The following is a 69,908-nucleotide window of genomic DNA, read 5'->3' as shown; positions in this document are numbered from 1 at the left end:
TCCCTGTCTGGGTCTGTTTCTCTCTGTATGTTTCTGTCTCCATCTCTCTGTGTCTGTCTCTCTGTGTGTTTCCACTTTTCTGTGTGTCTCTCGTCTCTGTCTGTGGCTCTGTTTTTCTCCGTGTCTCTGTCTCCATCGCTCTCTGTTTTTCTGATTCTGTTTCTGTGTGTCTGTTTTTCCCTCGTCTCCACCTCTGTTATGTGTGTCTGTGTCTGTTTCTGTCTCCATCTCTGTCTCTGTTTCTTTCTTTCTCTCTCTCTCTCTCTCTCTCTCTCTCTCTCTCTCACACACACACACACACACACACACACACACATAGTGATTTATGCACATGGAGTGCTGGGGGTCAGGATAGGGTTCCTGTAATGTCCATAGGGACATTAGAGAGTCTGTGGACCTCCTGGGGACACAGGGACCCTGCCCTCCCTCTTCTCTTCAGTTTCCGGCTGCTGTGTGGGGAGGCCCCCGGCCCATGCACACAAGAAAGTCAGTTGCTGAGAATGTACATAGGCAATGATCCTCTTGTAGGAATCTCACACGCTTGCAACAATGAGGATTTGGGCTCCAGCCTTAGAGGCTCTGATGTTTCAGGATTGACATTAAGGTGGGTGCTGGGAGCTCACCCCTGTATTTCCGTCTACTCTGGAGTCTGAAATGTGAGGACTGTGGTTCAAAGCTAGCCTGGGCAGACCAATTTGAGGGAAACTTATTTCCAATTAACCATCAAAGCAACACCATCAAAACAGCAAATGGACACACACAGAACTGTGAGCATGGCTCAAGTAGTAAAGTGCCAGCTGTGAGCAAAAAGGTCAAACGACAGCGTGAAATCCTGAATTCAAGCTTAGGAGATCAGTGTGCATGGGGGGGGGCACTTAGGCCTTGATCTTCCACCAAGATTTTAGAATACATTTTGAGCGTGGAGATGAATACCTGTTTTCTGACACCAACTGGTAGAAAGGTAGAAACCAAAATGGCGCTATTAATCATACAATTGGGCTGACTGGGTGTTGGGCCTGGAACCAGTGGTCATTACTTGGTGTGTTGCCTGGTGGTTGTGGAAGGTAAAAGGACGAGCAGAGACGTCACAGCCCAGACCTCCATGGCTCTAGCTGCAGAGCCACGGGGATTTGACGTGTAATCACCTTCTGGTGGATATTGGAACACGGGTGTGGTGGCGGTGGATTTAAATTTAAACTGGACTGAGAAAGCCTGGGTGTGTCCATCGAGCCACTGCAGCCACAACTGGGGCGAGAGCTCTCAGGCCTGATGAGTCACTTGATGGAGCTGGGGGAGGGAGGCGGGGCCTGGAGGAGGAAGTACATCCTGCCCACTTCCCGGGACTGGTCCACCCTTCTTCCTGTCAGTCCTGAGGTGAATTAGTCCACCACATCCTGGCTTCCTCCACGGAACCCAAACCTCTGCAGCCAGGAGCAGAACAACTCGCTCCTCTCTTGAAACTGTGTCAGGATGAGGCATGGAGAGCTGTCTTCCTGACACAGGAGGCCAGGGCAGGGGTAGTCACGTGACAAAGGGTCCAAGGACTTTGCCCTGGGGCTGTGGCCATTCCTGCGTGTCTCAGCCTCTTGCCCTGTGGCCTGGAAGTGGGTGCATCAATTTATTTAGGAGAATTTCTCATACAGGGTCCCATCCTGTTGTTTGTCTCTAGGACTCATTCTACAGTGCTCCTCATGGCCCAGGGCTCGCAGTGTGTCCCATATGCTGCAGGCATGCACAAGGCAGGAGGCTTCCCCGGGATTTCCAAGGCAGTGCCATGGAGGCAGTCCCAGGGGAGGAGGGTCAGGACCCTTGGGACAGGACCCTTGCGGGGGCCGCCCCCCCATCCCCGGGGAAGCAGGACAGTTCAGAGTGAGTCACTGTACAGTGGAGACCCAGGGACACTGGAGATGAGCCAAAGCCACATAGCCAGAGAGGGACAGAGGCCAGCCCAGGCAGGGAAGTCTGTGACATTATTTATTTTCTTGTCAGTCATGGGACTTGAACTCAGTTGAACTCCACTCCTGGTTTTCTGGTGGTTCACTGGAGATCAGAGTCTCTCGGCCTTTCCTGCCCGTGCTGGCTTTGAACCGTGATCCTCAGATCTCCGCCTCCTGAGGAGCCGGGGTGACAGGTGGGAGCCACTGATGCCAGGCTTGTATTTCTTTTCTCTTCAGACACTGAAGTTAGGTGGTAATTAGTCCGCTTTTCATGATTCTCACCAAGTATCTGAGGGGGGCTATGTTGGTAGAGAAGAGGTCCGGGAGACGCACAGACAAGCCATGGGGTCAGCTCAGTTCTGTAGATGGCATCTTGTCACGCAGGAACCGGCCACGCGTTCTGGTTTTCTGTCCTTCTCCTTAGCATGCCACCAGAAAACACACTCGTCAGGATTCAGGACGCATTCTGATCAGGAATTGATAGGTTGAATTGAAACTCTTTCTGCAGCTACCTCATTTTTAACTAAATAATGTTATTAATAAGCTGGAGGATTAGTGGCTCACGCCTGTCATCCTAGCTACTCAGGAGGTTGGGCTCTGAGGACCACGGTTCAAAGCCCGCTCAGGCAGCAAAGTTGACTTCCGCTCAATTACCAAAAACAACAATAGCTGCAAGTTGAAGCTATGGCTCAAGTGGTAGAGCACTAGTTGAGCAAAAGAAGCTCAGGGATAGCACCCAAGCCCTGAGTTCAAGCCTCAGGACTGGCACCAAAAGAAGGAATAAACTGGGTGCTGGTGGCTCATGCCTTAATCCTAGCTACTCAGAAGGCTGAGAGCTGAGGATCAAAGTTCAAAGCCAGCTGGGGCACTAAAGAACCCTGAGACTCTTATCTCCAATGAATCACTAGAAAATAGGAAGTGGGGCTGTGGCTTAAGGAATGGGGAGGTAGCCTTGAGCTGAGGAGCTCAGGGACAGTGCCCCGGCCCAGAGTTCAAGCCCCATGACCCCCCCTGCCAAAAAAAGCCAGAAGTGGCATTATTGCTCAAGTGGTAGAACCCTAACCTTGAGCACAGAGAGAGGCTCAGGGACAGAGCCCCTAGGTCCTGGATTCAAGTCCCAGAACTGGCAAAAAAAAAAAAAATAAGGCCACCACAAGTCTCTCCTTTCTCCTGTAAACCCAATGGTCAGATAGTCTGAATTTCTACACAGGTTGAGGATGAAGGGGTGGCAAACTGGCTTCAAACCACGTGAGGAACTGGGGCCAATCTCCTGTGGAGGACTCAACATTTAAGGGAGAAATTCAGCGCCTGATGTGTTGTTCTAGTGGGCAGATGCCTTCGGGCAACGAGTTCCAATTACATACACACTCTCATTTCCCCAAACATGGAGGGTTTTCCATTCACTGGATTCTCCCATCATAAACTGCCGTGAGCAGAATGCTTCCTGGTGAGATTTTTTCAAAAGAAACTAACGCAACAGGTCCCTTCACAGAAAGAGGAGCTTATCGAAGTCTGTGGGAATTTAGAGAAAAAAAGTCATTGAAAATGAGTAGTTCCATCTGAGACGATTTTATTTCTAAAAGCAATGGCTGAAATCTTTAAACTGCTTCTTTTTCTACATAAAGAACTCACAATTTAGTCCCCTCCCATTTTGGGGGTGGGGATACCATTCCTGGGGCTTGAACTCCAAGCCTGCGTGCTGTCCCCGAGCTTTTGTGCTCAGGGCTGGCGCTCTGCCAGGCCCACCTCCAGGTTTTTCGGTGGTTTGTGGGAGGTAAGAATCTGCACAGCCTTCCCTGCTCTGCCCGGCCTCAAAGCCTCATCCTCCGTTCTCAGCCTCCCGAGTACCTAGGATGACAGCTCTGAGCCACTGGCTCCAGCCTCATCAGCTTAAGGAAATCTTCCCAGGAAGGAACCACCTGGCCTAATTCGGGGATCCCTGGTTTGTGCCTGATTGGTTCCCGGGAGGAACACAGGAGACGGGGGGGGGGGGGGGGGCAGATGGTGTTATGCTGGGATGGGCTGGCAGGAGGGTGGATAGGAAAAGGGACTTCCACCTTATCGTGGAGCCCCGGCAGTGGAACAGAGAGCGCTGAGCAGTCCAGCGGCCCAGCAGTGAAAGGCCACCCGCTCCATCACCCCTGCCACCTAAGAATCCCACCTGCACCGAGGGACAGAGCAGTTCCGTCCCACTGAAAGTGGGAATGGCGTGCTCACACCACCAATGCTTGCAGGAGAATGAGATTTGGACCACCAGAGTTCTAAGGGAGCCCAGGCAGGAAAATTTGAGAGTCTGATTCCAAGATAACTAGCAACAGCAACAATAACAAGACCCCCAACATGCCTGGAGGCATTGCTTAAGTGGTGGGGTGCCAGCTGTGGACCCAGAAACTGCGTAAGCTCATGATCCTCCAATACAGAATTGAGGCGCAGAAACAGCAGCAGTAGCAGTAACAAATCAACAATCTCGTCCAGGGAAGTCACTTTTCATGTGTCATCACGTACACGTGCAAAGCACAAACACAAGGGGAGCATGACTTAGTTAATAAGGAAATATTCTTTCCATGTACAAATGTTGGCAAGACAATAGGTTACTGAGGGGGCCGGGAGTGTGGCCTAGTGTCAGTCTGTCGCCTAGCATGCATGAAGCCCGGGTTCGATTCCCCAGAACTGCATACACAGAAAAAAAGGGGAGGGGGAACTAAGCTGGAAGTGGTGGTGTGGCTCAGGAGGCATAGTGCCAGCCTTGAGCAAAAAGTGTCCAAGGACAGTGCACAGGCATGAGTTCAAGCCCCAGGACTGACCAGAAAAGCCCCACAAAAACACTAGCTTACGAGGTAGGTGTACAAAGGGGTTACAATTCCATAAATCAGTGCATGCACTCCGTGCCTCTTGGTCAGTGGCACCCCTTCATCTCCCCCGTTGTTCTACTGTTGTCCTTACCTTCACGACGCTAGCTTGCTGGTGTGTGTGTGGACAGGAGCACTGTGGGTCATGGGGCTTGCACTTGGCCTGGGTGCTGACTCTGCTTCAGCTCCAGGCTATCACCCAGCTCCAGGGCCTGGGCACTGTCCCTGAGCTCTGCCGCTCAAGGTCACTGCCCTACCCTTGCTTGAGCCAAGCCTCACTTCCTGTTTTCTAGAGGTTAATTGGAGATAAAGAGTCTCAGGTCTTTTTGTGCCTGGGCTGGCTTTGAACCTTGATCCTCAGATCTCAGCCTCCAGAGTAGCTAGGATGACACGTGTGAGCCACCAGGCCTGGCCCTTAGCTTTCTTTTCTTAAGGCTGGCGCTCTACCATTGAGCCATGGCTCCACTTCTAGCTTTTCGGTGGTTAACTGGAGCTAAAAGTCTCATAGACTTTAATGGCCAGGCTGGCTTTGAACTTTCTCTGAGCTCAGCTTCCTGAGCAGTTAGGATTACAAGAGCCAGCAGCAGCAGCAGAGTCGAGTTCCTCCCAGACTAGCCTTGAATTCCCTGGTCCTCCTGCCTCAGTCTCCCGAGCAGCATATAATTCAAGACTTGGAGTCCCTCCCTCCACCTCCCTTTCTCCCCTCCATTCTTCCCTTTCTCACGTGTATTTATTTACACACTGGAGCGTGACTTGAGGACCTCCCACCTCCCAGACAGGTGCTCTACCATGGAAGCCACACTTCCAGCCCCTTTTTTTAACTTGTTCTTTTTCTTGGGGGGGGGAGGAGGGGATCTAAAATAAGGAATCAAACTTGGTGACACTTTAGCCATGCCCCCGACTTTCTTTTCTTCTTTTACGTTGGTTTTCTAACAGGTTTATGTTGTTATTATTTTTTGGTCCCGGCGGGCATAGAGCACACACCTTCTCTCCTTTCCCTTCCCCTCCTGTCAGTTCTTTTTTTTTTGGTGCACATGCTGGGTTTGAACTCAGGACCTGGCACGTGGTAGCTGGCATCTCGGCTCCACCAACTGTGGCTCCAGCCCAGCTTTGGATGTTTCTCTCGGCCTCCTGGGCAGGCTCCCTGGTTCCTGGTTGGGTGTTTCCTTGTGTTGTCCTCTTGTTTTCCTGTACTTCTCTTGACTGTGTGTGTGTCGTCTTCCGTGTCTTTGTCGTCGTCCTCCTCCCTCTCATCCTCCTCTTCCCCCTCATCCTCCTCCCCTTCCTCATCCTCCTCCCCTTCCTCATCCTCCTCTTCCTCCTCCCTCTCTTCATCCTCTTCCTCCTCCCCCTCCTCATCCTCCTCCCTCTCTTCATCCTCTTCCTCCCCCTCCTCCTCCCCCCTCCTCATCCTCCTCCTCCCCCCTCCTCCTCTTCCTCCTCCCCCTCCTCTTCCTCCTCCCCCTCCCCTCCTCTTCCTCCTCCCCCTCTTCTTCCTCCTCCCCCTCCTCGTCCTCCCCCCTCCTCATCCTCTTCCTCCTCTTCCCCCTCATCCTCCTCCTCTTCCTCCTCCCCCTCCACCTCGCAGCCTGGGCGCTGGTCCCTCATCTTCTCCGACTGGAGGCTGGCGCTCTACCTCCTGAGCCAGGCCTCCTCCACTCGGGGCTCTGTGCAGGCAGCGTCGAGGTGGGGCGTCCCGGGCTTTCCGGCGCGGGTCGGCTTTGAACCGGGATCCCCGAGGCTTCCGGCCGAGCCCAGCCCGACCCCGGCTGGAGCCGCGCGGACGTCAGTGGGGGCGGCGGCGAGGGCACATGCGCGTGGACGCCGGCGCATGCGCCTCGGCGAGCGCACGTGCCCGGGACGTGGGCGGGCTCGTCCGCGCCTGCGCGCCGGCGCCCACGTGGCGCTTCACACCTCCGCCCCCCTCCCCCGCCAGGCCTCCCGTCAGCCCCCGCGCGGCCCCACGCGCTCTGTGCAGACCAACGACGACGCCCGGCCTCGCCACGGGTTCGAGGACGGCCCGGCGCCAAGAACCGTCCTCGACGGTTCTTCGGGCCCCAGGAAGCCGGCCGTGGCGGGTGGTTTGGGTCCGGCTGCGCCCGCGCCGGGACGCCGGGCTGCACGCGCTCCTCCCGGGCGCCGCCGCGGGGCCTCGGCTCGGCGGCCTCCGCGCCCGGGGGCGGGGCCAGGCCCGCGCATTCAAATCCAAGCCCCCGCGATTTGCATAAGGCCGGCGCCAACTCGAGCGCCCATTGGCTGGCGCCGGGGGGCGGGGCTCCGCGTGACGCCCGCGCGGCCCCGCCCCTTCATTTGCATAACGGCCCCCGGCGCGTGCAGGGGAGAAGCGGGTTTGTTTTTGAACCTGCGGAGGCGGCGGCGGCGGCGGCAGCGCCCGGGCGGCGGCGGCGGCGGCGGCGGCGGCGTGCGCGCGACCGGAGAGCGGCGGCGGCGGCGGCGGCGTGGGGGGAACGGCCGTGCGGAGAGCACCGCGGCGGCCCCTCCTCCTCCTCTCCCGCCCCCACCCCCTCAGGTACCCGCGCGTGTCCGGGGCTGCGGGTCGACCACGGGTCTCCCCGCTGACTGGGGTGCAGCGACTGGAATTTGCTTTTCCGGCACAAGTGGGAGACGGCATTATGGCGGCGGCGCGGCGGGGGGGGGGGGGGCCCCGGGGGGGGGGGGAGTCGCGTCTGCGCCTGCGCGAGGCCGGGGGTGGGGAGGGAGGGTGGTGGGGGGAGCGGGGGAGGGGCGTCCGCCGGCCGCGAGTGCGCCTGCGCGGGACGGCGCTGCATGGGAGCACGTGACCCGCGGCGGAGGCGGAGGGGGCGGGGCCGGCGCTGCAGCGGTGCAGCCGGCGGGGGCGGGGCCGCGCGTGCGCAGTGCCCGCCGCCGGGGGGGCGGGCCCCAGACCGGAAGTGCTGGCGGGGCGCCCCCTGGGTTCTAGACTGTGGTTCCCGCCGCCGTCCTCGAGGGTTTTTCCCGGATCCGGCGCCGTTTTTCTGGTTTTTTTCTTTTTATTTATTTTTTGTAGTTTTTAAGCGGTCTGGAGAGGGCGATGTTCTTCCCGTCCCGCTGTCTCCCGATCCGGGGGTGTCAGCTGTGGTTCTGGGGTCCGGGGCGGAGGGGGGGTTCCCCGGGCCGCGCAGGCCGGCGCTCGTGTGCGTGTGTTTACGGATGGATTTGGGGTCTCCACCCGTGTCGTCGTCGTCGTCGACCTCGACGTCGTCGTCCTCGCCGCGCGCTGTGCGCAGCGCCGGGAGGGCCGGGCGGTCTGGTTCTGGGTAATAACCTGGAACCCGCAGGCAGGCAGGGCGGGCGGTGGAGCCCGAGTTTGCGTCTCCTGACCCCTTTTCACCGTGTGATGGCTCCTGTCACCCTCCATCCTGGTGCCCCTCCGAGCACTGCGCAGGACCCGCGCCCCAGAGGAAGAGGCCCCGCCCTCCCCGTCACTCGACTGTACACGCACTGCGCATGTGTGTGTGTGTGTGTGTGTGTGTGTGTGTGTGTGCGTGTGCGCACGCGCGCGGGAGTTGGGCCTGCGTGAGAGTCCTGCGGCATTCCGACTCGAGGGTGCCCGTGACTGTACGGAAATATTACACAGCTCCTGGACCTTACTTAGGTGAGGGCTCGTGCAGTGCCATGGGGGCAGCTCAGTTGAGTTCTGTGGCGCACACCCCTTATCCTGGGTAAGTGGGGGCTGTGTCTAGGTGTAACAGAAATTCCATTGAGGCAGCAATGGGGTGATGTGGGTGGACAGGAGTCTGACTCCACAGCACCCCCCCCACCGGGCCGACCCGCGCCAGCCTGGTCTGTCTGCTGTACAGAGCAAAGGCTGGGAGCGAGGCCGCGGTGATGCTGGGATCATGATGCTACTCATTCTGATTTCTGTCTATAAAGTTTATGCTTTGTTTCCAGTGTACGGATGATTTTGTTTCCTGTTGATAAGGACAGTCATAAAGAGGTACTTGGAGAACGGAGTTGATGGTGTAAATATGGATAGGGCATTTTTTCTGTCATAGTTTCATGAAGGCAAACGTAAGTGTGAATTTACTGAGAGCACTGCATTGGCTTAACACCAGTGATTTGTTCTTAATACTCTGTTAAAACAAACATTCTGATGGGGCCGGGAGTTTGGCCTAGTGCTAGAGTGCTGGCCTAGCATGCACAAAGACCCGGGTTCGATTCCTGGGTACCACATACACAGAAAAAGCCGGAAATGATGCTGAGGCTCCAGTGGTAGAGCTCTAGCCTTGAGAAAGTCCAAGGACAGTGCTCAGGCCCTGAGCTCAAGCCCAGGACTGGGGAAAAAAAAATCTGAAATTTTAGTGTTTGGCGATTATGGTAGTACAACTTTTTTTTTCCTTTTGGTCCAGTCATAGGGAGCTTGAACTCAGGGCAGGGCATGAGCACTGTCACCAAGCTTTCCTGTACAAAGTTAGCATTCTACAGTTTGAGCCACAGCTTGACTGCCAGCTTTTGGACATCAGTTGGGGATAAGAAATTGATGGACTTTTTTCTGCTTGCCTGGCTTTGATCTCCATCCTCAGATCTCAGCCTCCTGAGTAGCTAAGATGACAGGTGTGTCCTGCCAGCACTGTAGTAAGCACGGTAAGAATACAGTTTTCATTTTAAGTGGTGAGTCCTGAGGATTGAGCTAAGCCACTCTGCCACTTGAGCCATGACCTCCCCTAGGTTATGTAACCAATATAAAGAGAGATGACTGGAGGAGTTAGCATTAAGTTACTCAAGTTATTTAAAATCTTTGGAGTTTTGTAACTTTATACATAAATTTTTGTTTAGGTTTGATTGATTAAGCCATAAATCATTACAGTTTCATTTTTCCTTTAAGTCATTTGGCTATATGGCAAATCTGTTTAAAGGTCTCAGACTTACGCATTAAAGAAAGAGCATTTGGAGAATATTGAACATTAACTAGCAACATTTGAAAGTAACCACTCAATTCTCTAGTGTTTTTGGTGACTTCCCTTTTTTTCCACAATGCGCTTATTAATAATTAATTTTAAAAAATTAAGACCATAATTTTGCTTTTTTCTTTGTGTTGCTGAGAATCAAGCTGAGCCCCATTCCTGTACTTTAAGATTATTGTGACTATATTCCCATTTGATTGGTTTTAATTTTTAATAATTAATCTTTGAAGCCACAGGCTCTAGAGGTTCGGTAGGTAGGGTAAAGAGCGGCAGAAATTTCCTTCTGTACACATTTTGATGTAAGTGTGCATATGTGCTCTTTTCTGGAGGAAAAAAAAGTTCCAGTGTATGTGAATTTTTTGGTGAAGTACAGAGGGTAAAGTTCAGTGAACAACTTCTCCCTCGGGGCCTTTTCATGGCATTTCACTCCTTCTGTTTGTGGCAGGCCGTCTTCATAAACATCCGCATACCACGTGAATGCAGGGTGAACTCACAATTCCTTTTCGTTCTTGATTAGGCAGATTAACTTTAGATTTGGTTCAAGAACATTTTAAACCAATGAATAATTTTTGGTTGTGAACTTTTATATTTATACTTTTTAAAAAAACAATCTCATGAATATGGTACGATTCTGTAGACTCCCAGAGAAACTGTGTGTAGGAATGTTAAGGGCATTTGTGGTGACTACCATTTCCCAGTGAGGTGTATTTTGCTGTCTTCACATGCTGATATGTAGGTAGGGATGAATTATGAGAGATGATAGGACCGTATTTATGCTTAGCATTAAGTGATGGTATTTTGTCATACAAATATTTCCCCAATTAGTATAAATTTATTCTTCATTAAATCTGTTGATAATATTTTAATAATATTAGTTTAATAATTATATATTAATAATGATGTGTTTTAGTCGCAACCTTTTGTATTTTCCGTAATGAAAAGTACCAGGCTATTGCCACAGTATCATTTCTATTGGACTAGTTAAACTGGAAAAATTAATGGAGGCAGGAAAAGAAGAACTTTAGGAAGTAAAGGTAGAACTTTTTCCCCCAGTTTTCTTCCCCTCCCTTTCCCTTTCTGACACCTCCCCTGTCTGCCACCCTTCCTTCCTTTGTCTTCCTATCCTTTTTCTCCATGCCCCACTTTCCCATCTTCTTTCCCTTTCCTCTTCCTTTTAACCCTCTTCTTCTTCCTCCCACATGTGAATTCTTTCTCTGCCTGGCTTTGGAGTTATATAATTTAAGTATATTTAAGAAGTAATTTAGAGTCAGAGGCCAGTGGCTCACACCTGTCATTCCAGCTACTCTGGAGGTTGAGATCTGAGAACCTAGTTCAGAGTCAGCCAGGGCAGGAAAGTCCTTGAGACTCCTACCTGCTGTTAACTACTGCAACACAGGAAATGGAGTTGTGACTCAAATGGTAAGAATCCTAGCTTTGAGCACAAAAGCTCTTGGACACACACACACACACACACACACACACACACAAATTTAGAAAATAAACTAGAAAACTAGAATTAGGAAATGCCATTCTGTAGTAAGTAGTATTTCCAGAAATAGCTGACTTGCAAAGTGTCATGAACAAGTGCACATTTCCATTTTGTGAAATCAAATATCTCTTATTTTCCACAAAATAAAAAGCAAAGTGAATGGTGAATAGGAAAAAAACAGGATTACTCAGATCAGTAGATTTATAGTAAGCCACTTCATGGTGAAAAAGCAAATATGTTCCTTTTTCTTTCTTTACTTTTTTGTTGTTGTTGTTGGTTGTGGGACTTGAACTCTGGGCCTAGGTGCTGTCCCTGAGCTCTTTAGCTCAAGGCTACTGCCCTACCCCTTGAGCCACAGCACCACTTCCTGTTTTCTAGTGGTTAATTGGAGATAAGAGTCCCACCCACCATCTTTAGTGCCCAGGCTGGCTTTGAACCTAGATCTTCAGATCTCAGCCTTCTGAGGAGCTAGGATTACAGGGATGAGCCACCACACCTGGCTCAAATATCTTCTTTTACTATAAGAAAATGTGTCACATTTCTTCAGTTAGGAATGAAGTAGTTTATTTTGAGAACCAGCTCCTTTATGGTGCAGTTCTATGGCAGATGCTATTTTTTGAGGGCCAGGCAGCATTGTACCCCGATACTCTCATTTGTGAATCTCTCCTCCATGAACAGTATTAGTTAATAGTGCTTTAACGTAGGATTGTATACTCGGGGCTTTTCATGAACGAGGGGGTTTTGGTGTTTATTTATTTATAAGACACATTTTCTCTCTGAGGTACAGTAACAGCAGGATCTTATTTCTCTTGTCTCCTTGCCTGTGTGTTCTTTGCACCTCGTGTGCAGTTGAAGTCCTTAGACTTAACTCACCTTCCCAGAACTATCCTTCACTTCCTTTCTGGGACCCTTTTCCAAATTCCTTCTCTGTGCCTGAGAGGAGGGAGCCACATTTCTAGTGGAAATGAAAAGGTATGAGTGGTGTGTACATATACACACATGCATACATGTGACATGTATGTGTGTGTACGATCTATATTTGAGTAAATTTCATATTTTTATGCTTGGTTGATAGTTTGGCTGGGTATAGAACTCTAGCTTAATGTCATTTTCCTTGAGAATTTTAAGGGTACTGCTTCACTCTTTTCTTGTTTCTGTTATTACTATTGACAAAGCTGAAGTCACCACCATTTCTGGCTTCTCACCCTGTATAGACACGTGTTCTGGCATTCATCATAGCAGGCCTTGGTTTGGATCTGTTTATTCCTATGTGAGGCATTCGTGATTGATTATGTTGGTCTCAAATGGGTGGTCTTCAGTTCTCGAAAGCGTTTTCTTCCTTACCCAGCACTTTACACAGTCAGCAAGTATTGAGCTGCATTCCTAGCCCCTAAGTTTTCCTGAATTATCTTTTGCCATTCTCTTTCTGGTGGACACTGGGCTTGGGCTTAGGCTCTCCCTCTGGCTCTTCAGCCAGCCACACCTCCACTTGTGGCTTCTTGGAGGTGAGTTGGAGAACGAGTCTTCTGGATTTTCCTTCTCTTCCCAGGCTGCCTTTGAACCCTGGCCCTGGATCTCAGCCTTCTGAGTAGCTGACAGTGCCTCACTGGTCTTTTTTTTTTTTTGCTTGTTTTTTTTTTTTTTTGGTTTTTCCAGTTGAGGTAGGGCTCATGTTACCAAGCTGGCCTGAAACTGTTGTTTTATCTGGTTGTAATCCTCAGGGACAGGTAGCAGCATGTTATCACCTGTACTTGTATCAGCAAAAATGGGAAAGATTTGGGGACAGAGGGACCTCAGACGCTTCTCCCTGCATCTGGGCAGGTGTGCATGTATGCGTGTGTGCGTGTGTGTGTGTGTGTGTGTGTGTGCCTATGTGCGCGTGTCCGTGAATCCCCAAGTTGGGCTGCTCCATGGGGGTGCTATTAATCCTTCAGTCGACAGGTTAGGAGCTAGGCCTCTGGTGTTTTTGTTTTTGTAAAAAAAAAAAAAATCAGATTCATTTTTAATTTGTTTCCTGTGTATAATATAGTGTCTGGAGACTGCAGATGAGCACCCATGGTACTGCTTATATTGTAGCTTTCCCGGTCTTTCTAGCTGCTCTAGTCCTTTAGGGTGTCGAGCCATGGGAGAGCACTTGCCTGCATACCTCAGGACCAAGAGTTTGAGCCTCACCCTCCCAGAACACACACAAACACTCCTTCACTGTGGGGAGTGAGGTGAGATATGGAAAGACAAGGCGTGCTTTCACACATCCAAGCCTCATTACCATTCCGCATTCCTTTTCCTTTTACGGTGGACATTGTTGATAATGACTTAATATAATTCAGTGTCTTACCTAAGTAAATGAAGAGTGTTATTTTTTGGGGGTGGACGGGGTCATGGGGCTTGAACTCTGGGCCTGAGCACCGTCTCTGAGCTCTTCAACTGAAGGCTACTGCCCTACCCCATGAGTCCCAGCCCCACTTCCTGTTTTCTAATGGTCCATTGGAGTCTCGGGTTCTTTAGGGCCCCAGCTGGCTTTGAACCACGATCCTCAGGTCTCAGCCTCCTGGGTAGCCAGGACCACAGGCCTGAGCCACCGTGCTTGGCCAAGTATGTTTTTTTTTAAAAAATCAAGTACAGTGAAGCTTTTTCTTTAGTTTTTTTGGCATTGTCAGTAATTTGTGTACTCAAAATTTTTATATATTATATAAAACGTGTTACTACTTTATATTTACATTATATATTTCTAGTATATTTTATATTGTCTTTGAGTGTTGTTTTCATTTTTTTTCTCATTACTACTTGTGTAACTCCTGGGAAATAATTGCATTCTCCAACCATAAAAAGTAGATACTGTAAAACTTTTCCTTTCTATGGCCTTGTTAGGAGTGACATGAAAAATAAAACCATGAAGCATGTCTTTAATTAGGAAGAGATTCAACATGAGATAGTCATGGAAATGTTTTTTAACATTAGAAAATCTTTGCAGACATGTATGTTCTTAACAAATGATAGCTGAACTTGTGGAAAATGATGTGAAATGACCTGAAATTCTTTGTAAGACAGTCTTTGACTTTGTATAACTAAGCTGTTTTCTACTTAGACATATTAATGGAGTAAGTGATTCAGTAAGTATTAGTCTTAGTTTTCTGTAAACCTCAGATCACTATTCTAAACTGAAAAGGTTCTCCAGAGTTTTGCCCATATTAGATCTCTTAGGATTCCTTTCTTTTCAGTCCTGAAAACAGGGCCTTAGGCCAAAACTAAAAACATATTTGATCTTGTTTTCATAGAAAAGGAAGACTATAGCGGGAAACTATTAGTTCATACTTAATCCTAGCTATTCAGAAGGCTGAGATCTAGAAGATCAAAGTTTGAAAAAGCCCTGGCGGAAAAGCCCATGAGCCTCTATAGCAGAGATGGTTACCAGAAGGCAGGGCTGGACGCGTGGCTCTAGTGGTAGAGCGCCAGCCACACTACTATGAGATCTTTAGTTCAAATGCACAAACAACAGCAACAGAGCATAGATCGTAACAGCAAAGGCCTTTAAAAAGGATTCAAATTTCCTGGGGTTTTTGTGATTTAAACAAAGCACTGGGAATTGATTTTAGTTTCTCCTCTGTGGAGCAAAAGTTTCACATTATAAATAGCAAATGGAATTGAAATGGAAAATGAAGGTGTGATTTCTGTCCTTGTGTGTTTGCTGATTCATTTAGGAGTGTTGAGGGTAAACTGGTGTGGCACTGCAGAGATGCAAACAGAGTCTGAGCAGTAGAGACACCTGATCTGGTGGATTGAAAGGATTGTTCCGGTAATAATGCCGACTAGCATTTGTAGGGTCAAGGGGGTGTCTTTGGGGACACAGTGAGGGTTGTAAGTGGAGACCCCGACCTGAAAAACAGAACTGGTTTCCTTTCCTTTTCCCTCACACTATGTGGACCCAGTGTATGGACAGGTGGATGAATCAAGTGGGCTTTTATGTCGTCGTGTGAGGTTAAAAACTTCGATTTGAGTCCTTCGCGGGAATGGAGATGGATTACATAAAGCCCATTCACCCCTTCCCCAACTGAGCTCGCATTCTAGTGCTGCAGTAATACCAGTGGACCATCTCTCCTAGAGCATCCATGCCTATGGCCTTGAGCGACGCTTAGAGACCTGCTCTGGTTCTGAAGAACTGAGAGGTTGGAGCAGTTAGAATTTTCTTTTCATGTAGCACTTGGTGCCCTTAGCACATAGCATTGTCTAATTTGTCCCATGGAAAGTGAATAGAGACCTTTATTCATGTATTGGTTTACCTTTTATATTCTGAACTTGAGTGTACAAGTTATTCTTGATCTGTCATTCTCTCCCACCTCGTCTTTCCCCTTCCCCATAAAAGATGAGTAACTAAAAATGCTGGCCGGGTACTGAGGGCTCACGCCTGTCATCCTAGCTACTCAGGAGGCTGAGATCTGAGGATCACAGTTCAAAGCCAGCCTGGGCAGGAAAGTCCATGCATGGCTCAAGTGGTATAGCAATAGCTTGAGCTGAAGAGCTCAAGATGCTGTTACTGTGTCTACTGCTGACTGAAATAGTCAGTATTGGGTTCAAATGATTGACCATTTCTCAGGCTGTGTTCCGTCAGTCCTTCCATTCCGGTCACAAGCTGTTACACATACCTACATTTAGTGCTGGGAGGGAAGAGAAGGAGCCCAGGTTCCACGGCTGCAGGCAGGCGGGGTCCCTTTTGGCCTTGTCTGGTGGTGGCTGTTGCTGCTTCATCAAACATGTGGCAGAGAGCCTGGACTCTCCTTCCCCGGGCTGTGCCCATTCTCCTTGAACCATCCCCTCCATTACTTTTCACCAGCACGGACTTGTCAAGTTCGGGGTGGGGGGTTGGGGGGGGAGCCCACATTCACACCCTGGGGGAGTTTTTGTGGCCTTGGCTTCCCAAGGAGAAGACATTTGGTATCTTTATGAGAAATTAATCAAAATGGGCTTTGCTGCCATCTTAGATCCACAGAGACTATTGTCAGGATTCTGAAGTTTGAGTTGTCAGCTTCGATGATTCTGTTAGGTGTGAACACTTGGACCTGGGGGTGGGGAGATCTGTAATTAGCTTTCTATAATTTGACCTTAACCTGATCAAATGATTATCAGGATTTAAAGTCATTTAATTTTCCAGAAATGATCAAATTGAAACTCTTCCTTGATAAAAATGTAGTCCAAAAAGTTAAAAAAAAAAAGTAACTATAAAAATAAAAAGGAAGAGAGAGAAAGGAAGGACAAAAGGCCTTGAGCGGGGCTTGACTTCTTTTTTTCTGGACTAAAATGGAGGCTTTTTTTTTCAGGCAAATTCCCTGATGTTTGCGCTGTGTGATTTGGCTCTATCTCTGTTGTTGGTAATATGTGGCATGGATTTCTAGTGGCTTGGGATCTGGATGTGCTCATAGCCTGCATTGCAAGTCCGGACTCCAAGGCATTTTGTTGCAAAGCTGGCTGCCTCCTGCTCTTTCTATCCTGAGCAGCTGCCTTGTGTGTTGCAGTACATGCATTAGCTGTCCTCTATCTCTGTTGGGTTTCCTGCTGGCTGAGTGAGGGGAGGGGCTGGGATAAATGACTGAGTTTGCACTGCCTGTTCTGGAGTGCACCTTGCAGCCATCTTAATTACACTTCTGTGCAGCTGGTCCAAAATGGCTGCTAGCTAGCCTAACCTTGGAACTGCTCAGGCAGCAGGCGTGCCAGGGAGGACCGAGTCACAGGCACGGGGACTGAGGTAAGAGCACCACCTGCACTTCTTTAGGAAGTGAACTTGGGATAAGAGGTGGGAACGCTTGCTAGAACCAGGACGCCAGAATGACACAACAAGGGTGGCGAGGTCAAAGGTTACATTCCTGCGACTTCTCACCATCTTAGATCTCTCCTTGGCAGTGTACTGTGTCCTGTCCCTGATTATCCTAATACTCACATGGAGTTGGGTATTTTAGTTTGATAATTACTTATAGAAACTGGAACAGTATATTAGCTGAATAGATTTTTTAAAAAATAGAATAACCTATAAACATTGTTCTACAAAGATTATGATTTTCCTGCCTTTTTTGGTGGGGCATTGTTTGGAAGCTAAGAATGATGGTGATTTTCTACAGAAATCAAGGTTACAGAGATTTTTGGAAATACTACTGTGTGCGTGTGTGTGTGTGTGTGTGTGTGTGTGTGCATGCATCCATGCAGTACCAGCTCCAGTTCCTCTCCTTGTATTGTTTCTTCATTGTATCCAAGTTTTTTACATTTTTAATACTGTCTTCTTCAGATTAATTTTTGCTTAAATAGGCTTTCAAGTAAATATTTAGAAGCAAGTTCGTATCTAGTCCTGACATACCTTTTTATTTCTAAAGCATCCCAATGCCAATAGAGCTGGAGCAAATACTTAGTTGTTTTAGTTAAGTAATATTAATTATGTATACTTAAATATCAGCAGTGCTAGTGGTTTTGTACATTTATTTGCATAATTTTAAAAATGTTTCATAGCATTATTAGGTCGTAGAATAATTTATTGAGATGCTGCAATTTCGTTAGCCAGGAAGGTGAGAGAGTGAACTCCTTTCCCACGTGACATCTCAGCTAGCAGAACATTTATCCTTTACGCAACTGCGGTACTTGCTAAGTCATCTTCTAAATGGTGCAATAAATGCATTCTTCTAGCCTTATCAGTAGAGCATTAGCAATGTATTCCCAGTTAATTTAGCCTACAACAGTAAGTTCTAAGCTTCTGACGAGAACTGCTTTAAAAATAGCTTCTTAGATATTCTTTTTTCATGGAGTACCCCAACATGTAAAAGGGTATGTGTGACAAGTTTATTGTGTGTTTATGTTGCAAGTTGATAACATTGACTTGCCATAAATATTTAATTAAATGAGACAGTTAGCTGTTATGGTGAACGTAACTTTGAAATGAGATTACATAGGACAATTAAAGCCTTACGAATGCCCAGATCCAGTTCACTTATTAGTAAAATGATAGCCTCTAAAGCTCTGTGGCATCCAGCCTGGAAATTATTCTTGACTGTATCTTTATCTTTTGATTTTCATGTGAGTACAGTAGAAGATTTCATACACAAAACTGCCTTTCTATATATACATACAGATTACTTTTTTCTAATAAAGTATTTTTCTTAACTTAGTGTATTATGGCTTCTCATAATAACTTGGGCATTAATTCATATAAGTCATCTAGTTTTATGACTTGGCCCCTCAGAGAGAAAAAGAAAAAAGTCAATTTAGTGTCTGTGGGATTCTGTGCATTGGTTCTTCCAGTAAGGTCATAGGTCAGGCCCTGGAGTAGGAATGACAGTCTATTAAATGGGTTGTACCCTTACTCACTCATTGTCTTACCTGCTCTGCCTCTGTCTTTGTGGCTCCATGGAGGGAGGAGAGGGGAAGAGATTCTAGTCTAAAAAAAAATCATAAATGTAATCACAGACACGCGCGCGCATGCACACACACACACACACACATTTGAACACTTTATGTTAGCTTTAAGAGGATCGTGGGAAATTTAGCAACCCACTTTTCTGCTCTCAGTCTGCTGACAGTAGAATTGACCTCCACACTTGAGTGTCGCTGGGACATGGGGAACACGAAAACTTACAGTTATTTAGGAATATATTTATAGTTCTTCATTGCCTGTTGCATTTTTGCAACCGTAAGCATAAATGAGACTTTGTTTTTAATGAACAATGTTTTTACTGTGGGGTTAGAGGCAGCTTTCCAGTTTTCCATGCTGAATTCCAGGTTAGTCTACTGTGTCACTGGGTGAGCGGGATATGGGAGGATGTGTAGTTTTGTCAACATGGTGAAAAGGGGAAGAAGCCCAGCACTGATTCTTGTTTCCTCACCTGTGAAGTGCAAGAGCCGAGCGGTCTCAGAAGGTTGCCCACAAGTCTCACCTGAAAGCTTCACTTCCTTGCTCCTCAAATGCCATATACTTGGTCAAGTTTGAGTAGATTGCAGTGTCTTGAGAAAGGACGGGAAGTTTATAACGCAGGCTCAGAAGCAAGCAGTAATATAGCTGTGTAATAATACTCTGTGTTCATGCTTCTGCTTCCTATGTGACCCATCCTTCGCAGAAGTATTTAGAAAGTACAGAATGTTGTCCTTACAGAATGAGAGGTTTGGGGACAAGTTTCAGGGTTGGTTTATTTTTGTTTTGTCAGTCCTGGAGCTTGAACTCAGGGCCTGGGCACTGTCCTTGGGCTTTCTCAAGGCTAGCGCTAATGCCACTTGAGCCACAGCACCACTTCCAGCTTTTTCTGGGGATGTGGTACTGAGGAATTGAATCCAGGGCTTTGTGCCTGCTAGGGGAGCACTCTACCACTAGGCCATTCTCCCAGCCCATGTTTCACTTTTAATTCCCAGTCTTCTAAATATGCTGTAAAGAGATGACCTGGATTCGGTCAGCAGTCATGTCTTTCTCCATCAGTGCCTAGTGGCAGCCTGCCCTCCTGCTTGTTTATTCTTTATCCACCCTCGTATTTCTCTAATTAACAATTTAAACCCATCAGATGGTTGGTGTGTGACACCTTGAAGCATCCCTTTCGGAGCTTGAAGACGAAGGAGCTGTTAGAAGGTGGGGCCTAAAGGAAGGTAATTGGGTCACCAGGTGCCATATCTAGAAGGTTCTGAGTTAGTTCCCACAGATGGGAGCCAATCCTGAGGCAGCCTGGTACCTCCCCCGGGTGTCTTCCCCACGTGCTCTCATCTCTCACACGCGTGATGCGTCCGCCTTGGTGTGATGGTAAAGACAACAGAAGTAGGCCTGAGGACATTGGGAGGGGGCTGTCCCGGGCACCTTGAGTGTATGCAGGTGTCATAACACAGGGGAATGACAACAAGCACAGAGCTGCCGCCTTGACTGGCAGCGGGGCCTCTTCTGGTATCCAGCCTGCTGGCATTCGGTCCCCTTCACTGGGCCGCGTTATGTGTCTGCCCCTACAGCTGTCCCTTTGACTCCCTGTGCTACTTATTTAGAGGACTCGGAGCCCTGAAGGAAGTGACTCCAAATCAGATCCGCCTACTGGATCTGGAGGAGAGACTAGCATGTGAACTTACAGAAGACATGACTTGGTTGACCACCTTCCGCTTTGTCCTGATTCCTCCTCTGCTGCCCCCCAAGGCCTAGCTCAGTCCAGCCTCAAGCTGTCCCTGTCTTCCTCAGCCTTTCCCAGGCCACGAAGCGGGGGAGGACACCCCTGTGTGTCCCGTCCTCGAATGCCGTGGAGCTGATGGACGGAGACAGCGCCGTCAGCGGAACGCCACGGTGGACTGAAAACGAGACACAAATGCCTGTTCTTAGAAACCTGCCGAAGGCCCGCAGGTCTTGTGGTGGCTCGAGAGTCCCCGAGTCAATAGCGCTGTTGAAGACACGGCTGCTTCCCCCGATGTTCTCACTGGTGATACTGGAGGAGAGAAAATTAAATGGTGCTGCCAGAAGCAGTGTGTGCTGAGCGTTTTGTAAAGTGGATTGAAAACGTTTCCCCTCTTAGGGCGTTGCCTAAGAGTTTTCTTAATCAGATAAGAACCCATTATTACTTCTGCTGAAAATACTGGGCTCTGTGGTTGTGATATCAGCCCCCGGGGTGCACGGAATGTGCCCGTTTGTGACCTTGCTTTACCTTGTTGTGAACCCGCACTTGCAGCGGGCCAGCTTGTGCCTGACCCTGTGATGCAGGTAGTGCCACCTGACACGGTGTCCACACGGTGTTCAGCGCAGGTGTAGAACTTGCAGAGGCGAAAGCCTCGCTGTGTTCAGCTTGCTCGCGTTGTTTTGTGCGGGTGAGGTGTATGTAGCAGGGTGTGTCTGTGTCCCTTCTGAGGGACACCAGCTTCCACCTGGAGAAGTCCTGACTGTGGACTTGGCTGAACTGGCACCCACGGCGGAAGGCAGAGAGGCCAGAGAGGTTCCGTTCCTATACAAGTAGGAAAAGAAAGCCAGGAAATAGCTAGACAGCGAACAGTGGGAAGGGATGCGGTGCCTCAACGCTTAAGGTCTTTTTTTCCAACTTTGTGTGGTAAGAGCCTTCTCCCCTCCCCAGTCCTGGGAAGCCCATCTGGTGGTGTTTGTCCCTGACACAAGTGGAGAGCCCTGTCATCACCTCGGCCTTGACCCGGGGCCCACACAGGATTATCAGGTGTCACAGGGCTTCTGTTTGGTATTGATAATCCCTGACTCCATTATTCCTCTCATACTTGGAGCCTCCGTATCTTTATTATGTAATATGGCTGGCTAGCTGAAGAAGAATTTTGTTTTTTTGGTCTTTCCTTGTTTGGAACTGGGGATCGAACCCAGGGTGTTGCCCTTGCCAGCTAAAAATAAGCTTAAAACACAAAGACCCTAGTTTAGATTAACCCTTTATTGGCATGTAAAAATACTTCTTAGTAACCCTTCCAATGGATGTGGTACTGGCTGTCCGATTTTTACTTGAGGGTGAAATGAAACCAAGCGGCACTCCTAAAATAAAAGTGGGAAGCGTGAGGTGCAGAGTTGCGCATTATTTATAGATGTGTGTGGATAACGGCCCAGTTCTTTGCGGGTCAGGTCTGCCCAGTAAAACCAATGCTGCACGGGTAATGGAGTTTTCTCGAGAGTGTGCGGGCCTGGCCTGGCCTGGCCACGCCACTGTGGGTCTTCCTGCAGAGCACGTGTTTCAGAGCATTCATTCAGCAAGTGTGTGCCATCATCGTTTGTGGTCCCAGCCTGCTCTTCCTGTCTGCTTCTAGGAGCACATCCGTGGTATTCCATGTGTCACTCAATTGGAAACTTCGATTGGCACGAGGAGCGTTTTGACGATAGTTAAACCTAGAAGACACTGTGGTTTGTTTAGGTGCTTCTATTAGAATGCCACCCTAAGATGAAGGCCTTTTTTTTTTGGAAACATGTCCTTGGGGATTCAGATTTTCCATGTGGCGGGGATGGCATTTCAGTTATGTAAGAATGATTACAAGTTGGCTTCTCCCTCCCCTCCCCCAACCTGGATTTGAATGCTATTAGCAAATAGCTAGTCGATTCTAGAACCAGTCCCTGCCTGTCGGGAACAAGCAGAGGGTTTACTCAGCACTTCTTCTTGGTTTGGTCTTGAAGTGAGGGCGGCCTTATGTAAATCGCCCTGACTGGCGCCAGCTAGCTGTGACTGCAGTCTGCCTGTGCCCAGGCAGCCAGTAAAACCTGTCGTGGATTGTCGGTGTGGAGCGTGCAAGAATCCAGCCTCTGGAGTGGCTGGCAGAGCAGAGTTGGTGCATTAGAATAACAGTGGTGAGACTTCACAATGGACAGTGGACCGGTGGACCTCTGGGAAGCCGTTAGCCTTTGCAGATGGACGCCTATTGATGGGCCTGGGCAGATGTGGGAGGGACTTACTGCCTACAGTGGCTGCATCCCAGGAGTTGACAGACAGCATGGGAGGCTGGGCAGGGATTCTGATTCTAGGCATTTTCACTTGAAGCAGTCCTTGTGAAGATGTACTTGATGTGTCCTGCGCGCCTCATTGGCATAGACTGAGTGACGTGCTGGGCTTCTGTGGCTCATGCGATGTTTGCTGCACAAACTACACAACAGATGTGAAACATCGCAAGGAAGGGAAGGGGTAGCCAGCCTACTGTATTCCTGGCTTGTTCTTTTTCATGAATATGAATCAGACAAGAAATGTAGACTCCAGGAGGCATTAGCGCTCAAGGTTTTAACAAATGAACTAAGTTGCAGTGGCTTGCTGAAGAGGAAGTTCATTTCCCAGTGTCCACAGGTAAGGAGGAGACTCCGCCCCCACGCCACCCCCCGCCCCCCCAGGTCTGACAGCTTTATCTCAGCCTTAGGAAGGTTGCCTGGTTGGTTGGTTTGTACTCCTAGCAACTATGGTATTGCTAGATGAATAATGTCAATATTGAGATTTGGGGGTGCCATATTTGAATTTGGTCTTTGAAAAAAAAAAGTCCTTTTTCTATGTTCAAAATGTCCTCCCCTTTAAGTGGAAATGAAGGGAGTTTCATAGGTGAATGTTACTTGTGTATGTAATATGCTCATATGACATGTAAATCAATTTCAGATAGCTTTTTATTATAGTCTGCTACTGTATTTTCAGTTACACTGACACCAACTGGTGCATGCAAAGATGGTGTTTGTAGCCTCACTTAGCTCTGAAATTCTCGTGGGAATTTGCTACCTTGACTTACCATTACAAATCAGACTCAGATCCTGTTAGATAGTATCTGTATAGAAACAGAACATCGTTCCACCCATATTCATAGTCAGTAGTACATACTAGATAATACATATATAGCATGGTTCCACCCATACCCATATTTAAATTTATCGCAAAATTCCAATGACTCTTAACTAGCAATCCCATTGGATCTGATATTTAATTTCTTAAGTTTCCTGAGGGTGCCTAGCCTTTTGTTATTCTTTTTTTTGTCTGGGGCTATTGTCTACAGAAAAAAATCCTATTGAAATAAAAATAGCTATGTAATGTAGAGATGGGAAAGCACGTGTTAGAAAGAAATGCAAGTGTGTGTGCTTTCCATTAGGGTTACCAGAGGATGCTTGTCCTGGTAGAATCATTTGGGGGACCAGGCATAAGATGAAGTGGGAAGAGGTGGGGTTGGTTAGCTTAGCTTGCAAGGTAGGAGAGAGGAGGCGTGGGCGGCGCTCGCTCCTCGGTGCCTCCCTCTTCAGTGTGGGAAACAATGGGCTCCCTCTCCCCCTCCCCCAGCCAGTCCCCTGGCTCCTGACCCCTTACCCATCTCTGCATGGCTGTGGGCTGACAGCTAACTTGTTGCCAGGGGCCGTGTCACCCGTACTTTTAATATGTAGTGTGTCTGTGTGTGCACACACACACATGTACAGGTGCACGTGCTTTTAACATGTCGTATATGTGTGTGCATATGTAGTTTAAAATGTCATGTGGTTCTGTGTACACAACATGTGTGCACACGTTTAATATGAAGCATGTCTCGCTGAGTGTACACACGTCTAGGTGCATGTGTTTTGCTGTGTCATGTATCTGTGTGTACACACGTTGTATGAGTACTTTTAATGTGGCGTGTCTGTGTACATATGCATGCCTACGTGTGATGTGGTTTTAGTGAAGTTCACCGTAGAGTAGCTGAGCTTATGTTTTGGTGTGTCTTTTTGTCTCTGCAAACAGTTTCCCAGTGATGAACAAAAAGATGGAAGTAAGAAAGACATGGCTTTTGACTAATTCTGAAATGGGAGGGGGAAGGACAGGGACTCTCCTGAACTAGTATACTGCCTGGCAAAAGGCTGGGCTGGCAAGACAGTTGAGACAGACTGATTTTTACATCTAGCAAAAGAAGGGAGCTGTCACATGAAGAGAGTGAGACTCGGGGCTCACAGCAAGACTTAGGATGCAGGAATGTGCAGTATAGGCAAGCCCAGCTCCATGCTGCGGGGATGGGATGGATCTAGCAAGCAGCGTGGAGCCCTGAAAGCCTTGCGCTCATGGGTAAGCAGCTCTGCCCTTGCTCTGTGCACAGAAGTCGACTGTTAGAGAACTAGTCGGGATCGCCTCCCATGTCGTCAGGCAGATCCTTCTTGGGGGATGCGGGATGAGTCAACACGTTTGGAGACCAAATGGCTTTTGTCTTGCTCTTCCCCTCTGCTTTTGTCTCTGTGTAGAGCCTGGTTCTAGGCTAAGTGTCCTGCGGGTCTCCCAGCCAGCTCTCATGCAGCTATGGTTCCAGAACATTCTTTAGCATAGTCATGCTCTCATTGAGCGGTACAGGTTGATGTTCACACAAACCTAGTACTCAAGACATACCCCTCGGTCCTTGTAACTTTGCAGTACTATTTTTGGCAGCCATGTTGCGCTGTTGAAGTTTTGGGGCTTATGTAAGTTACAATCTATATTTCATATGTTTTGATGGATAAATTTTAATATGCTTGAATCTTTGAATCTAGTAGATTTCTTTGCATTTGTCCCCTTAGATTTTAGATTCTTCCTGAATTTCTGAGACCTGGGTGGGTGGCTTTGTGTGTGATGTGAAGTGATGTTATTTAAGGAATATTGTTGCATGCCATTTCTAGTAGTTCATGCTTTGTTAACAATGGAGCGTGCTTTTTTTTTTTTGCTGCATTGCTTTTCTCTTAGAATCCTTTTATACTATGTGGCCTGTAAGCTTCACATATGTGTTCTAACCCATATTCTTTATTGATATTCATGTTCAGCATATCATTTTTTCCTTCCAAATTTTCTGTTCTTCTGTGCTGCTTTGTTATAAGGTGGTATGTGTTTCATTTATAGTGCCTCAAGGAAGTTTTTTGATCTTTTTTATCAGCTTGAAACTAGATTTTTTTTTCCTCATTGATTTTTTTCCTTATTTCCTTTTTCTACAACTCTGATTCTGCTAGCTCTCACATTGTAATATTCTGAGATTTTATTTTATTTTTAGAATATTTTAAAGATGATGAATCCTCAATTATTTTAGACTGCCTATAGGTTAACTCCTTCCTTCCTTCCTTCCTTGACATTGCTGATTCTCATACCTGATTTTTCTCATAGAGGTTTTTGCTATTTTGTACCTGCAATATCGTTTCCTGTGACATTTTTATAAAGAGCCTTTTCCTCAGCCCTTGATTGGAAGTAGTCTCTCTGTTCTTACAGATTGCTTGTTTGGCTGGCTTTAGAGCTCTTTTCCCGAAACGTGAACTCTTGTTTCCTGTAGCATTCAGTATTGCTAATGACAAGCCTGATGTCATTTAAAAGTCTAAAGTCATTAATATGTCCTTACATTAGCTTTCTGAAGTCTTACCCTACAATATATATGTATAGTAATCAAGAGATTTAATTTTGGTTTAATTTTTTCTTTTGGTAGTCAATGGGCCTCAGTTACTGGAAAATGTGTACATTTTTCAACCCTGAGATTTTTTTTTTTTTTCCAGTGCTGAATCTTGAGCTCAGGGCCTGACCACTGTCCTTGGCCTTTCTCAAGGCTAGCGCGCTACCACTTGGGCCACAGCACCACTTCCAGCTTTTCTATGTACGTGGTACTGAGGAATCAACCCTGGTCTTCATGCATGCTAGGCAAGCTCTCTACCACTAGGCGAAGCTCCCGGCAGCCCTGAGATGTTTTTAAATTGTGGATGTGTGTGTTTGCTTCCTATGCCCCCTCCTTCAAAACTGTTTTTGAGTGACAATTGGTACTTTTATCAGTGTTTCACTTCTCTTAGTGGGTAAACATTCAGTGCTTTTTGACTTCCGTTGAGAAATGACAGCTGCCTTTTGTAGGCCCTTTGGGCTTTAGTAAATTTCCTCATTGGATGCTTGCTTATTCTTTCTTAGATATCTTAAGCTAAGGACCAGGACAGTGTAGGCTCTAACATGATCTCCTCTTGGAGGAGTCACTCCTGGCCTGCCTACCGCCAGGCCTTGGCCTGCGTGGTCTAGGCTCGCCAGAGGCGTGGAGAGGGAGGAGCCTCGAGGAGAAGACAGGGTAATGCGCTCTTAACCATCTTCCCCGCTCCTGCTGCTCCTCCCACCACCTTGCTCCCACCCTTCTCCTGTTCCACCCCTTCCTCTCCCCTTCCCTTCCTCCCCCTTCTTCCCTTCCTCCCCCTTCTTCCCTTCCTCTCCCCTTCTCTTCCTCTCCCCTTCCCTTCCTCTCCCCTTCTTCCTTCCCTCCTCCTCTTCCCTTTCTCTTTTCTTGCCTTCCCCTCCCCCTCCCCCACCCACACAATTCTGGAGGCTCTAGGTTCAGTTAAGTATTTCTGTGTGGCAGAAAGCCAGATTTCCAATAGGCCCGAGCCGAGCATGCGGCTGTTGCTTAGCAACTACTTGTGAATTCTTGTGGCTATAACTAAATTATAAATAGGATTATGAGCAGAAGTGCATTGAAATTGAGATTGGAAGGAAAGGCATACTTTTTTCCCCTCTCCCTCATTTGAATTTGAATTTTTTGATATGCAGTGTTCAGAAATCTGGCTGAAAAGTGTTGGGAGTGTTTCCTTACCACGAAGACAAGATTCATAGAAGTTTTATCTGTAATTATACATTTGAAAGACTGGGAGTAAGTGCTCTATAATGAAGAAATTCATGCAAAATTTAATGGTGTCCATGTGTAGAAAAACCCCAGTGCTCGTGCGTCTCTTGTGTATATGCATAAAAAAAAATCTATGCACACTAACTTTCCAACAGACATTATGTTGTCCATGGTTATGGTGCATTACTAGTAAATCAGTGTGCATCAGCACACTAGCAAATCAGTTGCTCATTTAATTTCACCCAGCCTTGAATTGACCGCTTATTATGTAAAACTAGCTTGCACTACTTTGTGGTTTGAAGGTGTTAGTTTCTAGGCTTGACTTGTCACTGAGGTAATTCCTTGTATACTAATTTAAGATTCAAGCATTTAGATTTTCCTAAGTAGTACCAAGTATATGAATCCATTTTCTCATTTTAGATATCATTGTCCAAATAAAACATTTTAAACCGAATTTTTCTTTTCATCAAAATGCATTCATAGAAGGTTTGATAAGAAATCTAGACTTGCTTGGCTTTTGTTGTGAGGCTTTGTAGGGAAGGGGAAAAGAAGATGGGGGAAAAAAAAAGTGTGTAGACATTTACCTTACCAAATAATAGCACTTGTTATATGACTTGATTCTCACTGGCCTTTTAGTTCAGCAGCCATAATTGAAGTTCTTCGGGCCTGGGCGCTGTCCCTGAGCTCTTCAGCTCAAGCCGACCGCCCTACCCCTTGAGCCATAGCACCACTTCTAGTTTTCTAGTGGTTAATCGGAGATCAGAGTCTTCACGCTCTTTAGTGCCAGGGCTGGCTTTGAACCGCGATTCTCAGATCTCAGCCTCCTGAGTAGCTAGGATGGCAGGTGTGAGCCACCATGTCCAGCGTAATTGACGTTCTCTTCCTTACCTTTGCCTGTGTTCTCCTAGGCCGAGCGTTACCAGTCCCTAATACTCATCATCCTTCCTTTCCTTCCGTGGTGGAGCCTTGAACCCATGTTCTCATCATGCTTGGTTGGTGGGCTAGCCATTGACTTTACATCCAGAATGATGAACTATGGAAAACAGAAGGAGAAATTTCGAGCTCTGTCACTTTTTTTTTTATTGTAATTAGTAAAAGGGTTACATGATATTTGCCAGATAGAAGGTGCATTAGTTCACATACATTGATACCCTTTCACATGTCTTGGTACCCGTTAGAGCTCTGTCACTTTTAATGTTACTGCTCTTTGCCTAATAAAAAGGTCAGAACGAGAAATGTTGTTTAATGTTTAATTATGGCTTGACCTCTGCAATAAAGCAAGTGATTTTCGTCAGTAGAAGTTATTTTAGCTTGACTGGGGAAATAGTTATCGAGGGCCTGCTGTGTATAAAAGGCTACTGAATGTGTAATACATGAATGAGAGTGAGGTGCTGGTTTATGAGTCAGGTGACTAGGAAGCCGAGGGCAGGAGGATCGAGGTTAGAGGTGGGTCTGGGCAGAAAAGTTGCAAAAGGGAGACTGGAGGTGTGTGTAGTTCAGGGATCTGAACCCCAGGCTCTGAGTTCAAACCCCAGGACTGGAAGAAAAGAGGTAAATTCCTCTATTGTCTAGAGGTCTGCTTTGATAATGGTGTTCAACTGGTGTGGTTTTAAAACATGTCAGGTTTTTGCTTAGTTATCATCAGCTAGTTGGAGAAAAAAGCGTTAGGAAAATGCCATTATTCACATCCTGGGGTTTTGAAAAGGAACTGAATTAAGTACAACTATGACTCAGGTGCTTCATTATTCTCTTGAAGGAAAAAAGCAACCCTTGGTTGTACACACACACACACACACACACACACACACACGTAGAACATTATGAGATGCTACTTAGAAGTGGCCCGTTCGTTCAGCGTTTACTATTTGTTTTTCTTCGGTGAGCACTTAGTAAGAGGCCACGTTAATATTTGAGGTGATAAAAGTAAGTCGAGGCACGTGTTTTCCCCGGAGAACAAAGTGTTTTAGCTGGTAGTTCTGCCTGTGTGTTCACACCTGATCTGGAGGTCACACGGCTCATCATTTCTATTTTTAGGCTGTTGCCGGGCAGATTTGGGGCTTCTCCTCTCACCGGTGCCCAGCCTGGGCTCCTGATTGGCTACATGTCCCTGTTGCCATTAGCCAACCACGGTGACTATGCAAATTGTATTTCAGTTTCTGTTTCTGTGAGAGAACTGATAAGATGGCTGCAAGGGGCTCCCTTTGGGGTATGTTTATTATTTTAAAGATGATTTTCCTCAGGGTGTATAATAAACCATTGTAGGTATCTTTTGAAAGAGGTATTTTAATTTTAAACTGGGAAATCACACTAAGCAAGGTTTATATTGCTGACAAGCGTCTCTCAGTGTTAGATTTCATTAATTCAAATGGTGCTAGGCATCACCTCTGTTAAGCAAGGCCTGGGTGGGCATATGATATCTTATTATTATAGTATATTAATGATATTGCTATTTTCCTGTGAAAGCATGCCAGCATGTTAGCTTAGATGTCTATTAAAATGTCCTAGATTATTGCCTTTGCTTTCTAAAAGAATAATTTTTGCACTGGGGCTGGTTTTCTGTGCCTCTTTCCAGTGCAGCTTCCTTTAGCCAGCATTTACTGTAGCCTACATGCTGATGAGATCAGGATGCTTCTTGTTTGTTCTTTTGTGAAATGAATGCCCTCCTCAGCTCATCATGACGTCAGCGCATGTAAGATGTTTTCTGACGTGACATCTTTGATACCCAAAGTACATCAGTCCTGTGCTCCATACATGATGAGGTGAGCTGAAGTATCGCATTAAAACCAGTGCTTTTATAGTTGTGATTTCTGAAAGGATGCCTCCCAGGGCTGTCCCAGCAGTGCCTGGATGCTTACTGCGGACAAGGAAAGCCTGGCTGAAGTGTGGCCAGGCCATATGCAGTGCCACTAGCTAATCTACCTCATGTAAAGACCCATTTCTCGGCTCTTGGATTGCTAGTCTGTACTGGGATGTTTCTGTCTGGCGGAAGACTTCCTGGTGCTTTTAGTGAACGATAGGTAACGTCTAGTCGCGGTGAGAGGATACAGGGAATGGTGGGGAGGTCGGCTTGTCCGGCTCGTCCAGCTCAGTGCTTACTCTGTTCTTCCTTGTTGGGGTTTTCAGGCATCTTTCTTTCCTAAGGTAGGAGCACACTGGGTTGTGCCCCACAGAGGACCCCGAGTGGCTGGTGGCTTGTCTGAAGTGAATGCCTGCACGGGCGTGTGGGTGCCGCCTCTCCCATGAGTGCAGTCACAGTAGGGTCCCCGGCCTAGAATGGGAGCCTAAGGGTTAACGTCAGGGCTCACCCTCAAGTTTTCTTTTTGTTCTGCTTCTCCTGTTGAGGGACTGACCCAGGAAAAGAGGCTTGGCTAAGAACAAATGGAGAATGTGCAAAGCTGTGCTATTTCTGAAACGCCACCCATGTATCTTGGCATTTACCTTCTCAAAGCTTGCAGTCCGGAGGTTTTTCCTGTGCCCTTTACTGGCTGTTCCTGGCCTTTCCCAACCCCCTGGCCCTGGAACCCTTCAGGGTGCAACCCTGAGTGAACCACGAAAGGGTCTTTCAGGCTTTCCCTGTTCCTCTGTGTTGGAGCAAGCTGCAGCCTTTTCCTGGCTGAGTGATATTCCACTGCTCGGGTATACCACTTGCCGCTGTGAACACTTACTGATGGGCAGGTTTTTGCATGACTCCACGCCGTTTGGGGTATATTCCTAGGGAATTGAGTTGGTGAGTCAAATGGCAACTCCACGTTTCACATGGTGAGGATTCTCTTTCCCCCTCTCCCTACTTCCTCTCTCTCCTCCCCTTCTTTCCTTCCTGTGGATGTTCTTATCTTTTCAGGTGACTCCAGTTGGCTGTATTCTGAAGGCTTATTTCTCTCCCATTCATCTAAATACTGATCTTTTTGCCAGCATTGCCATATTGTTTGGATTGCTATAGCTTTGTAGTCCGTTTTGAAAATAGGCAGTGTGAGTCCTCTACATTTACTTCTTTGCTTTTTCCTCTCAAATTGTTCTGGTTATTATCGGTTTCTGCTGCTAGGATTTTTAGGGTCCGCTTGTCAGGGTCTTCAAAGAAGACAGCTGAGGTTTTGATAGTGAGTTGTTTGGAATCTCCAGCTCGGTCTGAAGAGAATTGACAGCATTCACATTTTTTTTTCCCTTTTCCCTTGTGGTTCTGGGGATTAAGCCCAGGACCTCCAGTATGTGCTTTAAGTATTCACTCAAGGAAAACGTGACAAATATATTTAGTGACAGTATTTCTTCACTGCCTGAGGAAATGAGCGGGTGGCCTTGTTAAGGGCTTGTTAAGGGAATGACTGTGTGGCAGCTTACATGCATGTGAGGCTGTGGACTTGGGTAAGGTCAGCGCCTGCGCAGGCCCGGCAGGTGCCTGGCTGGTTTGTGAGGTGGTGTGATTTGATGAGTCTCTTGTCCGTCCCTCCAGCTGGCCTGGGTGTATGAGTGCTGCATCGCAGACGAGGACTGCCTCCCCTGCCTTATCACTGTACCCCCAAATGGTGACTAATTTGCCTTAGCAGAAGAGAATCTTCCAGAAGGGATTTCTGAGGGAGGTGCACCCAGCAACAGGCTGTAGTAGGCCTGCTGGCGACACTGGGTTTCATGGAACCAGAATCTCAAGAGCACAGCTGCTCCCGCCTGCTTCAGAAGTTGTTAGTGAAGCAAACAGTTTCCTTGTGAATGACTTAAAACATTTTTGGTTGAAGCTTCTCTGTTCCACGTCTCCATACTCAAGCTAGTACCAGGATGCAGATGACAAGCAGAGGGACTATTCGTAGAAGTGGAAAGGAAAGAGACTTCTCCATCTTAAACAAAGAGATTGCGGGGCACCAGTGGCTCTCACTGGTCATTCTAGCCGCTCTGCAGGCAGAGATCTCAGGACCCTGGTTCAAAACCAGACTAGATAGGACAGGTCAATGAACCACCAGAAAACCAGTAGTGGAACTGTGATTCAAGTGGTAGAGCACCAGCCTTGAGCACAAAGAGGGTCAGGGACAGCGCCCAGGCCCCGAGTTCAGGCCCCCCCCACAACCCACCAAGGAGTGCTCATAATGGAGATGACAGGATCTCCAGGGAGGGAGAGCACTGTGGCCAGCAGAAGCATGGAGAACCTCTGCAGCACCAGCCAAGACCGGACTCCAGACAGCCAGGCGTGCTCTAGACACACCCGCCACCAGAGCATCCCAGGACAACGGGGGGCGTGGTGGGGTTGTGGGAGTCGGCGTGCGGGCACACGCAGAAGCCGCCCCGAGGCGGGGGTGTGCGGAGCCTTGGCTTCCTGAAGCACTAGGCCAGCGCTGGAGGCCCGGCCCGGCCCGGCCCGCCCGGGTCTGACTGGCCGGCTTGTACCGTGCTCGGGCTGCTGATGGCCGAGCTCGGCTCTCCCCTGGATCCCACGGGAGCGGTCGTCCCTCCTAGTGTCCCCAGCTCGGAGACCTGTCCCTGTCCTGCCATCCGCTTCCCCTGCAGACAGGCAGCCGTGCCCGACCCCAGGTTGTGCAGTTGTGTGCATGCCGGGCCAGCTGTGGGCACTGCGCGTGGCCAGGCCCAGCATGGTAGTCCCTTGTCCCTAGACACTACTGAATCCTGGAGCTGGGAATTCCCGCCATCAGGGCTGCTCCTTTACTGGGTTTAAGGCTCTGCACATAGATGTGCACATAGAGACACATCCTCGTATCCACACAGGCTTGCAGAATCTGATCTGTAAACGCACGCCGCGTTTGTGTGTTGTCCAGGCCGGGCCCCTCCTCTCTCAGGTAGGGATGAATTTGTATTCTAGAGACTGAGAGATGCACATGGCGCCCCTTGTTTGTGTCTGCTGCACGGTTGGTTGGCACACTCCGCAGGCACATGTGTACACGCCAGCTCGCTGCCCTCTAGATTACTTCTTCTCAGCAGACCTTCCCTTCCCATCCCGGCCTGTTGCTGGGCAGCCCTGGTAGTACCAGCCGCTGATTGGCTGGCTGGTGGTGGGAGCCGCTCTCCACAGCCACTCAGGTGCCTCCGCTGTCTGAGCCGAGGATTGTAGGCGGAGCCAAATAGCTTCTCTTTGTTTCCTAGCTGGGGTCTGCTAGAAAGGAGAAAAGAGAGCCGGCTCACCTGGAGGGCTCACTGAGCTTTCCAAAAAAGTAGTTGCTGAAAATCCGAAATACACCCCCACCCCCAAATCCTTTTACAAGCTATCGAGAGATGTTTACAGGTACCAAACACACCAGTCCTCTGGCTAGGGAAGAATAAATTGTGTGGAAGAGGTTTTAGTAGGGACAGTATTTCCAGTTCTTGAATCTGAATGTGAAAAAATACTTCCAGGAAAAACTAGCTCATGACACCTTGCTCGTAGACACAGCAGACATTTTCTGCTGTAAAACACAAATGTCTTCCCTGTGAAAACGAGTGCCCTCATGTGACAGCTCCTGCCTGGTTCTAGTGTTGCAGCTCCAAAAGCTAGCATTTCTTTTGCAGAAGAGATTTATGAATGCCAGCTTCGATCCAGATGGTCCCCAGAATGTTCTGGTACTGTAGCCCTGGACGTTTTTGTGTAGGTGACTCCTTCCTGAGCGGACAGACTAGCTAGCTATCCAGAGCAGGCTGCTGCTGATTGGCTTGCACGGATGTGGCTGAGCTAGCCCACTGCCTCGTGGCCTTGTCTGCTTTCATTCTCCTGGGATCAGGAGTCCGTGGAGGACAGACGGCTGCAGGGTGCTCCCTGGTGGGCGTGGGCGGTACTCACTCTGTATGCCAAGTATACCCCATTACCACACCAAACATCACGCAGTCCAGGGCCATTTAATACTGAACACGATTATTTTACCTTTAGAATCACCATAGTCACATGCAAGATACCAAACTTATTTAAGAATAATTAAGTGATCAAGTCTACGTCTAAAAACACCCTAACGCACATACAGATTAGTGCTCATGTCATTCTAAGTGCATGATGCCAATTAATTAGTACTAAATAGGTCTCACTGCCTTCTTAAGACAACTAAAACCGGACGTGTTGGTGGCTTAAAATGTCACTGAGTAAATCCCAGGGAGAATGGAATTGGAAGCCATGACTATCTAGGTTTCATGCTTGGAGTTGACCACCAAAAGTTAGGAAAGCATTCCTGGTTCTCCCTGGTGTTTTGCTGGGGTTGGAGCTCAGGGCCCAGGGCTTGCTAGCTAGTCAGGCGCCAGTCCACTTCAACCATGCCCCTGGCCCTAGTTTACTTTTTCAGGTAGTCTGGCTTTTGTTCCCTGGTGCCAGCACTGGTCTTGGTGGTTTTACACAGCTGGGTTACAGACATGCACCACCCTGCCCGGGTTATTGGTTGAGATGAGGCTCTTGATAACTGGTGACCAGGCTGGCTGCCAAGTTTGCTTCTACTGTCTGCCTTCCAAGTAGCTGGCGTGTAGGTGTGTGTCGGCACGTCTGGTCATACCAACATTTCTCTATGTGACACACAAGCTGGAGGGCGCCAAGGAAAGATGTGCTGTAGCTCTCCCATGGAGCTCTGCGTGTGTATGTGTGTGTGTGTGTGTGTGTGTGTGTCATCTCTCCTAAGGTCACTCAGTGGCCGCCCAGGCCCGTCACCTACTTGAGTTTAGGGCTCATGTACATAAACCTCTGCACGCACGTAGGGACGCATAATGCATGTGAGTGGGTGTGAGAAGTTCCATGAGGCAGACATGGATTCCTGCAGGCCCGGCTCCTGCGCTGGCACGCGGGGCGTGGGCGCCGGGAGCATCTTCCTGCCCTTATCACTCAGGGACAGTTGCTAGGTGTGGGCCTTTCTGTGACAACGGCCATTCAAGTCCTTTGCCGAGTTGAAGTTGGGTTTCTTGGTTTGATGTCGCTGAATTTTGATTGCTTTTCCTTTATGGGAGGTATAAGTCATGTCTTCATCAGATAGGACCACAAGTATTTTCACCCTTCCCGCCACCCTCCTCCCTCTCTTTTCCTCTCATCGCTTCCTTTCCCTCTACTCTCCTCCTTCTCCCCTTCATCCCTTCTTGTGCTCTACCTCTTAAACCATTCCCCTAGACTTCTGAATTTTCTTCATTTTTATTTTGTTTAATCTTTCTTTCGCGTCTTGGGGCTTGAATTCAGGGCTTGGGTATTGTCTTTGAGCTTTTTTGCTCAAGATTAGCACTCTACCACTTGAACCACAGCTCCACTTCTAGCTTTTCAGTGGTTAATGGAGAGAAGCGTCTCATGGACTTTCCTGCCCAGGCTGGATCCTCAGATTTCAGGCCCTTGAGTGGCTGGGCTGACCAGCACGAGCCATTGACACCCAGCTTTTCACCTGCTTATTAAAGCTCCTTTAATCGCTAAATTCCATATTGAAAATGAAAGTTCTCCCCCCAATCCCTCCCCGGTTTCTTCATGGTTATTGATCTGGTGTAGACCAGAACACCGTTTATTTATTTATTTTTTTTTGCTGGTCCTGGGGCTTGAACTCAGGACGTGGGGCACTGTCCTTGAGCTTTCTCAAGGCTAGAGCTCTACCACTTGAACCACAGAGCCACTTCTGGCTTTTTCTGTGTACATGGTACTGAGGAATTGAACCCAGGGCTTCACGCATGCTAGGCCAGCACTCTGCCACTAGGCCATGCTCCCGGCCTGCACTTATCACTTTTGAGTCATATAATTCAGGTAAATAGAAAAATTTGTACACACCAAGTATTGTTAAGAATTCTCGATGTCATTATTTCAAAATGACCCTTTGTCTCTTACTTGTGCATGATGTCTACTGTTTGTTTCTCAAGACCAGTTTTTAGTATGCGTCGTGAATTGGATGTCTGATTTCCATTATTAAGCTCTTTATCTCCTCTTTTAAAGTTTCGAAATGGATTGTGTAGAAGAACCTCAGAAAAAAATCTTCAAGGCTCGAAAAACAATGAGAGTGAGTGACCGCCATCAGCTGGAGGCAGTGTACAAAGTGAAAGAGGAGCTGCTGAAGACCGACGCCGCCGGGCTCCTCAACGGCAGCCACGAGAACGGGGACCTGGACCCGGCCTCACCGCTGGAGGGGGCGGGCTCCGTGAAGGAGGGGGAGGACGTCAACGGGGTCGACCCCGACGACAGCGAGACAGAACGGGAGGTGAAGACTAAGCAAGGCGGGGCTTCAAATGGTGAACCTTTATCTTGTGACACCATGACTTCTGAGACAGCTCCCGAATCCACCCCCAAGCCGGCTCAGGCCTCCCCTGAGCCGGCCCCTGGGGGTCCCTCCCCTGGCGATCCCACCTCTGATGAGCTGGCCTCTAGTGACCCGGCCTCCAGTGAGCCGGCCTCCAGTGAGCCTGCCCGTAGCGATCAGGCGTCCAGCGAGCCGGCCTCCAGTGAGCCTGCAGCTGGAGACGCGGCCTCTGGAGTCCTGCCCCCCGGTGATTCGGATGGGGTTGATTCCTGTCCTGGGGATGCCCCCTCTGCCAGTGCCCCTGCTTCTGCTGACCAAGCCGCCTCCCGTGACCCTGCTTGTGAAGAGGTGGCCTCTGGCGGCTGCACCGCTGAGCAGCTCGTGTCTGAGGCGGAGGCCTCTGCCGAAGCAGCTCCTGGTGACTGTGCCAGTGGTGACCCGCCCGCTGGGGACGTGCCAGCTCAGGACCCGCCGGCCGGAGAGGCCCTGCCCACTGGCGATCCCGGCTGCAGTGACCAGGCCTCAGGTGAGCTGGCCTCCAACCAGCAGACTTCTGCGGCTCCAGCCTCGGGTGAACTGGCCATGGGGCCACCGACAGCCGCATCCATCCTTGACCCTGCCTTTCAACCCACTTCCCTGTCCACTGGTGAGCCCGTGCCCGAAGCCCACAGTACGGAGCAAAGCGGCCACAAAGATGGTGACGATGTCCTAGAGACGAGTGAGGACGGTGGGAAGGCCGACCAAACTCCCAGTGAGGACGCCCTCGATGAAAACCATAATGCGGCCACGAACGCTGACAGGAAGAAGGAAGTTCTAGAACCAGATGGTACCGTTACTTGTCCAGATCTACCTCCTGAAAACGAGAAGAAAGCAAGCGATGAGCCTGCCACGGACGGGGCCGGGGGGGACGGGGCCATATCTAGCAGCATGGACCAGGCTGACAAGGCCGGAGAGGAGAACGCCCCGCACCTCCCACGGGCTGCCTGCCACGACCCCGCCACCATGGAGGACGGCGAGGATGGCTCCGAACGCGCAGACTCCATGGAGACAGACGAGATCATCCCTATTTTGGAAAAACTTGCCCCTACCGAGGATGAACTTACATGCTTCTCAAAAAGTTCTCTTCTTCCTATGGAAGAGACGAATCTAGATTTGGAAGAGAAAATGGAAGGCTCTTTTGGCTCACCTTCAAAACAAGAAAGCAACGAGAGCTTGCCAAAGGAAGCCTTCCTGGTCCTCTCTGACGAAGAGGACATTGCGTGTGAGAAAGAGGAGTCTGAAGGGATGCCACAAGACGCCATGTGCTCCCCAGGTTAGCCTGCTGCCTCCTCCTGGCTTTCTTAGTGTCACTGAGCTACTTGAGAGTTGGGGAGTGGTGACTGCAAACTCTTTCATCTAAAAGGTAGATGGGCTTCATGATTTGGCAAATGCCTGCCTCTCCCATCGGGCAGTTTTTCCTTGTCTCCTGCTCGCCAGTCCTGGGGCCTGGCGCTGTCCTTGATCTTCTTTGTGCCCAAGGCTGGCATTTTACCACTTGAGCCACAGTTCCCCTTCTGGCATTTTCTGAGTAGTGTATCACAGGGATAATTTCCTGCCCAGGCTGGCTCAGAACTGCAGTCCTCAGACCTGTCTCCTGAGGAGCTTGGATTCTAGGCATGAGCCACAGGCACCCAGCTCCATCTTTTATTTTTCTTAGAGGAAAAAAAAAAAGAATGACAAAGTTTTGGATTGCCCTTGTGGTTAAATGCAAGCATCAGTCCTGTAAAAAACCTTTTCATGCCCATCAGATCTTATAACCCTGTCTTAGTGGTTTTAGTGTTTTCACCTGCGGTGGTAGGTTACGTTCAGGGAAGTCCTATCCTTTAACACTGTTGACCAAGTCATTTCCTCTGGAGTGACATTCTTGTCAAATGGAGGGATGGAGTCTCATTCCTTGTTGATAAGTCGTCCTTAGGTCAAGATGAAGTAACTTGACGCTGCCCCTCTGGTTGAGAGCATTGGTTGAGCTTATCAGTAGCTTCTGAGTTTAAAAACCAAAAGGAAAATGTGCCACCATCACCGTCCTCGTTTTAATTATTTAATGTGAAGGAATCAAAACACATACAAGAGGGAAACTGTCTTACTTTTGCTTTAAGGTCTGTATTACGAATTATTTTTTTCCATGTTGAATTTATTACGAATTACAGAACTGTTGAATGTGCACTTGATTATTCATTCCTGTGCTCCCATTTCCTTTCCAGAATTAAACATTTTGGGGCTGTGACTTTCATTGTGAGGGTATAGTTTGGTAACGGAGTGGTTACTGAAGTGTCAGTCAGTGAGTTGATAGCAGTCTCCTTGTCGGAGGACCTTCTGCTCAGGGTTTGTTTACTAGTCCGTGATGAGCATGAGAGTCTTACTCTCCTTCTTCCAACGCAGCCGCAGAAGTCGAAACAAATGAAAAGTCCAGCAAAGCTGAGGAGGAAGACCCAGCCATAGAGGAAGAGGAAGAGAGGCCTTCTGAGAAAAGTATGTACACACTAGTTTGAGAAAGTCTCGACTGTTTCCCGATTACCATTCTTCATGTCCTGTGCCAGGCACCAGGGGTGCTGCTGGGAGCCATGCTGAGTCTTGCGGACAGGCAGAGGGAGGTGGGGAGTCATATGGTGAGATGGGGAAAATGTGGGGCGTTCTTGACATAGTGAAAGAGAAAATCTGCTTGTGATCCAGTGAGTGTCCGCTTCCTTTGAGATCATATAAAGTTGTCGGGGATTTTTAAAGCACCTTTGTCATCAGATGTCACGCCCTCTTCTCCCCCTTCCGCTCTATACTAGGAATTGAGCCCAGACACACACACACACACACACACACACACACACGCACACGCACACGCACACGCTAAGAAGTACTCTACCACTTGGGTCTCTGCCCTAAGCCTCGGGTGTACATTTGCAATAACATTGATTTTATTATTTGTATATGTTCAGAATTCATTGGGATATGTTAAAAGTACCATTGCTTTCTGAAGTCTAGGGAGTAAGTGGTTTTTCTATGTTTACTGAAGTGGAAGAACTAGATAATCAAGCTAGGTACCCTTGACAGAAGTCTGCATCGTTAGCATACATTCTGTACCTTTTTCAGAGGACTAATGTGCACTGAGATTTGGGGCAGGGAAAGAATGAGAGATGACTGCGTTTTCTGTATGACGTAGCTGACACGGATTTCTCCATCTTACGAGGAGACCTTCAGCCAAGGAGGTTCTGTATTTACAGCACACGTTGCAGAGCCCTTAGAAAGTTTTTAGTTAACAGACTGAAAATGTCATCTGATGGTTGAAGCTAAAAGGTGTGTGTGTATGTAAATATGTGTGTGTGTGCGTGTGCACGTGTGCGCGTGCGCACACAATGCAATTCATCAGAGAATTGGTGAAGAATCCAATTCTGAGAGTGCAAAATAGGAATCAAGTCCTGTAAGGAAAACAGCGGACTGATCACTGTGGCTTTTGTCCTCAGATGAATGTTCCAGAAGGAAGCGCTCTAAATCAGAGGACATGGACAATGTACAGTCCAAACGGCGACGGTACTTAGAGGACGAATACGAGGCGGAGCTTCAAGTAAAGATAACTGCGAAAGGAGACATTAATCAGAAGCTTCAAAAGGTGTCGTGAATTATGGTTTAAAAGGCACTGGTCCCTGGAAGGGCGGGTGTGGCTTACATGGTAGGCTGTGTGCCTGGCAAGCACAGAGCTCTGGGTTTCAATTCCTGATACCAACAGAACAACCGAAAAGAACGATTGTCTTCATTTTTCTAGATTTTCGGTGTGATAGTGTTGTGTGTTTGACTGACATCCATGTTACCAGAATATGAAATGATTGAGTTTATGCAGTCTTATTGCTCATTAGGTTCTGCGTATTGTGTTTTAATGTTGGAAGAAGCTGATTTCACCGTTTTACATCTGTGCGTTCTAAATTCTTCATTATGTACTTGATTGTTATAAGTTAGAGCGCAACGCTTTGAAAGAACTGCGGAAAGGAAATATGCGAGGATTGTGAAAGTCTCCCCCATAAGTGTGTAGGTGAGGGGTAGTAATAACAAAAATATTCAGTATTTTCCATATTCTTCAAAATGTGTTCACTGACCTTTACAGTAGGCTGGTGAAACTCCGGCAATACTGGTTTTTCATACATTCCCTATTCAGATGTGACTTTATAACGTAAGATCCCTTCACCACGAAGACATCGCAAAAAAAGGAACAGGGAGGCAATAGAAACAATAGTGTCTTCCCTGACCTGTTGTGGTTCTCTCCTGGGTGTGAAGATTACACTGCTTAGTCTTTCAGCTGTTAGGACGATGAGAGGTGGAGTGTGTAAGGAATTGTGTAAATTTGTGCTTTGGAACGCTCCTCGCTGCGTCGTGGTCCACGCGTGTGCTGAGTGCGGCACCTGTAAAGCCCTGGGAGCCGTACGGAGGCGCTCAGATTGTGAAACACTTGAGTGTGAATCCGTTATCCTTATACAAAGACTTCTTGCTGCTGTTTGCCTGATGAATGGCCGTGCGGAGTGAGCAGAACCCCCATTTCTTTAGGTTGTGCAGTGGTTACTAGAAGAGAAGCTGTGCGCGCTGCAGTGCGCTGTGTTTGACAAGACTCTGGCGGAGCTGAAAACCCGGGTGGAGAAGATCGAGTGTAACAAGAGGCACAAGACGGTCCTCACGGAGCTGCAGGTTTGTAAGCTACAGCCGTCCGCACCGAGCTTCTACTTCGATCACTTTCTGTGTGGTGTTTGAGGTGATTAGGAAGAGGAGTCTTTCCCTGACTTCTTCTCAGTGAATTCATTAGTAGATTTAGAGAAGCCGCTTTCTTTTATGATGATTGGTTATCTTGCTACTAGCGGGGAAGATTTAGAGATTTCAAGTATCGTCACGTCAGGTTCTCTGTAAACAGGGATCATTTGACACCTTTCCCTTTCGTATCTCTCATTTCTTTCTCTGGCTAAGAATTCAAGCACTATTGGTGAAGAGTACAGAGAAAAGGATGTACTGGGCTTGTTCCTGATTTTAGAAGACATGCTTTCAGTTTTTCCACATTTTCTTTAAAGCCATCCTTTATTAGGTTGAGCTGTGTTCCTTCTATTTCGACTTCCTTCAGGACTTAAAGGAGGAATGTCTGCCTGTATTGAGGTGATTACAGAATCCTCTTGTTTCCATTTATTTAGAACTATCTTTGAATACCTGGAACAAAACTAACTTGATTATTTTGTGTATAGTGGTTTTCATGTGTTGTTAGAATAGTTTTGTTAGGATTTAATTATTAAACATTTTAGGTGTATGTTTATAACTGAAATTTGTCTGTAGTTTTCTTTTGTCCTTGCCTGATTTTGGTATCAGGATGATCCTGGCTTCATAGAGTGAATTTAGTAGTGTTCCTTCCTTTTTATTTATGGAGCAGGAGTGATCGTTTGTCATTAAAGGCCTGCTAGAGTATACCAGCAAATACTTCTGGGCTGGGGTCTTCTTTGTTAGGAGATAGCTTTGTTTTTGTTTTTGTTTTTGGTGGGTCACAGGGCTTGAACTCTGGCCTGGGCCCTGTCCCTGAGTTCTTCAGCTCAAGGCTACTGGCCTACCCCAGGGCCTGGGCGTTGTCTCTGAGCTCTTTTAGCTAAAGGCTACCAAGCTACCCTTGAGCCAAGCCCCACTTTCCATTTTTCTAGAGGTTAATTGGAGATAAGAGTCTCAGGCCCTTTTGTGCCCAGGCTGGCTTTGAACCTTGATCCTCAGATCTCAGCCTACTAAGTAGCTAGGATGACAGGTATGAGATAGTTCTTTTGTATTTGCTGCGATTGCTGTGTGGCCTCAAGTAGGCTGTGTTTTGGAGGAAGTCAGTCCCGAGGGCTGCTGGTCCGTTGTGCTGCTGTCAGGTGGACTGGGCTGGACTTGTCTCTCCAGCCATTTGGTTCACTGTGCACTTGAATGGGAAGTGTTTTTGTTTTGGTGGGTCATGGGGCTTAAACTCTGTGTGGGCGCTGTCTTTGGGCTCTTCAACTCAAGGTTAGCCCTCTACCACTTGAGCCACACAGCACCACTTCCAGTTTTCTAGGGGGTCGTTGGAGATCAGAGTCTTGGGAACTTTCCTGCCCAGGCTGGTTTTGAACTGCGATCCTCAGATCTCAGCCTCCTGAGATGCCCTTTTGTTTGTGTAGGGGCGATGCCGCCTGAGCGTCTTGCTCCCTGCTCGATTGCCACTTGATTGCCTTTAATTTTTCTTGTTTCAGGCCAAGGTAGCCAGGCTAACCAAACGCTTTGGAGCAGCCAAAGAAGATCTTAAGAAAAGACAAGAGGTAAAGATTTCTGTTTGTGTGCCATTGTCAGCAGTCCTGCCCTGGCATGGACGTTTTCCTCTATTACAAGTGTGAAATTTGTGTTTTCAATACACACTGCTGTCGTTCTGGAGCTGGGGCTCTCGAGCCCTGCGCTCTTCTCCCAGGACAACTCTGTGTGAGTGGTTCTGACGCTGCGCTTCCTGTCCGTCCTGCAGTGCGTGTGTGTGCCGCGTGTCTCCCCTTGCGCATGTCTGGGACAGTGGTCTGGTACAGCAGGCGTCGTGCTCTCTGGTGCTGTGCACGCAGGGCGTGGGGGTGGAGACAGGGCAGTCATGTCTAGTGCTTTCAGCATCTTCGCCAGTTCTTAGCAAAGAGTGCAGTGCAGATGTCCCAGGCTAGCGTGTGTCCCCACCAGTCTGCCTTCTGCCTTACTACTTCTGTTTCTTCATTCATGCTTTAACCCAGCAGCGGGATGGCTTTCTTCCTCAACTTGTTCATTTGCGCAAATTAGTGTCTAGCCTAATGGCTATCATAATTGCCACGAATTAAATTAATTCTGGTGTCAATGATAAAGTGAGAATTATTCCTGGATTTCTGTGTTAATGCAGTTTTGTATTTGCCTCACTTGCCTGTGTAAAAAACGATTTAGGGGGCCGGGAGTGTGGCCTAGTGGTAGAGTGCTTGCCTAGCATGCACGAAGACCTGGGTTTGTTTCCTCGGTACCACGAACTTAGAAAAAGCCAGAAGTGGTGCTGAGGCTCACGTGGTAGATCTTTAGTCTTGAGAAAAATCCAAGGACAGGGCTCAGGCCCTGAGCTCAAGCCCAGGACTGTTTTTTAAAAAAGCAATTTAGTTTGAAGTAATGGCAGGTTGAGAGGAAGGCCTTGTGTGCCACACTGGCTTCTACCCATGCGGAACTGACTGTGACTTAGTTCATGTCACCGTCCAGAACTGGCAGTGTGGCTACCTTTTCTGTTTACTCAGCCTTCCGCTGCGTGTGCGTGCGTGCGTGCGTGCGTGCGTGCCCACGTCTACGTGTCCTGTGCACGTTGGTCCCGTGCGTGGGTTCCTGTTGGCCTTCTCCTGAGTCGGGCTGGCTGCTTGTTGGGTTGCTTCCTGACTCCACTCTTCGTAGCTCGTTAAGCTTCACTTCCTCTCCTTCCCCAGCCTGGCGGGCGCTGCTGTCATTCCTTGTCCATACAGAGTCGCCTTTCCCGGGGATGATCTGGCCGTCACTCCATCTTCTTCCCTCCGCTCTCAGATGATGTGATTGTCCACGGACCCCACGTTCTTAAATGTTCACGTACAACCGTTTGGCTGTGAACATTTCCATTTTGTTCTGGGCAGTGCCAGTTTTCTTCTTGTGTGCGTGCTGAGCAGGTGTGTGACGACGCTCGGCTCCGAAGCCGAGGCTGCTGAGTGTGGCAGACAGAGTTGAGGGGTGTGTTGCCCAGGGCCGAGTCCTTTGGCTCCGCTTCTTTTCTTTATCCTTCTTTGTGGACCCTGTGCTGGGCCAGGGTGGTTTGGGGATGCCCAGCAGGAGGGTCCACATCCACGTCCACGTCACGTGGCGTGCACCTCACGCCCCGGCCTGGGTAACGCTTCAGGTTTCCGCGCAAGTCTCATCATAGAAGTAGAATCCCTACCGGAGAGAGTCAGATGGCGGGAGCCTCGCCCCCTGCGGCCTCTGCAGGCAAAGGTGAAGCGCCGACAGCGCTGCTAGCGTGGAGCCCCACACTCAGAGGTCCTGGTGGCTTATGGGGAGCGGGAGTGACCAGAGGCAGGTGACCACACGCGCATGCCCTGGGCACACGCACATTCACACACACACACACACACACACACACACACACACACACACACACGTGTGTGGTCCCCTTCCTCTGGACCTGCAGAAGGGTGAGCCAAGACAGACCTCTCTTCCTTCTAAAGTGGCCCTGGCAGCCACCCCAGGCTGCAAAGACCACGTGCTGTGCTGCAGTTCTAAAACGTGGGTTTGCTTCTCTCGGGATACTTGCTCATCTGGCTCAGGCATCATCTTTCATCAAGCAGCTTAGTCACACTGACTTTGAATTCTTTGTTGTTTATAAACTTATAGCTCTATTTCCTTAGGGTCAGTTCATTTATCTCCTTATTTCGTGTTTCTTATGTTCTGTGGAGATTGAAGGAGAAGAGTGTTGGCTTACTGCTTCTGGTTCAGTGGGTGTGAACTGTGTTTTGCTAGTCTTGTGTGGAGTCCTGTCATTCGTTCTCATTCTATGAAATGAATGAGGATAGCATCACAAAGAGAGGCCTGATTTGTGCCTCCTAATATGTGGATATTAGAAATTCATTGCTAACATGGGATTGTGGCCTAGTGGTACAGTGCTTGCCTAGCATGTACAAAGCCCTGGGTTCGATTCCTAGGTTCAACGTACACAGAAAAAGCCAGAAGTGGTGCTGTGGCTCAAGTGGTAGAGCGCTAGCCTTGAGAAAGCCCAAGGACAGTGCTCAGACCCTGATGTCAAGCCCCAGGACTGGGCGGGAAGGGGCGGGGCAGGGAGGAATCATTTCTATTTCTGTGGCTTGGAAGGCAGACAGCTGACCCAGGCCATCTTTTTGTGAAATGACTGAAGACACAAAGTGGTGGGAACACTTTCTACGCGAAATCTTAAAGATCATTTTGGCGTGAGAGTTTTTCACGTGGGGTCTTGGACGTGTCTACGTTACTGTTGCCATTCTCGTTCGAACTTGTGTGTTTTCAGAAGAACCCTGCCTTGGGGGTTGTACTGTTCACCTCTCACATCATGAGAGGGTGAATGAGAAGCGAGCGCCCACCCGAGTGTACCGACGCCCTGGCTCTTGTCCTCGCTGCACTACAGAAATGATAGCTCACAGATGGAGGGAGCACTGGAAAGTCCTCTTCTTAGAAAAAGAGTGCTTGTGGACTGGGTTTTAACTCTTGGTATTTCCCCTTGTCAGAGCCCACCAAACCCACCCGCGTCCCCAGGAAAGCCCGTGCCTGACGTCAACAGCAGTAACAACGCGGCGTACAGGTGAGGCCGGCTCTTCTGCCGTCTGCAGGGAGTGGGAGAAGACTTGACCCGAGTGTGCTTTCTGCTCCGTAGTATAAGGCTTTTGTCACTCTGTGTGTGTGGGGGGGGGGGGCATGCGCGCGCGCGCACACACACACGCACACGCACACACTCACTCACTCTGGGCTCAGGCCTGGACCTGCCAGGCGGCTGTGCTGCGCCTCTGCCCCTCACCGTGGTCCCTGTGTCGTTGCTGTGCCCATGTTGTTCGCAGTCGCTTAGCGAGTTCATCTTGGGGTTTAGCTCTGCTGGTCAGGCCTTCCCAAGCCCGTGTGCTGACCGCTTCCTGGTGAGGTTGCTGCTGGAGGAGGAGGAGGGCGGAGGACCCCACAGCTGGCCTCCCGGTCTCCGCTGCCTCTGCCGCCTCCTCCACCAGCTGCTTTCCCCTGGCGTGGCCTCCCCGTACACCCCCTGTGTGTCTACTTCACAGAACTGCAGGCACGGTGAGACAGATGCTGGAGTCCAAGAGAAACGTAAGCGAGAACACACCGCCATCTTTTCAGACTCCTGTGAACACAGGTGAGACTTTCTTCCCCCTCAGGGCCTGGGCACTGTCCTTGGCCACAGCACCACTTCCAGCATTTTCTGAGTATGTGGTTCCAAAGAATCAAACCCGGGGCCTCATGCATGCTAGAGATGAACACTTTACCACTAGGCCATGCTCCTGGCCCAGGAAAGTTGTTTTTGTTTTGCTGTCCATCCTGGGGCTTGGACTCCATGCCTGGTCGCTGTCCCTGAGCTCTTCAGCTCACAGCCACCATTCTACCACTTGAGCCACAGAGCCACTTGCGGTGTTGTGGTGATTCATTGGAAATAGACACCTTTAGTGCCCGGGCTGGTTTTGAATCTCGATCCTCAGATCTCAGCCTCCTGAGGAGCTAGGATTGCGGGGTGAGCCCCCGGTACCTCACTTCGGGAAAGATTCGTCTTAAACACAAGCAACTAAGGGTTTGGGCTCTTTCTTCTGACATTCTTTTGAGGTTGGAAATAGGCTTTGAAAGAGACAGGTGTATGTACTACATACCGTAGTTAAGAACACATGCATGAGAATACACAGAATTCACTTCCTGTGGAGCCTTCTCCAAGCTTGCTCACCGGCAGCTCTCTTCACCATCTTACCAGACCACGAAGAACCTAAGAATGCATTTTATGCACATTCTACCAGCTGGTACTGGAGTGAAGTTAGTGAGTCATGTACCAGTAATAGTCCAAAGCACATGACACACATAAACAAAAACGCAGGCATCTTTTCCTAAGCGCCATTGTGCTCCTTCTCGGGGGTTGTTGGGCTCTTCTACAATGGCGCTTAGGAAAAGATACCTGTGTTTTTGTTCATGTGTCTGTGCACCGTGGCGTGCGTGGCGCGGTGTGGTCCAGGCCGCTGAGTTAGGCCTGTCTTCTCTCCGCAGTGTCCTCGGCCAGCCTCGTCACTCCGGCCGTGGCCAGCAGCCAGCCCAAAGTGCCCGCGCCTGCGCCCTCCGCCGCGCTCGCCGCTGCGCCACTCGTGCCCGCGCCCAGCACGGCCACCGTGGTGGCCACCTCTCAGGTGCCCAGTGGCAACCCGCAGCCCACCATCTCCCTGCAGTCCCTGCCGGTGATACTGCACGTGCCCGTGGCGGTGCCCTCCCAGCCGCAGCTCCTCCAGAGCCACCCGGGCACGCTGGTGACCAACCCGCCGCCCGGCAGCGTGGAGTTCATCTCCGTGCAGAGCCCGCCTGCCGTGAGCGGGCTGGCCAAGACCCCCGTCCCCCTGCCGCCCTTGCCAGCGCCCGCCAAGCCCAGCGGCGTGTCCTCGGTGCCCAGCCCCGGCCTCCCCCGGACCACCGCGCTGGCCGTGCAGGCGGTGCCCACGGCCCACTCCATCGTCCAGGCCACCAGGACGTCCCTGCCCACCGTGGGCCCCGCGGGCCTCTACAGCTCCTCAAGCCCCCGGGGCCCCGTCCACATGAAGCTCCCCATCCCTGCCTTCAGCGCCTCGTCCCCTGCCGCCGCCGCCGCCGCCGCCGCTGCCGCCACCACCACCGAGCACAGCGGCCCCGCTGCGCCCAGGCCTGGTGAGGCCCTGCGGGGGTCCTGTGCCGCCTGCTCGCGGGGGGGCAGGGGGGCGGTTGGGGAGTGGGTGTGGTTAGGGCTTGAGAGGCGGAAGATCTTTTGGGGGAGCGTCCAGTACGAGTGACGGGCGCCTCTGTTTCCGCCTGTGGAGCTGGCCCGGCAGGCCACAGCCCCCGCGCTTGGTTGGAGAACCTTTTTGTGTCACCTTTGCCTTATTGGAAAGTCCTAAATGGTCCCCCAGGCAGTCCTTAGAACAGCTGCGTTTCGCCGATGGGGTCGGCCAGTATTTGACCTTGGTTTATCTGTTTTGTCACTTTGTCAGGGTGACTGAGAAAACCGTTTGTGTGTGAAATGCCAGCAGGAAAACAGCCAGAGAAGCCTAAAAGGGGTCATTGGTGGACCTTGTGCATACATTGAGGTGGATGAAATTGTTCTGTTTTTAATTCTCAGAAAACCAGACAAACAAAACGGCAGATGCTTCTGTTCATAAGAAAGCAGCTGATAGCACGTCGCAGGTAAGAAGAGTTCCTTCTCCCCAAGTGGAGCTCGTGGTGCTCTGCTGAGGCCCGCTCTCCTCCCGTCTGTGACTCCAGCGTATGCCCCCAGTTCCTCCAACTTGTTGGTGCATGTGTGAAGCATGCCTGCACTGGAGGCAGTGCAGATGCATGAGTTCAGATGACCCGTGTGTTAGCACGGGTGGGCTGCAGTTGTGTTGCAGTTCTGGGGAGGTGCGCGGCAGCCTAGGTTCTTGGTTGCTGTTTTGCACGGCAGGCAGCGGGGAAGACACCTTGCCTCGCCCCGCTTCTCCTCTTCACCTGTGCTCCCTACACAGGGGACAGCGCAGTGCACAGAGCTGCTGGAGTTCCTCTGCGGTTCCGTGTGGGGCCGCAGTGGTCCAGGCCCACGCCGGCCTCCCCGCCCGCACTGCCACGCGCTGCACATGCTCTTCTGTGTTTCAGAGTGGGAAAGGCCCTGGCGGCGACTCGAGCGGGGTCATCGATCTCACAGTGGACGACGAGGAGAGCGCGGCTTCCCAAGGTGCTTGTCGCGGTGGCGCTGGGTACCCTTCTCCTCCCCCACCTCCCCCGGGAGTGGAGCGAGAGCCGCCGCGGAGGGTCGGCCGGGCACTTGGTGGCTCACCCTGGCCATCTCAGCCATTCAGGAGGCTCTAGAGATGGAGGATCGCAGTTCAGAGCCAGCCTGGGCAGGAGAGTCTGTGCGACTCTGATCTCCAGTGACCACCAGAAAACCAGACGTGGCGCTGGGGCTCAAAGGGCTGCCAGTAGCCTTGAGCACAAGAGCTCAGGGCCAGCACCCAGGGCCCTGAGGTCAAGCCCCACGAACAACAAGGACAACCGAAAACGGGCACACATTTCACCAGAAAGAAGCCGGTGTGGTGCTCCACGCCTGTCGTACTAGTCAGTCAGGAGGCTGAGATGTGAGGCCCGCAGTCCAGAGCCAGCCCGGACACTGAAGTCTGCGAGACTCTGGTCTTCAGTTACCCCTGTGGGACAACGCCTAGGCCCAGAGTTCAAGCCCCATGACCAGCCAGTCCCCCCCAAAAGACAATCTCACCAGTTCACAGTGTTTTGTCTAAAGTGTCCTTAACGCATGGGAATGTACCTAGACACAGACGCACAGAGAGGCACTAGTTCGTGCACGCGCAGTGGGGCTGTTACAGTTCTATGTAGTGTGGGAGGCACAAGTGAGGTTCTTCCACGGAAACTGGGTAAGTCTGTTCCCGAGGCAGTTGTGAGGCAAGTTGTTCTCCTAGGAAGGCGAGTGCACACGGGAGGGAAGGTGTGTCTGCGTTTTCATGGGACCACCTTCCTTTCCCTTCACAGACCACAAGAAACTGTACCCCGCGCCCGTCCCCGCCGTGGCGTGCCCTCAGCCTCTGCCTCGACCCCTGCAGCCCATCCAGCCCGCGCCGCCACCGCCGCCGCCGCCGCCATCCATGGTGCCCACGAGTGGCCCGTCTCAAACCACCATCCACCTGCTGCCTCCAGGTGCCTGCAGTCCTTTCTTGATACGTGTGTCGTAGCACTGCTTGAGATGCTAGGCTAGCGAGTGTGGACCGGGAAGGCAGGCGTGGTGGAGTGGAGTGGAGTGGCCGCAGAGCGTAAGGGAAGGCAGTGGGCATTGCTAGAGCAGCCGGCACAGAGATCCACGTGTGGGTTCCTATCCCACCCCACGCACCCAGGAACAGTGGCCAGCCAGACGCTGGTGGCTCACGCCTGGCGTCCTGCTGAAACCAGCTAGGAAAGTGCATGCGATTCCCTGCACGTCACCCTCCACAAGAGCTGGAAGTGGAGCTGTGGCTCAAGTGGTACAGCACCCAGGCCCTGAGTTCAAGCCCCAGGAGTGGCCCAGCAGAACCAACGCAAGGCAAAAGCCAAAGTGATGGGCCTCTGAAGGACAGCTAAGTCCTTACCCGTGAACGCCGTCTGCTAACATGCCGCTGTCTCTCACCAGCTCCAACCACCGTGAATGTGACCCATCGTCCAGTAACTCAGGTGACCACGAGGCTGCCCGTGCCCCGGGCACCCACCAGCCATCAGGTGGTGTACACGGCGCTACCCACGCCACCCACCCAGGCACCTCTGCGGGGAGCCGCTGTGCCCGCACCCGCCGTCCGCCAGCTCAATCCCCCAAATAGTAAGAGACGCTGCTGCATCCTCCTCCTCCTCTTCCTCCTCTTCTCCTCCTCTTCTCCTCTTCTCCTCCTCCTCCTCCTCTTCTCCTCCTCCTCCTCTTCCTCCTCCTCCCCTCCTCTTCTCCTCCTCCTCCTCCTCTTCTCCTCCTCCTCCTCCTCCTCTTCCTCCTCCTCCTCCTCCTCTTCTCCTCCTCCTCCTCCTCTCCTCTTCCTCTTCTCCTCCTCCTCCTCCTCTCCTCTTCCTCTCCTCCTCCTCCTCCTCTTCCTCCTCCTCCTCCTCCTCCTCCTCCTCCTCCTCCTCCTCCTCCTCCTCCTCCTCCTCCGTGCTTGCAGTCGGGTGGCTCGTGTGGCTGCTGCGTTCTGCGGGCGCGGTGTTAGTGGAAGCTCAGCAGCGCACTGCACTGTTGCGCACTCCTGTGGCACAGCTCCTAACCGTCAGGCACCCTTGGGAAGAGATTCTTTTTCTTGACCTCCTGGCCCGGGCGCTGTCCCTGAGCTCTTCAGCCCAAGGGTCCTGCTTTACCACGTGCGCCACAGCTCCACTTCCAGTTTTCTTGTCGTTAACTGGAGCTACGAGTCATATGGACTTTTGTGCCTGGCCTGGGTTTGAACTGTGATCCTCAGATTCTCAGCCTCCCGAGTAGATGGGATGACGGGCGTCCCTGCTAGAGATTCTGAATGTTCTTAGCACAGACGGTTGTCCGTCTGTGGCATAATTACGTGTGTTACCTGGCCAAGAAGAAATGTCAGAGGAATGTGGTTCGCACGCATGTGAATTTTAGTAGCGTGGACCCATCTCCTGTATGCGTGCACGCACGTGCGTGAATGCAGATTAGTGATCCACGGTGGGATGTGCAGACAGATGGTGGAAAGTGTCTTTTTCTTCACTGTTGAAAGCACCTGGGGTTGAGCTTTGACCCGTGTCGTACTAGGGCTTAGGGGTGTGGAAATGCTGTTGGCACGTGGTGGCTTTCCGGAGAGATGATCCCGGCAGAACGGGCGGGTCACACTGGGTCACGCTCTGCTCCGACTTGCCCAGGAGTGGAAGAGCCTGCTCTGGGCTCCACCAGGCCGGCTGGTACACCCTGGCCCCGGGACTCAGGAACCAGGACCGGTGGCTGTTTGTCCTGGCGGACGCCGTGGTCTTCCGTGGCGTGGCATGTGTGCGCTCTGTGCTCAGGACATGGAGAGAAGAAGGCCGGTATACCAACAGCACCACGACTTACACTCCCAGTTGTGGTGGAAGGCGCGAGGCTCCGGGGTCTTGGAAAGACCCTGGGCGTGCCCGTCTCCTTCAGAGCTGCTTGATCTGCGTGGCCCAGCCCGTGGCGGGGTGTCTTGGGGGCTCCCGCAGGCCTCCCCGCAGGCATGCTTGGAGCGCTTGTCTCCACGTTCTTGCTGTCTTCCGTCTGTCGCCGCACACGCGTGAAGCTGCAGTGAAAAGGGGTCCTGAGGACTTGACTATGGACTCAGCCTTAGCTGGTGCTGCGCTGCGGGCTTCCAGCTGGAGCGACTCTTCCTTTAGCCTCGCGCGGTGGTGTGGCGCGGGGGAGGTGTGATGCTCTCTCTGCTCTTGTCTTAGGTGTCACCGTGCGAGTGCCTCAAACCACCACCTACGTTGTGAACAATGGGCTCACGCTGGGCTCGGCGGGGCCTCAGCTCACCGTGCACCACCGCCCCCCTCCACAGGCACACCCCGTAAGCACCCCGCCTCCCTCCCTCCCTCCCTCCCCAGAGCCCTGCCAGCCACAGGCCGCCCCCCCCCCGCACCTCTGTGGCTGTGTGCCCACGGCCCACAGAAATCCCGGTCACGGCTTACAGGCCTCAGGGTGTAAGAAGAGTTTGTGTAGAGGGGCTGGGAGCGTGGCCCAGCATGCACGAAGCCCTGGGTTCGATTCCTCGGCACCACATACGTAGAAAAAGCCAGAAGTGGAGCTGTGGCTCTAGCAGTAGAGCACCAGCCTTGAGAAAGTCCAAGAACACTGCTCAGGCCCTGAGTTCAAGACCCAGGACTGGGGGCGGGGGGGGGGGGAGTGTGCTTAGAAAGCCCGAATGCTGTGTGAGCAGAGCCCACTGCAGGCCCGCGCGGGTGGATGTTTTCCCACAGCGCCCCACCCTCAGGCTCGCCCGCCTCTGTGGCCTCTGCGCGGGTGTGGAGGGCGGGGTGCTGGACCCTCCCCTCGGCTCCCTCCCCATGTGGGCACACGGGTGTGCTTTGCTTTAGGTGATGTGGTCCTGGGCGTCTGCCCCGCGGGCCCGGCTCCCCGTGAGGTTTCCCGGGCGAGCTCGGCTCCTGGGTCTGAGGCGTGGGGTGTGGGGCGGGAGGCGCTCCCCACCGCCTGCCCTGGGCTCGCTAACGCCGGTGTCTCCCTGTCCCTAGGAGACCCCCCGTCCCGTGCACCCCGCCCCCTTGCCGGAGGCCCCCCAGCCCCAGCGCCTGCCCCCCGAGGCCGCCGGCACGGCCCTGCCGCAGAAGCCGCACCTGAAGCTGGCGCGCGTGCAGAGCCAGAACGGCATCGTGCTGTCGTGGAGCGTGCTGGAGGTGGACCGCGCCTGCGCCGCCGTGGACAGCTACCACCTGTACGCCTACCACGAGGAGCCCAGCGCCACGGCACCCTCGCAGTGGAAGAAGATTGGCGAGGTGAAGGCCCTGCCGCTGCCCATGGCCTGCACGCTCACGCAGTTCGTGTCCGGCAGCAAGTACTACTTCGCGGTGCGGGCCAAGGACGTGTTCGGCCGCTTCGGGCCCTTCTGCGACCCGCAGTCCACAGACGTGATCGCGTCCTCGCAGAGCAGCTAAGCCCGGAGCCGCCGCGGCGCTCTGTGCATGCGACACCCGGCACTCACACCGGCGGGCCGCCCCACGCCCTGCCCCTCACAGAAGTGCGTGTGCACCACGCACACACACGCGGTGTGCAGCCAGGCCCCAGGCGGCAGGCGCGGCGGGGCTGTGCAGTGTAAATACGCCCCCACTGGACGTGCGGGTGCTGACCTGGTCCTCCTGTTGCTGTGGCTTCCTCTGTCTGTGTCTGTCGCCATTGTCACCCTCTGATCCACTTCTCTTGGGGGGGAGGTGAGGAGCGGCGTCCTCTGCCCACAGAGGTCACGGAGTCCCAAAGATTGGCGCCGAGCATCCCTGATACTGTCCGCCCCGTCGTCTCCTCCTCCTCCTCCTCCTCCTCCTCCTCCTCCTCCTCGCAGTGCCCTCCCTCCACGCCCTCCTCATTTGGCTCCGACATTTGTTTTGTGCCTTAAAAGTTAACTGGAGAACGAAACCTGCGAGTCCCGCCGGCTGTGCTCAGCCCAGCCCTCGCCTTCCTGTGGTACCGGCCGGCTGCCCACTGAGCCACCCCTGGCCTCCTCGTGTCTCCTTCCTCCGCGCCCCGGGCACGCGTGTCCTGTGGCACGCGGGTGCCCGTGTCATGGTACTGTAGGTGTGTTCCTGTCGTGTGTGTGTGACCCTGAGACGCGTGTGCATGCGTGTGGCCGATTGCTACACTGAGCTCCAGAGGCTTGATGGAGCAGGAGAGAAGCAGGCTGTGAAGGGAATGTCCGTCCGTCCGTCCGTCCGCCCTGGATGTCTGTGGCCTGTGTCCCCGGGGGTCACGCACGCTCGGTCCACTCCCCGACAACAGCTCCCCATCAGCTCTAGAGCTTGTGTCTGGCGTGGCCTTTCCTCTGCAGCCCTGCGCCCGTGGTTTTGGTGGTACCAGGTGGAGTCTGACTCGGCCTGCGGTGCCCCTGCGCGTGTCCCCCGACGGTCTGTGTAGCACTTTGACCCCCGGATGCCGTCCCCGCGGCCAGGGCCGGGGTTTCAGGACTTGAGTCCTAGAGATGAGACGTGTTTGGGAAAGTATTGGTGGAGCGTGGGAGGCGAGCCTCAGGCCGTGCTCCCGTGAGATCCTCACTCCCGAGTGCCAGGGAGGGAGGCACAGGAGGAAGCGCCCCCCCCCCCGGGCTGTCCACGCGGCCAGCCTTGACCAGGAGCAGGGCCCGTGTCTTGGGCATGTCCACTCCGTGGCATCCCCTGTGCCTGCCTGCTGTCTGCTCGTCCTGTCCCCGTGGCGGCCGTGGGGCAGCATCCTGGCCTGGACGTGGTCTTCCATGTCCCCTGTTGCGCGTGTTGCAGTTTCTGTGACGTCATCAGGTAGCCCATTGGAATAAAATATTTCATTATTTTGGCCTATATATTTTGTCCATGGAAACCAATTCTGCAACAGCATCCCTGGAGGTGGATTGGAGATAGCCCGGGGCAGGGCGCTGGCCCTGTGGCCCTGGGGTGGGGTGGGGGACGGGGAGAGGATGGGGGGCCCACTGGAATGGTGCGTCCTGGAGGGGCGGTGTGCCCGCGACGCCCCTCCTCGCGGTGTGGCCTTCCTGACACCTGCCCCTCGCAGAGCAGCTTCTGCCCACAGCTCTCCACCCCACCGCCAGGTCGTGAGTACAACCTTGAATCAAACGCTGTGACCTCCATCCATCCACGCGGGCTGACACGGGCCCTCGTGGCTCCATGGGGTGGCCGCTCCCCGCGGCCTCTCCCTGCCGTGCTGAGGTCTCGGCCCACGAGCACAGCACGCAGACACCAGGGGCCCTCCTGTCCCCCTCCGTGTGCGTTCTGTCGCGTCAGCTGTGTGACGGGCGCTAGCTGCTTGGCCTGACGTATTCTCATTTCCAGGAAAAAGAAAAGGGTGTCCCAGTATTAAAGGACAGCACACAGCTGTAAAACCAGTGTACCAGTCTGCCTTCCTCAGCTCTGGGCAAATGCTTTAAAAACATTTCTTGTTGGGGCCGGGAGCGCGGCGGCCTGGTGGTGGAGTGTTTGCCAAGCATACACGAAGCCCTGGGTTTGATTCCTAGGTGCCACATACACGGAAACATTTCAGAAGCGTGGTGGCTCAAGGAGTAGAGCACTGGCCTTGAGAAAGTCCAGGGACAGTGTTCAAGCCCTGAGTTCAAACCCCGGGACTGGCAAAAGGAAGTGGCTGTGAAGATACTGTAAAGAGGGGCTATCCGTTCCTAGGAGTTTGGGGGTTTTTATTCCTGTTTTTTGGTGGGCCCTAGGTCTTGAACTCAGGGCCTGGGCGCTGTCCCTGAGCTGTTTTCACTCAACTCTGGCGCTCTGCCACTTGAACCACAGCGCCACTTCTTCTGGTGGTTCACTGGAGATAGCGCGTCTCACAGACTTTCCTGCCCTGACTGGCTTTGAACTGTTGTTCCTCAGCTCTCAGCCTCCTGAGCGGCTGCGGTGACGGGCGGGAGCCGCCAGGGCCTGGCTGGGTGGTGGTTTTGTTTTAAAGACAAGAATCACAGCAGTTCCGTGCCGGGCTCAGCCCCCGGGCAGTGGGGCGGCGGGAGAGGCTGCGCAGACCCCTCGCCGCCCTTCAAGATCGTACCTGTCCAAATAAGCTTTGGTTTTGCTTTTATTTTTTTAATGTGTAGAGTCAGCTAAATTATATTTAAACGTCATTTTTTTTTTTTTTTTGTAAATAAGGTAACTGAGCAAACACTTTTCGGGGGATCCTGGCTTCAGTATTCTGCCAGCCATTTCAACAGAAAAGATGAGAACAAATCCTTTGCAGGAAACCTGCATCCTGATTTGTGTTTATGACTGTCAAGAGTGTAAATAATAAGACAACGTAAGACCCTCCTTCCCGTCTGATGAATTAACCGGGTGGTGCCGAGCTGCCCTAATTTTCTTGGGTCTTTGTGGGGTTTTTCTTTCGTAGATGCTGTACAGTAGATCTGTGATGTCTTTATGTGTGTTAACTGTAGTGGGACTTTGTTCAGCAAGCCTGAAATTTATACTTTGAAATAAATGACTGGGTTTTTAATGTGCTGAGTGCTCTGATTCCTTCCGACTGTTTGCTGCCTTCTAAGTGTGTTCACGCACGTGTGTGCGCACCGCACACCACACACACGCACACACACACGTTTAGAATCACCCAGTATCAATTCTCCAGCTCTCAGAACTGCCGCCGCCTCTTGGCTTCGGGCGGAACGTGATCCGCCTGTTTCACATGTCCCCGCCTGAGCTTCTTCCACTCAAGGCCGGCCCTTTCCACGGAGCCACAGCCCCGTTCCCAGCTTTTTGTGAGCGTTCCTGCCCGGGCTGGCTCTGAACCACGATCCTCAGATCTCAGCCTCCTGTGTGGCAGGGGTGGTCCTCGCCCCCTGCCACACACATCTGAGATGCTCAAGTGTCCCCGGCCCTGCCGACATAAAAGGAGAATAACGCCAGAGGTTTGGGGCCCGAGAGGTTGAGTGTGGTCCTTCTGTAATGGTGGCTAGCTCTCCCTCCCCCCTCCCTCCCTCCCTCCCTCCCTCCCTCCCCCCCTCTGAATGCTCCCTGTTCAAAATGACCACACACCCCGGCAAGAAATAAAGGGAATTTAATAACGTGCTATGAACAGTGGTTGTGAGTTGGGGTGCGCCCTCCGCCCCCCTCAGTCGCCCAGGACGGGCTTCATGAGGACAAAGTCGAAGTTGTAGAGCTCAGGCATGCCCAGGTGGAGGGTTTTGTTGAACTTCCTCCAGCTGAAGGCGGGGAGGCCGTCCTCCACCGTGGGGCCGCTCACCGCGTACGCCATGTGCTTTGATGCCAGGAAGACGTCTGACACCTGGGGGGGGGGCGCGTGTCTCACTGAGACCTCAGAACCGAGGCTCTGGTCCCCAGGGAAGCACGCGGGCGGGGCTGGGGCAGCGCCCGGGCCATCAGAGCAGGAGAGATCCGAACTCACCTTGGTGTCGTAGCACCCTCCCGGGCTGGGGAGGGGCGAGCTCAGGTCCTCCCGGCAGCAGATGGTGCTGCAGGGGTCGCCCTTGCTGTACGGCTCCTCCTGGTAGTCTGCAGGGAGGAAGGGGGAGAGCGAGGAGGGAGGGTGGGGGGAGGATGAGCAGGAGAGGGAGGACTGGAGGAGAAGGAAGAAGGGAGGAGGAGGAGGAGGAGGGGGAGAGGAACAGCAGGAGGGCAGGAGGAGGAGGAGCAGGGGAGTGGGAGAAGAGGGGAGGGGGAGGATCAGGAGGGGAAGAGGGGGAGAAGGGAGGAGGATCAGGAGGTGAAGGAGGAGGGGGAGAGGGGAGGAGGATCAGGAGGGGAAGGAGGAGGGGGAGGGGGAGAGGGGAAGAGGATCAGGAGGGGAAGGAGGAGGGGGAGGAGGATCGGGAGGGGAGGGGGAGGGCAGGCTGCGCACGCACTGTTGTATCGCATGAGGTACTTCATGGATGCCAGGTCAGTGACTCTGCCCTGGTCCCGCCTGAAGATCTTGGCCCTGGGGGCCAGGTCGTAGGAGTAGTCGAGGCCCAGCTTCTTCACCAGCAGCGGGTACCCGCTCAGGCGGAAGACCTTCTCGTGGAAGGGGATGTTGTAGGAGGGCCAGTACCCTGGGGGCAGAGCGCACGGCTGGGGGCGGCTGGACCCTCGCCCACCGGCGGAGCCGTCCTGCTGCGGGGGTCAGGCGAGGGAAGCCCACCTCCCAACAGGGCGCTTTTCACCCCAGAGACTTTTTTGGTCAGTCCTGGGTCTTGAACTCAGCGCCTGGGCGCTGCTGTCCCCCAGCCTCTTTCCCTCCGGGCTGGCGCTCTACCCCCCGAGCCACGGTGCCGTGTCTGGTTCTCTGCGGCTCACTGGAGATCAGGGTCTCCTGGCCGGTCCTGCGGGGCGGGCTTGGAGCCTGCGGGTCTCCCCGGGGCCTGCAGGGCCCCCCACGCGGGTCCACGCGGCAGACGCGCTACCTTTGCGCAGGATGTTGGTCTGCTCCGAGAACTCCACGAGGGTGGGGACCTGCTCCACGATGTACAGCGCACCCCGGTCCAGGCTCACGCCCGGCCGCACCTTGTTTGTGTCCAGAACCATGTACTGATTGTTGTAGGTGCCTGCGGGCCGAGGGCGGCGGGAGACCGGGCTGGCCCTGGGGGTCCTGTCCCTGCCACGTCTGTGCCCCCACGTCTGCCAGCCCACCTCTGCCCCCCCCAGGCCTCCCAGTGGACATCTCCTCCCAGGTCTCCCGGTGGACATCTCCCCCCCCAGGCCTCCCGGTGGACATCTCCCCCCCCAGGTCTCCCGGTGGACATCTCCCCCCAGGCCTCCCGGTGGACATCTCCCCCCCCAGGTCTCCCGGTGGACATCTCCCCCCAGGCCTCCCGGTGGACATCTCCCCCCCCAGGTCTCCCGGTGGACATCTCCTCCCAGGCCTCCCGGTGGACATCTCCCCCCCCAGGTCTCCCGGTGGACATCTCCTCCCAGGCCTCCCGGTGGACATCTCCCCCCCCAGGTCTCCCGGTGGACATCTCCTCCCAGGCCTCCCGGTGGACATCTCCCCCCCCAGGTCTCCCGGTGGACATCTCCTCCCAGGCCTCCCGGTGGACATCTCCCCCCCCAGGTCTCCCGGTGGACATCTCCTCCCAGGTCTCCCGGTGGACATCTCCCCCCAGGCCTCCCGGTGGACATCTCCCCCCCCAGGCCTCCCGGTGGACATCTCCCCCCCCAGGCCTCCCGGTGGACATCTCCCCCCCCAGGCCTCCCGGTGGACATCTCCTCCCCCAGGCCTCCCGGTGGACATCTCCTCCCCCAGGCCTCCCGGTGGACATCTCCTCCCCCCAGGCCTCCCGGTGGACATCTCCTCCCCCAGGCCTCCCGGTGGACATCTCCTCCCCCCAGGCCTCCCGGTGGACATCTCCTCTCCCCCAGGCCTCACCGGAGTTGTGCCGCCTGAAGATCTCCGCCCACTCCTGGCCCCCACTGGCCATCATGTTGGCCACGCGGACGCGCTGCCAGGCCAGCAGGCTCTCGGGCACCACGTGCTGCAGCAGGGTCTTGTTGTAGACGCTGTTGGTCGTCTGCAGCAGGATCAAGCCGCTGCTGAGAATGTAGAAGTCGTCCAGGGACTCCAGGAAGCCTGCGGGAGACGGAGCGGGCGCCTCGCCACCCCTCCCTGCCTCCCTTCATCCACCCATCTCTCCATCCCTCCCTCCCTCCATCCGTCCATCAATCCATCTTTGCATCCCTCACACCCATCCCTCCATCTGTCTATCTGCCTGTCTGTCCATTCATCCCTCCATCCCTCCCTCCATCCCTCCCTCCATCTATCCCTCCATCTATTCCTCCATCTATTCCTCCATCCATCCCTCCATCCATCCATTCATCCCTCCATCCATCCCTCCATCCATCTCTCCATCCCTCCATCCATCTCTCCATCCATCTCTCCATCCCTCCATCCATTCATCCATCCATCCATCCAGCCAGCCATCCATCCATCCCTCCCTCTATCCATCCCTCCATCCCTCCCTCCATCCATCCCTCCATCCATCCCTCCATCCATCCCTCCATCCATCCATCCCTCCCTCCATCCATCCCTCCATCCAATCCCTCCCTCCATCCTTCCATCTGTCCACTCATCCCTCCATCCGTCCACTGTGGACCCATGCATTTTGCACACTGCATTTGGAGCACTGTTCTTTTCTGGGGTGCAGTGACTTTTCTCAGCTTCGGCTGAACACCGGGCAGCCACCCCGTCACTGCTGCTTCCAGAAGGGTCCGTCGTCGACGGAAGTGACAGGGTGGACAGAGGCAGCCGTGGTCCTGGCGGGACCCGACGTGACTCGACCTCGTGTGGACGGGGACGCACGGGGGCACGGGGAGAGCGCGAGGGAAGGGGGGGACGCTGTTCTCAAAGAAACGTGCTCGTGACGGGATCGGGAACCGCCCGCTCTGCCCATCGCCTTCCCACGACCACCGGGAAGGGGAGGAAGAACGTGAGGCAGCTTCCAGTGACAACAAGCAAGGAGGTCAGGAACAGGACGGGGGAGATGGGCAGCTCAGCGGATGGACAGACAGGCAGACAGGCGACCACAGACGAAGCCGAGAGGGACTGGCCAAGGGCAGTGGGGCGCTGACAAGAGCAGCAACAGAAAGGCCGCGGGGGGGGGGGGGGGACGCCATGGCAAAGCACGGCAGCCGATGGCACCGCCAGTAGCCTGGATCAAGCAGGACGACGCACGGCCAGCAGTGGAAATCGGGGGGAGGGAGCCCAGCTCACACGCCCGCCACACACACACGTGGACTCACCCGTGACAACACCCGCAGGCCAAGCGTGAGGAGCGGAGGGGTAAACCGAGGCAGAGAAGCTCAGCTGCGCGCTCAGACACAACGCACAGGCAGAAGCCCCGGATACGACCGTGGCCTTTCTACACCCCAATAATTCCACGAAGAATTCATTCCGTGAGCACGGGATGGAGCAGCACGACGGGAAGGGGGCGGGGAGGTCGACCACCGGCCGAGGTAAAACCACCAGAAACTCAAGCGGAACCCTAAAACTGGAACCAGGAAAACTGGAGAGGCTAAACGACTCCAGCCGGGGGCAGAGCCTCCGCCTGTCACCCCGGCCGCTCTGAGGATCAGGGTCAAAGCCAGCCGGGGGCCGGAAAGTCCGCGAGGCTCTTAACAGAAATCACACGCACTACACAGTCATCTACACTGCAAAACCCCAGGATGCAGCGCATGCCACAGAGAGAGCCGGCTGTTATTCACACACGTAAACACGCGTGAACGTGATCAGCTCCTACGTGACACTACAGCCATTACATACGTTAACATACATGAGTCGTAAATGTATATACGCATGGGTATTTAAATCAGCAACACAGTGAAGCCACAATGAACCCCCAGAAAACCAGACGTGGAGCTGTGGCTCAAGTGGTAGAGCGCCAGCCTTGAGCTGAAAGAGCTCAGGGACAGCGCTCAGGCCGTGAGTTCAAAACCCAGGAGTGATAATAATAATAATAATAATAATAATAATAATAATAATAATAATAATAATAATATAATAAAGCGCAAGTTGAGGCTCAGGGACAGCGCCCAGGCCGTAAGTTCAACACCCAGGACAGACACACACACACACACACACACACACACACACACACACACACACACGCATGCACATGTGCACACGCACACGTGAACACACGCGAACACACGCACACACATGCACACATGCACACGCACACGCATGCACGCACGCACACATGCACACGCACACACATGCACACACGCACACACGCACACCACTTTGACATTGTGATTGATGGCTGAAAATCCCTTACATCTGAGCAGAGGGCAGGCGTGAGAACCCCTGCAGTGCCCCAGGCTGGCCGGTGGGAGGAGAAGGAAGGCCGGGGGCAGAGGCAGGCCAGGGCTGAGGCAGTGGCCGTGGGGAAAGTGACGCGGGTCACTGGTGGGCAGGGGCGGGAGGGGAAACTGAGGGAAGGCAAAGGAAGGGACCTGACTGTGGGAGCGGAATGCAAGAGGAGACGCCAACCTGCGGTCACCAGCCAGGGACTGTTCAGGGGAGGGGCGCTGGGGGAGAGGGAGGGGGGGAAGGCGGAGCAGGCCCCGCCCGCCCTCTCCCCCTCTGCCCGCCTCAGCTCGCTCCCCAGCGCTCTCAGTGCCCGGCTCAGCCGGCCTGCCTCGACTTACCCGGGTAGCTGCTGAAGGAGTGGCGGCTGCTGCTGGTGTCACCGTCCTTGAGGTTGAAGTCCCAGTGCTTGTAGACTCGGAGCATGGCGGCGTAGGTGTACCAGCTCGAGTGCGCAAAGAGCACGTTCTCGAACCCGGGCAGGACCTGCAGGGATGGGCGAGGAGGGGAGGGGACGGGGAGAGGACGGGGTCGGTGGTGAGGACGGGGCCCCTCCCCTCCCTCCCCTCTCCTCCCTCCCGCCCCTCTCCTCCCTCCCTCCCCTCTCCTCCCTCCCCTCCCCCTTCCCTCCCCCCTCCCTGCCCACCTTGATGAGGGCGGAGCAGTGCCCGGCGTCCCAGCGCTTCCCGCTGCCGCCCAGCTTGGAGGGCAGCAGCGCAGGGATCAGGTCCAGCAGGTCCCCAACCGCGTTCAGGAACTGAACCTGGAACAGGGTCAGGGGCTGCGGGGCCGGGGGTCAGCGCCGGGGCCAGAGACCCCGAGACCCCAGAACCCCGGATCCCCCGAGGCCCCAGACCCCAGACCCCCAAATCCCCTGAGACCCCGAGTCCCCAGACCCCCGGATCCCCCGAGACCCCCAGACCCCCGGATCCCCCGAGACCCCAGACCCCCAAATCCCCTGAGACCCCGAGACCCCAGACCCCCGGATCCCCTGAGGCCCCAGACCCCAGACCCCCGGATCCCCTGAGACCCTGAGGCCCCAGACCCCCGGATCCCCCGAGACCCCCAGACCCCCGGATCCCCTGAGACCCCAGACCCCCAAATCCCCTGAGACCCCAGACCCCAGACCCCCGGGTCCCCCGAGACCCCCAGACCCCCGGATCCCCCGAGACCCCGAGACCCCAGACCCCCGGATCCCCCGAGACCCCCAGACCCCGGATCCCTCAAGGCCCCAGACCCCCAGATCCCCCGAGACCCCAGACCCCAGACCCCCGGATCCCCTGAGACCCTGAGACCCCAGACCCCAGACCCCCGGATCCCCTGAGACCCCCAGACCCCCGGATCCCCCGAGCCCCAGACCCCAGACCCCCAAATCCCCCAAGACCCCAGACCCCCGAATCCCCTGAGACCTCCAGACCCCAGACCCCCGGATCCCCTGAGACCCCAGACCCCAGACCCCCCAAATTCCCTGAGACCCCAGACCCCAGACCCCCGGATCCCCTGAGACCCCAGACCCCCCAAATTCCCTGAGACCCCAGCCCCCAGACCCCCGGACCCCCTGAGACCTCCAGACCCCAGACCGCCGAATCCCCTGAGACCCCAGACCCCAGACCGCCGAATCCCCTGAGACCCCAGACCCCAGACCCCCGGATCCCCCGAGACCCCAGACCCCCAAATCCCCCGAGACCCCAGACCCCCAGATCCCCCGAGGCGAGGCCCCAAGACCCCCGACCCCAGACCCCCGGATCCCCCGAGACCCCAGACCCCCGGATCCTCTGAGACCCCCAGACCCCCCAAATCCCCCGAGGCCCCAGACCCCCGAATCCCCCTGAGACCTCCAGACCCCAGACCCCCCAAATTCCCTGAGACCCCAGACCCCCGGATCTCCCGAGGCCCCAGACCCCTGAATCCCCTGAGACCCCGAGACCCCAGACCCCCGGATCCCCCGAGGCCCCAGACCCCCAAATCCCCCAAGACCCCAGACCTCCGGATCCCCTGAGACCCCCAGACCCCCCAAATTCCCTGAGACCCCAGACCCCCAGATCCCCCGAGGCCCCAGAACCCCAAATCCCCTGAGACCCCGAGACCCCAGACCCCCGGATCCCCCGAGGCCCCAGACCCCCAAATCCCCTGAGACCCCCAGACCCAGGCCCCTGAATCCCCTGAGACCTCCAGACCCCAGACCCCCCAAATCTCCCAAGACCCCCAGACCCCCGAATCCCCTGAGACCTCCAGACCCCAGACCCCAGACCCCCGAATCCCCTGAGATCTCCAGTCCCCAGACCCCAGACCCCCGAATCCCCTGAGATCTCCAGACCCCCCAGACCCCCCAAATTCCCTGAGACCCCCAGACCCCAGACCCCCCGAATCTCCTGAGACCCCAAACCCCCGAATCCCCTGAGACCCCCAGGCCCCCGAATCCCCTGAGATCCCCAGACCCCCGAATCCCCTGAGACCCTCAGACCCCAGACCCCCGAATCCCCTGAGACCTCCAGACCCCCTGGATCCCCTGAGACCTCCAGACCCCCAGACCCCAGACCCCCGATTCCACTGAGACCCCCAGACCCCGAATCCCCTGAGACCTCCAGACCCCCAGAGCCCCCAAATTCCCTGAGACCCCCAGACTCCAGACCTCCCAATTTCCCTGAGACCTCCAGACCCCCCAAATTCCCTGAGACCCCCAGACCCCAGACCCCCCAAATTCCCTGAGACCCCCAGACCCCAGGCTCCCAAATTCCCTGAGACCCCCCAGACTCCAGACCCCCCAATTTCCCTGAGACCTCCAGACCCCCCAAATTCCCTGAGACCCCCAAACCCCAGACCCCCCAAATTCCCTGAGACCCCCAGACCCCAGACCCCCCAAATCCCCCGAGGCCCCAGACCCCCGAATCCCCTGAGACCCCCAGACCCCCGAATCCCTTGAGACCTCCAGACCCCAGACCCCCAAATCCCCTGAGACCCCCAGACCCCAGACCCCCAAATCCCGAGGCCTCCAGACCCCCCGAATCCCCTGAGACTTCCAGACCCCAGACCCCAGACCCCTCGAATCTCCCGAGACCCCCAGACCCCCGAATCCCCTGAGACCCCCCCAGATCCCAGACCCCTGAATCCCGAGACCTCCAGACCCCCCGAATCCCCTGAGACCCCCAGACCCCCGAATCCCTTGAGACCTCCAGACCCCAGACCCCCGAATCCCCTGAGACCCCCAGACCCCAGACCCCCAAATCCCGAGGCCTCCAGACCCCCCGAATCCCCTGAGACTTCCAGACCCCAGACCCCAAACCCCCCGAATCTCCCGAGACCCTAGACCCCCGAATCCCCTGAGACCCCCCAGACCCCAGACTCCCTGAATCCCCCGAGACCCCAGATCCCCTGAGACCCCCCTGAGACCCCCGAGACCCCCCAGGCCCCGGGCTGCGCCCACCTTCATCTGCTCCACCAGCGCGCGCTTCATGGCGCCCAGGTAGAGGCCGTCCATCTGCGCCAGGACGTAGCCCGTGTGCCGCCAGAGGGGGTCGTCCTTGGCCTTCTTCACGTTGTCCCTTGCCCACGCGTCTTGCTTCCTGCGGGGGAGAGGGGGCTCAGGAGCCGAGACGGGGCGCTGGCCACGTCCAGAGACCCCCATCTCCAACCCAACACCAAAATCCAGACGTGGAGCCGTGGTTCAGGTAGCAGAGCGCCAGCCTGAGGGAAAGCCGCTCAGGGACAGCGCCCAGGCCCTGAGTTCAAGACCCAGACTGGCACACACAGCCCACAGCGGGACGGGAAGGACTTGGCATACGTACTCCAGAAAGTCCTTCACCTTGTCCAGCACGGCAGGCTTCTTGATGAGCTGCGGGTAGAGGTTGGTGAAGTGGTCGCTCATGTGTCTGAAACGGGGGGGGGGGGGGGCACGGGAGTACGTCATGTGTCCGTCGGTCCTGGGTCTTGAACTCAGGGCCTGGACGCTGTCCCTGAGCTCCTTTCCCTCCAGGCTGGCGCTCTACCCCTTGAACCACAGCTCCACGTCTGGTTTTCTGGTGGTTCACTGGAGATCAGACTCTCCTGGACTTTCCTGCCCGGGCTGGCTTTGAACCTGTGGTCCTCAGATCTCAGCCTCCTGAGGAGCTGGGGGACCCACCTCGGCCCCTGGGGCTCCGGGACGGGGGAAACGCTCGTCCGTCCTCCCTCCCCGCCCTGCATCTGGCCCACCACGGAGCTGCCCACCGGGCGGGGGGCACTCACGGGGCGGTGAGGTACCCCTCCAGGAAGCCGGCCACGAACATGAGGATCTCGTTGGTGAGGGTCTGGGCGCCGTAGCCGGCCTGACCTCCAGGATGCCCCAGCCCGTGCTCGTCATGGAGTTGTTGTAGAAGCCGTACGCGTCGCCATTCCTGTCCAGAACGTTCTTCACCACCACCGTCCTCTCCGTGGGCATCCAGTAGGCCGTGCCGTAGTAGAACCCTGCGGGGGGACGGGGGTGGGGTGAGGGGGGCTGCCGGAGTCCCAGACCACCCCGAAAACACTCACTCCCCCACCAAACCCATCTTCTCTTTCATCCCGGCTCCCCTCCCCTCTCTCTCTCTCTGTGGGTCTGGAACTCAGGGCCTGGGCGCTGTCCCTGAGCTGCTTTCCCTCCAGGCGGGCGCTCTACCACTTGAACCGCAGCTCCACGTCTGGTTTTCTGCCGGTTTGCTGGAGCTCAGTCTTCCCGCGCTCTTCCCCCTCTCTCCATCTCTACCTCTCCTCCCCTCCTCTCTGTGAATCCCCCTCCCTTGTTCCGGGGTCACCGCGGGGCTGTGAACCCCTTCTTCTCCCCCTTTCTAAAATGCAAACGGGCGCCGTCAGCTTTGCCCACCTTGAGTGGCAGAGAAGCGTCTTCAGTGGGCAAAATCATCATCATCATCACAGTCATAATAATAATAATAATAATCACCATCATCACAGTCATAATAATTATAATAATTATCATCATCATCACAGTCATAATTATAATAATAATAATCACATCATCATCATCATCATCATCATAACTGGATCCTTCCGTGTGCAGCCTCGAACAAAACCACAGAGCCAGCAACACAAGACAGTGACGTCCTGAGTTCAAGCCTGGGTACAAACACACACACCACACACACATATCACAAACACACACCACACACACCACACACACCACGCACACCACACACACACCACACACACCACACCCCCACACATACACCACACACACCACACACATATCACAAACACACACCACACACACCACACACACCATGCACACCACACACACACACCACACACACACACCACACACATATCACAAACACACACCACACACACCACACCCCCACACATACACCACACACACACCACACACATATCACAAACACACACACACCACACACATGCACATACACACACACACACGCACACACACGCTCCAGTGAACAGCAAACCAGGCTTAGCAAACAGGCTGTAAGAAACCTCCTGTCCCCACGTGATAGGCGGTGGCGGTGTCAGAGCTGGGTCCCCCCCTCCTGGCTCCACGTCCACGATAACAATCTAAGGACAACAAAGTCGGTGACAATGACGCAGGGACAGAGTCAAGGACAGGGACGGCGCTGGCTGGCAGACTTGCCCTGAACTTGCTGCACTTAGGCCCGGATGATTTCCCTTCCCCACACCCCGCACAAGAAACCCAACCCAGCTGTGTCCCGGACCCCGAATGCCACCACCCACGCCATTCGGGGGACAGGGCCGTGGGCCAGCTCACAAACAGGAACTGAGAGGAAGAGGAGGAAGGGCGCAGCCCGCCCGGTGGGCAGCTTCTCTTCCACGCAGGCCGTCCACCCCCCACGGCCCCGCTCTGGCACTGGAGCCCCCCGGGCTCCTCCTGCTCTGCCCTGGCTGCGGAACACAGCAGCCATTCCAGGCTGAGCGCAGCGGCTCAGGAGGCTGAGACCTGAGGATCGTGGTTCAAGGCCATCCCGGGCAGGAAAAGTCCCCGGGACTCTCCTCTCCAGTGAACCACCAGAAAATGGCTGCTTAGGAGGGGGGTTTCCTCAAAGACTAAGCACAGAGCCCCCCTCCGCCCTCTCCTGGCATTCTTCCAATGGGCCACGAGCCACAGCACAACCACGTCCACGGCGGCCGTGTTCACCAACGCCCAGGGGTGTGGAATCCACCAGAACCCCTCAGTGGACGGCAGATCAGGAAAATGGCGGGAGCTGCACAGCGGAATTCTCCTCCTCCACCAGAAAACATCACCCTGCCCCATTCGTGAGGAAATGTAGAGACCCGAGGGGGAAAAGCAAGCCAGACCCTCAGAAAGGCGGGTGACTCGGTTTCCCTCGCGTGCGGTAACTGGAACACACCTGTAGCTCCACGAGGGAGCCACGGGGACGCGTGTAAATCCCACGGGTGTCTAGTCGCGGGCGGGCCCTCCGAGGACAGGATGCTGAGAGCGCAGGCGTCCTGGGCTCCGTCACAGTCACGAAGCCAGAGGCCAACGCAAAACACAACCCCAGCCCCACACCTGGGCCCGCGGGCCACGCGCCCTCGAGTCTTAATTACGCACTCTTACGTGTTAGGAAAGTTATCCACCCGTCGCCTGTCCTCCCAGCCCCTCAGCAGGCTGAGAGCTGAGGACCACAGGTTCAAAGCCAGCCAGGGCAGGAAAGTCCAGGAGACTCTGATCTCCAGGGAACCACCAGAAAACCAGACGTGGAGCTGTGGTTCAAGGGGTAGAGCGCCAGCCTGGAGAGAAAGAAGCTCAGGGACAGCGCCCAGGCCCTGAGTTCAAGATTCAGAACACACACACACACACACACACACACACACACTTTACTGCTGCACGATCGCACGGCCCAGGGACACATCTCAGAGCCAGAGGCTTGGCAGCTGTGATTTGCACACGGGGTTTTCGGGGGTTTCTCCACCCACAAACTGGGGAGAAGGCGGTGGCTCGGCCTTGTGTGGTGCTTGGGCCCCGCCGGGGACTGCGGCTGTGTTTCCTCCCCTCCGCGGCTGCTTCCCCTTTCCCTCCTCACCACAGACACACACGTGAAAGTTCTGTTTTGCACAAGCAGGAAGGGGCGGCGTCAGGGGAAAAGGCGTCTTTATCAGCTGTTGTGGAGCCTGGGGGCTGCGGTCGGTCGAGAGCCCCTCTGTCCTGCTCCCCTCAGCCCCGCTCACCCCGACCTACCCCCCCCCCCTCCTTTACCAGTCCTGAGACATCTGGGCGACCTCAACCAAGCGCACCTGGACTGCAGAGAAAGAAGCCTGAGGTTGACAGTGTGCAAACCCCACCTTCAAGATGAATTGCAAAAGATGGAGAAAGTGCATCCGCTGGAGCAACTGGAAGGAGAGGGAGGGAGCGAGAAAGAAAGGGAGGGAGGGAGGGGAGGAGGGAGGGAGGGAAGGCAGGCAGGCAGGCTGGCCACTGGAGGCTCCCGCCCGGCATCCCAGCTGCTCAGACGACTGGGATCTGAGGATCCCAGGTTCAAAGCCAGCCGGGGCAGGAAAGTCCGTGAATCTACTTTTTAAGGTGCATCTGGCTGTCGTGGAGGTGACGTTACAGTGACGTAGCTAAGGGGACGAGGCCATTTCTTGAGGATCGTGGTTCCCCCCTCCCCGGCTTTCCCTCCCGCACCCCAGATTGTAAAGTTCCCTGGGGAAGAGGCCACAAGAGCAGGGGTCAAAGCCAGGCCTGACGGAAAAGTCGGGGCGACGCCATACCCGCCCCCCCCCCCCGGTACCCTGTTGTTCACAAGCTGAAACTCTCGTACAACGACTTCCAGATAAACCCACAGAGCAACCGTCCAAAAGTCAGGCTGGTGGTGTGATTCAAGAAGGAGAACGCCGATGGCGAACGAGAAAGCTCACGCGCCCCACGGAGAGTGGCTAATAAAGAACCACCGCCTCAGGAGGCTGAGATGGGAGGCCGCGGAGCAGGGCCGGCCCGGGCACGGAAGGACCCGAGAAAACTCTCGGAAAGGGCAGTGGGGCCTGGCTGCGGGGAGGGCGGCAGCCGTGAGCTGAGGAGCTCGGGGGCAGCGCCAGGCCTGGAGCTCAAACCCACGACCCCCACGCCAGACCCGGGGCTCAAACCCACGACCCCCACGCCAGACCCGGGGCTCAAACCCACGACCCCCACGCCAGACCTGGGCTCAAACCCACGACCCCCACGCCAGGCCTGGGGCTCAAACCCACGACCCCCACGCCAGACCTGAGCTCAAACCCCACGACCCCCACAAATGCCAACATTGCAAAGAACCCATGAGAGATGCACGAGGGCCCTAGATGTGGGCCTGAGGTTGGCTGAGCCCCTGGGGTGGGTGCTGGCTGGGGTGGGTGCTGGTCTGGCGGG

The 69,908-nt window shown here is 53.2% G+C and overlaps 2 protein-coding genes across 2 annotated transcripts; one reads left to right on the top strand and one right to left on the bottom strand.

Moving 5' to 3' along the window:
* Positions 1–16,890: 16,890 nt before the first annotated feature.
* On the top strand, positions 16,891–54,614 carry Atf7ip (activating transcription factor 7 interacting protein). The gene is made up of 15 exons (XM_090327568.1): positions 16,891–16,937; positions 36,054–37,666; positions 38,773–38,862; positions 39,846–39,991; positions 40,918–41,055; positions 42,603–42,668; positions 45,612–45,685; positions 46,155–46,243; positions 47,134–47,778; positions 48,227–48,324; positions 48,736–48,814; positions 49,621–49,785; positions 50,252–50,434; positions 52,015–52,130; positions 52,813–54,614. Exons 2-15 carry the CDS (start codon positions 36,061–36,063, stop codon positions 53,230–53,232), a joined length of 3,915 nt encoding a protein of 1,304 aa, XP_090183694.1. The 5' UTR covers positions 16,891–16,937; positions 36,054–36,060; the 3' UTR covers positions 53,233–54,614.
* Positions 54,615–56,805: 2,191 nt separating this feature from the next.
* Positions 56,806–67,467, bottom strand: Plbd1 (phospholipase B domain containing 1). The gene is given in 13 exon segments (XM_090327566.1): positions 56,806–57,049; positions 57,170–57,276; positions 57,627–57,812; positions 58,164–58,304; positions 59,126–59,326; positions 61,903–62,047; positions 62,208–62,342; positions 64,986–65,124; positions 65,347–65,430; positions 65,786–65,864; positions 65,867–66,087; positions 67,038–67,102; positions 67,225–67,467. Coding segments are annotated over 13 exon segments (1,920 nt in total). The 3' UTR covers positions 56,806–56,875.
* Between the last annotated feature and the right edge of the window lie 2,441 nt (positions 67,468–69,908).

The sequence above is a fragment of the Megascapheus bottae genome, unplaced genomic scaffold (genome assembly GCF_031878675.1).
Source record: "Megascapheus bottae isolate mThoBot1 unplaced genomic scaffold, mThoBot2.hap1 HAP1_SCAFFOLD_323, whole genome shotgun sequence".
In the NCBI taxonomy this organism is placed as follows: Eukaryota; Metazoa; Chordata; class Mammalia; order Rodentia; family Geomyidae; genus Megascapheus; species Megascapheus bottae.
This window is presented reverse-complemented; position numbering and strand designations above follow the sequence as displayed.

Coding starts and splice junctions, on each gene's coding strand:
- Atf7ip (XM_090327568.1), top strand. CDS start 36,061: ATGGATTGTGTAGAAGAACCTCAGAAAAAAATCTTCAAGGCTCGAAAA. Junction 49,786..50,251: donor CATCCACCTGCTGCCTCCAG/GTGCCTGCAGTC, acceptor GTCTCTCACCAG/CTCCAACCACCGTGAATGTG. Junction 52,131..52,812: donor CCCCTCCACAGGCACACCCC/GTAAGCACCCCG, acceptor CCCTGTCCCTAG/GAGACCCCCCGTCCCGTGCA.